Source organism: Phaseolus vulgaris, chromosome 3 (assembly GCF_051622355.1).
Source record: "Phaseolus vulgaris cultivar YP4 chromosome 3, ASM5162235v1, whole genome shotgun sequence".
NCBI lineage: Eukaryota > Viridiplantae > Streptophyta > Magnoliopsida > Fabales > Fabaceae > Phaseolus > Phaseolus vulgaris.
This window is the reverse complement of record NC_143500.1, coordinates 34,495,471-34,567,559: the sequence shown is the minus strand read 5'-3', so window position 1 is coordinate 34,567,559 and position 72,089 is coordinate 34,495,471. Positions and strand designations below refer to the sequence as shown.

General features: G+C 29.9%; 5 protein-coding genes and 2 long non-coding RNA genes across 15 annotated transcripts; 3 read left to right on the top strand and 4 right to left on the bottom strand.

Annotated features, from left to right (window-relative positions):
* Positions 1 to 6,528: 6,528 nt before the first annotated feature.
* Positions 6,529 to 14,121, bottom strand: LOC137807164 (uncharacterized). Of its 3 annotated transcripts, none has more exons than XR_011080481.2 (3): positions 13,943 to 14,107; positions 13,717 to 13,791; positions 6,529 to 6,745 (listed from the first exon to the last, which is right to left on the bottom strand). It is a non-coding gene; the product is annotated as an uncharacterized LOC137807164 (long non-coding RNA). The 3 variants fall into 3 exon arrangements; XR_016519705.1 differs by lacking the exons at positions 13,717 to 13,791; positions 13,943 to 14,107 and adding exons at positions 7,519 to 7,593; positions 7,745 to 7,922; XR_016519706.1 differs by lacking the exon at positions 6,529 to 6,745 and adding an exon at positions 12,820 to 13,003 and having other exon boundaries at positions 13,943 to 14,121.
* LOC150028811 (uncharacterized) lies at positions 11,486 to 12,534 on the bottom strand. Its single transcript, XM_090300705.1, has one exon. It carries the CDS (start codon positions 12,289 to 12,291, stop codon positions 11,491 to 11,493), a length of 801 nt encoding a protein of 266 aa, XP_090156831.1. The 5' UTR covers positions 12,292 to 12,534; the 3' UTR covers positions 11,486 to 11,490.
* A 13,567-nt stretch (positions 14,122 to 27,688) lies between the features above and the next one.
* LOC137805873 (protein LURP-one-related 6) lies at positions 27,689 to 30,208 on the top strand. The gene is made up of 3 exons (XM_068605768.2): positions 27,689 to 28,145; positions 28,387 to 28,617; positions 28,719 to 30,208. Exons 1-3 carry the CDS (start codon positions 27,909 to 27,911, stop codon positions 28,860 to 28,862), a joined length of 612 nt encoding a protein of 203 aa, XP_068461869.1. The 5' UTR covers positions 27,689 to 27,908; the 3' UTR covers positions 28,863 to 30,208.
* A 6,907-nt stretch (positions 30,209 to 37,115) lies between these two features.
* LOC137805560 (DUF1677 family protein (DUF1677)) lies at positions 37,116 to 38,054 on the bottom strand. The gene has a single exon (XM_068605505.2). The coding sequence runs from the start codon at positions 37,812 to 37,814 to the stop codon at positions 37,377 to 37,379; it is 438 nt and encodes a 145-aa protein (XP_068461606.1). The 5' UTR covers positions 37,815 to 38,054; the 3' UTR covers positions 37,116 to 37,376.
* An 892-nt stretch (positions 38,055 to 38,946) lies between these two features.
* LOC137807163 (uncharacterized) lies at positions 38,947 to 42,062 on the bottom strand. 3 transcript variants are annotated; one of them, XR_011080480.2, is made up of 4 exons: positions 41,988 to 42,062; positions 41,795 to 41,848; positions 40,780 to 40,905; positions 38,947 to 39,656 (listed from the first exon to the last, which is right to left on the bottom strand). It is a non-coding gene; the product is annotated as an uncharacterized LOC137807163 (long non-coding RNA). The 3 variants fall into 3 exon arrangements; XR_016519700.1 differs by having other exon boundaries at positions 40,780 to 40,908; positions 41,988 to 42,051; XR_016519701.1 differs by lacking the exon at positions 38,947 to 39,656 and adding an exon at positions 39,713 to 40,707.
* Positions 42,063 to 49,314: 7,252 nt separating this feature from the next.
* Positions 49,315 to 55,619, top strand: LOC137807162 (protein trichome birefringence-like 14). 2 transcript variants are annotated; one of them, XM_068607641.2, is made up of 6 exons: positions 49,315 to 49,590; positions 50,930 to 51,084; positions 51,345 to 52,010; positions 52,348 to 52,599; positions 53,377 to 53,572; positions 54,067 to 55,619. In XM_068607641.2, exons 1-6 carry the CDS (start codon positions 49,385 to 49,387, stop codon positions 54,893 to 54,895), a joined length of 2,304 nt encoding a protein of 767 aa, XP_068463742.2. In that variant the 5' UTR covers positions 49,315 to 49,384; the 3' UTR covers positions 54,896 to 55,619. The 2 variants fall into 2 exon arrangements, with proteins under 2 accessions (XP_068463742.2, XP_090156829.1); XM_090300703.1 differs by lacking the exon at positions 50,930 to 51,084 and having other exon boundaries at positions 49,384 to 49,590.
* Positions 55,620 to 63,121: 7,502 nt separating this feature from the next.
* LOC137807161 (uncharacterized) lies at positions 63,122 to 71,410 on the top strand. Of its 4 annotated transcripts, none has more exons than XM_068607640.1 (13): positions 63,122 to 63,675; positions 63,788 to 63,940; positions 64,045 to 64,257; positions 64,350 to 64,439; positions 64,526 to 64,642; positions 64,776 to 65,045; positions 65,332 to 65,488; positions 65,673 to 65,750; positions 69,264 to 69,364; positions 69,885 to 70,055; positions 70,446 to 70,520; positions 70,604 to 70,708; positions 70,863 to 71,410. In XM_068607640.1, the coding sequence occupies exons 1-13, from the start codon at positions 63,286 to 63,288 to the stop codon at positions 71,202 to 71,204; spliced, it is 2,262 nt and encodes a 753-aa protein (XP_068463741.1). In that variant the 5' UTR covers positions 63,122 to 63,285; the 3' UTR covers positions 71,205 to 71,410. The 4 variants fall into 4 exon arrangements, with proteins under 4 accessions (XP_068463741.1, XP_090156826.1, XP_090156828.1 ...); XM_090300700.1 differs by having other exon boundaries at positions 63,177 to 63,675; positions 63,801 to 63,940; XM_090300701.1 differs by having other exon boundaries at positions 63,191 to 63,675; positions 63,757 to 63,940.
* The last annotated feature ends 679 nt before the right edge of the window (positions 71,411 to 72,089 follow it).

The following is a 72,089-nucleotide window of genomic DNA, read 5'->3' as shown; positions in this document are numbered from 1 at the left end:
AAAACTCGATTGTGTTTATACTTAAAAAATAGTAATTTTTATATAAGCTCATTGATATGTGTTTGTTTACAATCAAAAACACATTTTTTAGTTTCTCCCTCTTCTATGGCATATGCTTTTTTATCATAAGCAAATTCAAATTGCTTCTATAAAACAAAACAAAAATTGTATTTTTTTTCTATTTTGTTTTTTAAAATAAGTTTACTCAAACACATAAATATCAAAATGAGTGATTATTTTATTAAAAAACACTCATTACAAGAAAATCATTAAATATAAATTAATTTCAAAATAACAATTAATTAATTATTATATTAACTAAATTAGATTTTATTTTATAAATTAAAAAATTATTGATATTTAAAGTAGTTTATATTATTAATAAAAATTTATGAAGTAATTTCTAAATTAGTATCTAACATTAGTAATCTAGATTTTAGTTATTAACTATTTTAAATTCTTAATAAGTTTTTAATTAAATAAGTGATTAATTTAGAATGTAAAGTAGTTAGTACCTAAAAACCTTATTAAGTAATGTTAGATACAAATTTATAAACTATTTTATAATTTTTTATTAATAATAAAAATTATTTTACATACAAATAAATTTTAGTTTATATAAAATAATATCTAACTTAATTAATATAATAAACAATTTTTTTCTCTAAATTAATTGACATTTAATAATTTTTTTGTAGTGATTCTTTCTAAAAATATACTTAAACCAAAAAAATCATTATTTATTTATTAATAATTTTACATATTACGACTGGGTAAATTCCCTCTCTAGCACCATTTAGACTTTTATTTCCCTAAATAGCATCCTTTTGTTTTTATTTCCCTATCTAGCACCCTTTTGTTTTTATTTTCCTATCTAGCACCCTTTTATTTTTTATTTCCCTATCTAGCATCATTTCAAAAATAAATAAATAAATAATAATTTATTTATTTTTTGATAATTTTAATTTTAAATGCATTAAAAAATAAATATTTTTAATGTTTAAAATAGTTAGAAATATAATTAATGAATAAAGAAATAAGTTTTTATAAAATAAAATGTTTAGTTTAAAATTATTTTTTTTTAAAATGAAGAAAATAAAAAATTAAACCGTTCAACAACATAAAAGTTGAATCTATAAACATAAATTACTATTTATTTTTATTATTATTGATGATGTAATCATGTTAATTTCAAGTAAAAAATACATGACATAATTACAAAAAAAATCAAAGTCAATTAGTATTAATTAATAGTGAATACACAAGTAATATTGAAGTGTCTATCCTAAATGCAAAATCCTAAAAAAAAAAACTAATGTAAATGTTACACTTAATGCTTAAAAATGAGAAGCAAAAAATGAAAAAAAAAATTCTAGAAAATAAAAACAGCAACAATAAAAAAAAGAATGGTAGAAAAATAATAATAACTAAAAACATAAAAGATATAAAATAAAGGTAAAACAAATTAAGATAAAGATAAAAGATATAAAAATAAATCCAAATAAGATAAATATAAGAGATATAAGGCGATACTAAATAAGTATATGTTGATCATAAAAATGAAAATAAATGAAAGATGATAATTCATTTAATATTTTCTTCAATGGTACATTAAATAGTTTGTGCGAAATGAAACATAATTAATGACGAGAAGTGCACAATCCATAATGTTGGGACATATTCTTTATGTTTGTCTTGGTGTTTGACAATATGAACATTTTTTTCGATCATGTTGTTCTTTTATGTCCATATCAGTCCTTACTTAACTTTGTTTTTTTATAATTATGTCCTATATTTTTTACTTGAAATTAACATAATTACATCATCAATAATAATAAAAATAAATACTAATTTATGTTTATATATTCAACTTTTATATTGTTGTAGAGTTTAATTTTTATTTTATTCATTCTTAAAAAAATAATTTTTAAACTAAACATTTTAAATTTATTACTTTTTTATTTTTATTTTGTAAAAATACATTTCTTTATTCATTAATTATATTTCTAACTATTTTAAACATTAAAAATATTTATTTTTTAATGCATTCAAAATTAAAATTATAAAAAAAATTATTATTTTTTAATTTATTTTTGAAATGGTGTTAGATAGGGAAATAAAAAATAAAAGGGTGCTAGATAGGGAAATAAAAACAAAAGAGTGCTAGATAGGGAAATAAAAACAAAAGAGTGCTAGATAGGGAAATAAAAACAAAAGGGTGCTAGTTAGGGAAATAAAAACAAAAGGGTGCTAGTTAGGGAAATAAAAGTGTAAATGGTGCTAGATAGGGAATTTATCCCATAATTACATCATCAATAATAATAAAAATAAATACTAATTTATGTTTATATATTCAACTTTTATGATGTTGTAGAGTTTAATTTTTTATTTTATTCATTCTTAAAAAAATAATTTTTAAACTAAACATTTTAAATTTATTACTTTTTTATTTTTATTTTGTAAAAACACATTTCTTTATTCATTAATTATATTTCTAACTATTTTAAACATTAAAAATATTTATTTTTTAATGCATTCAAATTTAAAATTATCAAAAAAATAATAATTTATTATTTTTTAATTTATTTTTGAAATGGTGCTAGATAGGGAAATAAAAACAAAAGAGTGCTAGATAGGGAAATAAAAAAAAAAAGGGTGCTAGTTAGGGAAATAAAAGTGTAAATGGTGCTAGATAGGAAATTTACCCGTTATGATTAATATTATTATTTTTAATTATTTACCAAAATAACACAATTATTTATAAAGTGTTAAAACAACTATCACCTACTGTTTTCATAATATAATTTATTGTGTACACCATAATTAGTTATATTATGATGAACCATGGTGTTGTGAGAAACAAAGCCATTAATGAAATGACCTTAATTTTAGAACCTTTAATATTTAGGTTTAATACAAGAAGTCTAATCATTAATTGGATATGTATTTAACACATAATTATTCATTTCAATATATCATTTGTTTTTGAATTAATTATTTTATACTTTATTTTGTAATGTTAATTTTAAGAAGTGTCTTAAATGGTAAAAAAAAAAGTATAACATTTGTGGTATAATTAAAATGACACCTCAATATTTTGTTATTAAAGTGAAAAATGTATATCAATAGAAAAATTAGTTATTCAGGTTTGGTTTATTTTAATATAACAATCATCTCTCTAAAAACTATTATCTTTTCCTCCTTTATCTTCTCTCTTAGATTATGACCACCTCCTTCATCAGAATGACGACCGAAGATCACCACTAGCTAGGTTCCTGACAGTCAATAGTGTAATATTGTCTAATAAGAAATTTAGTTAGGGTAAATTCATCTTTGCTCATTTTTCTCTTTGAGTCAATTTTGAGTTTTAATGGTTTCATATGATTTTTAAAGCTTCAACATTTGTCTTTGTTAGTTTAGAGTCCTGGTCATATGTTTGGATAATTGATCAGGACTATGTATTGCAGGTCATGTTATCCCTATGTTCTTTAGAAGTTGGAGCTCTTTGTGGGCACACCTACTTCTACTCAAGTAAGAGAAGCTAGATTTATTTTTCATAAAACTCTATGTTGGAAGATCTTAATGTTAAGGTGACGTGGTCACCACCTTCAATTTTTCTTGTAGAGTTGGTTATTGAGCAAATTAAAGAATTTTGAAGGAGATTGAATGTGAAATTATAGAGTTGATAATTTTTTTCCATTTGGTAAATTACTTGTTGATGGTGATATGAAGAGATGATTGAAAGTGTTTGAATGGTAGTATGACTTATTTGAATTATAAATATTGATGATGATTGATTGTTGAATTTGAATTTGAATGAATAAGATCTAGAAATCATTAATATATAGATATACATCTTAACACAGTAGTTTTATGAGAGTAATTATCCTACTCTCAGTAAGGTAATATTTATTTTGCTTTGATATATTTCGTAAAATTACAAAATTGGTATAATTTTTTTAAAGAAAGCTTGAAAGATATTAGATTTGTAAGTTTGATTTTTGTTAATTTTGCTCAAAAGTGATGGATTTTCACTCAAGTGAAGGATCCTCACTCAAGCAAGATTATGATAGAAAAATTCACCTAACTCTCGAGTTCATTTTTGCTCAAGCGAAAAAATTGTCAGTCAATAAAAAATGGAGTGAGAAATTTACTTGTTCTCGAGTTTATTTTCGCTCAAGAAAAAATAGTACTAAACTAGACATGTTCTCTACGTCATTTTTCTCAAGCGACGATTTTTTCGCTTAAGCGAGGCCATTTAGGCTCAAGTTAGATTATTTTCGCTGAAGCTAAAAAAAAAACTCATACTTTGAATTTTTCTTTTGGAATATTGTTTTATAATTTTTTATTATTTTAATTAAATTTTATGCAGATTTTATTTATTTAAGTAATTAAAAACAATTAGTTATGTATTTATGGGATTCCTTTGATATTTTTGGATTGTTTAAAAATGTAAATTTTGGATGATTGAATGATGTATTTATGTGTGATATGAAATATGAAAATGTGATTGAGATATAATATTGTCAGGAAATGAAATACTCTATTGAGATTGTTAGGATATGCATTGACTTGTGATTCATTTAGAATGAGATACCTGACTCTATTGATACAATAGAATCATATAGATGAATTTATTCAAGTGGTAAGAGTCGAAGAAGGTCAATATGACTTTGTTTGTGGTTTGAAAAATAATATGGCCTGATAGATCATATGAATTAACCTTGTTATGTAAGGTGATTTGAATATTAAAATTATTATGTGCATAGTCGTGTGGATTTCAAAGTGAGAGTGTATGACAAATGCATATCTCCAAGTCTAAGTCAATGCACGAGTCTTCCAGAAGTAGAGTTAATTGTTTGTGTATGCTAGTCAGTGAATTTTTAAAATGAGTAATATGGATTATAAATTATGATAGACAATTCGTATGAAAAATAATGAATTTTGTGTTTGTGATTTAAAGTTACATTTATATTAAAAGTTTTAAAAAGTATTAGTTTACCATGTGTTTGTTTATTTTTTTTATTTTTTTTATCTATAGTGATAGTGTATTATACAAAAACAAGTGATAAAGCTTCTGAGTGGTATAAAGTGTTTTTATTTTCACTGACATTTTGTTTGATATATATAAATATTAAATTTCGTAAGATGAGGGATGTAACTTTAAGATAGTATATGAATGATATGTATATGCTTATATATTTTAATTAGATTTGTATATGTATGATATAGTATTTAAATGATATAATTAGGGTTGTTACAACATTTATCTTATTTATATATCTTACAAATATACTATTTTTCATTTCTAAATTTGTTGCTTGTTGCATTCTTTTCTCCCTTTCTCCTCATTTTTATATTCATAAAAGACTTAAAGTCAATAACTGATATTAAATTATTGCTGTGAATAGTATCATCGCATAATTCTTATCATTTTTAGGTTCTATTAATTCATCACTTTCTCTTATTTATTTTGTAATATTTTTTATTTTACCTGTTTATTTCATTGTATACTATTTAATTGAGTTGCAGTATAAAATGTTTAGTAGATAGTATAAATTTGGTTTTGGAAAGTTGAAGAAAAAGAGAAAAGTATAAGAGTTAATTCAATCTCACCACATTGTTCTAGATAAATTTGTCCCTACTAGTAAGAGAGAGATAACAAAAAGTTTAAATTCAGAAAGAAAGAAAAAAAGTATGAGGAAACCACTTTTAAATGATATTGAAAATGTTGATAGTATTGTTTACAGTAAAATGCAAGTACATAAATGGAAATAATTTATTATAAGTAAAAACGTTGTGCATAGCACACGTGAAGTCTATTTCTTGAAAAAAAAAATTATATAAGACAAGGAAAATTTACTGATTTAGTGATAGAAAATGGTTCAATAAGAATTCAGACAAGATAATTTTCAAATTTCAAAAATAAAATTAGTAGATATCTGCATTATATTTTTATTAAAAGTTATTTCCAAATGGAAAAAAAAAAATGATAGGAAATGGGTAATTTCTACAGATTTGGATAAAGTGTATTGCTTTTGCTGTAAGTTATTTATTTTAACTTGTCTTAGTCAATTACGAAATGAAAAGGAACTAAAGATTAGAAAAATATTGACTTCAAACTCAAAAGCCATAAAAATATCACTAATATGACCAAAATGAAATGAATTAAAAAAAGATTGAACCAAAAATAGATAATAATTATAAAAGGATAAGTTAATAAAGAAAATGAATATCGAAAAATCTTTTACTTTGAATTATTGTCTTTGTCAACCATGTTTTTAAAAATGATCTTGCTTCTCATGGAACAACTGAGAAGATATATGAAAAAGTTATGGTAAATTTTTTGGTTTGATTGAAATGTTTACAGAATTTGATCTTATTACATAATAACATACCTCTTAGGAACATTGTGAAATTGGGGCTCACTGATTTTTCCATTATAGTTTTGATGCAAGTCATAACTCTTATTATATAATGAATGATTTTCATATTTTTTAAAATTTCATAATACATAAGGATAATGTCTCTTTTTTAATGAAATTGTTAATGTTTTGTATCTAACACCCCGGAAAATACATCTAACTATTACAATACAGGTTCTACTTATTTCTATATAAGCATAAAGTTTTTCAAAACATTCCTAATACATGATTAGGACATATAGAAATACAAATATTTACAATATAAGTTTCATAATCAACGCCCTAAAACTCTTCTGATCCTCAGATACCTGTAAGATCATCTGCTCGTGTACGTAGTACAGTCATCGCAGTTCAAACACAACAAGAAAAGCAAGGGTAAGCTAGTGAAAATAGAATTTTATAATATACACAATTAAATCAAAAGAGAAAACCAAGTTACATGATCAATTTCTCAAATTATTCAATCTTCTTCAAATCTCAACAATAAAACAATCACATAGATCTCACATGGATCTACACATCCAGAATATTCAACAAACAACATCTTCCGGAAGACCCGTATTAAGTAAGTCCTACCAGAGACTAACACCTGATCCAAAGATTACCAGCGAATCCAACAGAAAGGATCAGGGTAAGTTCAATACAACCCAAGCCGTGCATCTCATATGTCACGGTGTGCATGAACTCCCCCATCAGCTTCTCACCACCTGATATCTTAGTCTATGTGACTTAGATCATCAGTGAAGCTCGGAGATCTCTGTTACCACATAGGCATCAATACTTAATACACAGCAAACATCAGTCCATACATTATCCCAAATGTATGAATTCAATTCCATACCATCCCGTCATACAATATCATTCCAAACACGATCCACAACATTCAAAAACGTAATTAAAAAAAAACAACACTTAAATATTAAACCATCAAAATATAATATTTTTATAAATTTAAATAATATATAAACAAATAACCCAATATATATAACACACAACATCCCTGCAAGAAAAATTGAATATTGGGACCACGTCCCTTCCGCATTTAGATCTTCTATCCTAGGGTGCTATAAAAAAAAAATTTAGCTTCCCTGACCTCAATTGCTTGCTTTCCAAGCAACTTTTAGAATTTTATTCCCCACTGTTTGGATAAGCTTCAAGATTTACGGGCCTAATGCAAATTATCCAAACAGAACAAAAATTCAGTATATAATAGAATAAGTTGAGAGGATTAAACTTCTCAACTGACCCCACCAAGATTGATGACTAAATCCTAAGGAAAAACAGAGAACAAAGGATATTTAGAGTAAAAATGAACTTACTCTGTTTGAAAATCTGATCGGGTAGAAATGTTCCTTAACTCCTCTGCTACAGCGTGGTATGATCAGATTCTAAAATAGATGAAGATTGGGAGAGAGGGAGAGAAGAGAATTGGAGAGAGAGAGAAATGGAGATAAGGAAGAAAAAGAAGAAGAAAGAAACTGTGCGTGGGGGAGGGGTGTCTCTGTTTCTGTTTCTTTTTAGAAAGAAAAGGGTGTTGTTACATTATCTCCAACTACAAAAATTTTCGTCCTCGAAAATGAACTTACAAATATAGAGATTAAGGTATGATGCTCGTATCTCCTCTTCAATTTCCCAAGTGGAGTCTCCAGATATGAGATCCCACAATACTTTCACCATGGGAATACTCCTTCCACGAAGTTGTTTCACTTCAAACGATAAATTTTCTTTCACCTGGATGGAATCAGACTCTAGAATGTGGTTGGGATCAGGTACATACTTTCTTAGTTGAGATACATGGAAAATATTGTGAATGTTAGCTAAAGGAGGAGGTAAAGCAATTTCATAAGCAATGGGGCCTATTCTCCTGAGAATTTGATAAGGTCCTATGAACTTAGGAGTCAATTTCTTGGATTTCAGTGCTCTTCTTACACCAGTGAATGGTGTAACTCTCAAAAAGACATGCTCACCCGCAGAGAATTCTAAAGGTCTTCTTCTTTGATCTGCATAAGATTTTTGCCTGCTGAGAGATGTTTTCAACCTTTCCTGAATCATTTTGACTTTCTCATTGGTTTGTTGTATTAATTATGGTCCAATTAACACACTCTCACCATCTTGAAACCAGCACAGAGGTGTCCTACACTTTCTTCCGTACAATGCCTCGAAAGGAGCCATTCCTATGCTAGCTTGGTAACTGTTATTGTAAGTGAACTCTACCAATGGTAGAATTTCATCCCAACTGCCCAAATGATCTAACACACAAGTCCTAAGCAAATCCTCTAAGGACTGGATAGTTCTCTCTGATTGTCCATCAGTCTGAGGATGATATGCTGAACTAAGTCTGAGTTTAGTCCCCAAAGCTTCTTGAAGTGTTTGCCAGAATCTGGAGGTGAATCTGGGATCTCTATCTGAAACTATGCTGGAGGGTACACCATGCAATCTGACTATTTCATCTATGTAAATCTGAGCCAACTTCCACATAGAGATTCTCAGGTCTATATGTAGGAAGTGTGTCGTCTTTGTCAACCTGTCCACTATGACCCAAACAGAGTCATGCTTCCTCAAAGTACGTGGTAAGTGGGTAACAAAATCCATTGAGATACTATCTCACTTCCACACTGGAATGTCTAACTGAGTTAACATGCCTCCAGGTCGTTGATGTTCAATCTTTGATTTCTGACAAGTCAAGCAAGCAGCTACAAACTTAGCTGCATCATTCTTCAGGCCATGCCACTAATAAGACTTCTTGAGATCTTGATACATCTTGGTCATTCCTGGATATAAACTGAGTTTGCTTTTATGACCTTCAGATAACACTGTTTGCTTTAGTTCATTATCCTTTGGTATGCATATTCTATTTTTGAATCTCAAATACCATCCACTCCTAAAGAGAAGTCTTTAGCTTTGTTAGTATTTAATAAGCCCATGAAGTTCTTCAATTTTGAATCTTCCAACTGCTTCTCCTTCACCTTCTCCAGAAATTCATTAGTTATAACAAGGGTATTACAACTAATGCAATTTGAAGACATGGAAACCTCCAAATTCATACCCCTGAAATCTTCAACCAATGCTAACTCTCTAATCATAAGCGAAGACATTTGTATCTTTTTACGACTCAATGCATCTGCAACAACATTTGCCTTCCCAGGATGGTATATCAGCTGGAAATCATAGTCTTTTAAAAATTCAATCCATCTCCTCTGCCTCATATTTAACTCCTTCTGATCAAACAAATACTTCAAGCTTTTATGATCACTCAACACATTAAAACTAACTCCGTAAAGAAAATGTCTCCATATTTTTAAAGCAAAGACAACTGCTGCCAATTCTAGATCATGAGTTGGATAATTTCTTTCATGCACCTTTAACTGACGAGAAGCGTAGGCAACAACTTTCTTATTCTGCATCAGAACACAATCAAATCCCTGATAGGAAGCATCACAGAAAACTTCAAAAGACTGATTGGTATCAGGGATTGTCAATACAGGAGCATTAGTCAACCTTCTTTTCAACTCTTCAAAACTTCTCTCACATTTTTCAATCCATGCAAAAGGATGATCCTTTCTAGTCAATTGGGTCAAGGGGGCCACTATTTTAGAAAAACCTTCTATAAATCTCCTGTAATATCCTGCTAACCTGACAAAGCTTCTAATTTCAGTAACTGCTTTAGGACGTTCCCACTGAAGTACAACCTCCACTTTAGAAGGATCTACTGATATTCCCTGTGTAGAGATGACATGTCCTAAAAATTGTATTTCTGACATCCAGAAGTCACATTTTGAAAGTTTAGCATATAATTATTTTTCTCTCAAAATGTTCAGGATGGTTCTAAGATGTTCTGCATGTTCTTCCCTTGTACGAGAATAGATCAAGATATCATTTATGAACACTACCACGAACTTATCAAGAAAAGGTCTGAATATCCGATTCATATAATCCATGAAAATAACTGGAGCATTAGTCACCCCAAATGGCATAACCAGAAATTCATAGTGACCATACCTTGATCTAAAAGTAGTCTTCTAAACATCTTCCGCTTTCACTGAAATTTGGTGATAACCTGAGCGCAGATCTATCTTAGAAAAGACAATTGCCCCATGCAACTGATCCATCAAGTCATCAATTCTAGGAAGAGGATATTTATTCTTTATTGTCAACTTGTTTAATTGTCTGTAATCTATGCATAGACGTGACGAACCATCTTTCTTCTTCACTAATAGCACTGGAGCTCCCCATAGAGAAACACTAGGTCGAATGAATTGCTTCTCCAATAAGTCTTCTAGTTGTTTCTTCAATTCAGCTAACTCTGCTAGTGCCATTCGGTATGGAGAAATTGACACGGGGCCTGCTCCGGGAATCAAGTCTATTGCAAACTCTATCTCTCTTTTAGGTGGAAGTCCAGGAATCTCATCAGGAAATACATCCATAAACTCCTGAACTACAAACATATCTTTTTGTACTTTATCAGTAACTATAGAACAAGCCAAGAGCATAAAACATTCTGCACCTTCTCGTATCTCTCTCTCAAACCGATGAGCTGAGATAACCTGCATTCCTTCTAATTTAGGGAAAATTAACTTCTTCCGACCACAATCTATAAGGATATGATTAGCAGACAACCAATCCATTCCCAAGATAACCTCCAAATCTTTTAGAGGTATACAAATCATGTTGATCTTGTATCTCTGCCCATCTATAATTACTGGACACTCATCACACATGGAAGAAGTTACTATAATACCTTCTGTTGGTGTAGATACCACCAACTCAAATTCTAATTCTCGGACTGATAACTTAAGTTTCTTAGCACAATCAAATGATATAAAAGAATGGGTTGCCCCAGAGTCAAACAATACAGATAACTGTGTTCCAAGGATAGAACAAATACCTTTAACAAGGCTATCAGACTGTGAAGCTTCAACTCCACTAATAGCAAAAACTCTGCCAGCAGCTTTGGGTTTTTGATTACTATTTTGTTGTACTTGCTGCACTCCACCAGAATTTGGAGCTCCCAATTGGACACAACAGTCTTTTGTTGCATGACCATACCTGTGACATCTATCACATGTCACATTTGACATTGGATGAGGACAAAATCTAACAACGTGTGGCCCACCGCATCGAAAACATCTGAAACTAGGTGGTGATTGAGAACGGGGTCTTCCACTGCTATAAGATTGAGGTCTGAATAAGGTTTCTTTCTATCTTCATATTTAGGCATGCTTTTAGAAGGTCCTCCCACTTGAGGCTTAACAAGTCTGCTACTATTTTTCAAACTCTCCACTACTTTTGCTTTCTCCATTAGAGCAGGGAAATCTCTAATAGACATAGGAATCATCACTTCTTTAAGTTCTTGCTTCAACCCAAACTCAAATTTTCTACATCTCCAAGCCTCAGTCATGGTCTGGGTGTAGAATCTAGTTAGGTGTTTGAACCTAGTAGCATACTCAGTGACTGAAAGATTTCCTTGTTCCAGCTGCATGAATTCGATTTCTTTTGCATACCTGACACTATCAGGAAAATACTCCTTCAGGAATCTTACTTTGAAGTTCTCCCAAGTGGCATTTTCTCCTTTGTCTTCCATCATTTGCTTCATGCCTATCCACCAGAATTCAGCTTCTTCAGTTAGTACATAAATGGCATAGGATAACTTTCTCTCTTCAGGACATTGAGTAGCTTCAAAGATTCTTTCTATGTCTCTCACCCACTGGTCTGCTCCATCTGGATTTACCTTGCCATTAAATTTGGGTGGATGGTGTCTCAGAAAATCCTCCAGACTAAAAGTATGGGGTTGTTGATGAAGCTGAGATTCTGCTTCTAATCTAGCTGTTTCTAATTGATGAATGGCGGCCTGATGCTGTTGTGCCATAGTAGCACTCTGTTGTTGCTAGGCTGTTGCCATCATCTCTATTGCCCGAGCTAAGTTGGGCATATCTACTGGTGGAGGAGGAGTAGGTGGTCTACGTGCCATATACTAAGCACATAAAGAATTGGGTTAGAAATTACTAAAATTTCCAACTACATCTTTAAGACAAATTAACTTCAAAGAAATAATCATACGAAACAGGTAAAAACCAATCAAAACTTATCTCTAAAATGTACTCTAGCTACTTAGAATTAAGATAGAAAACAATCTCGATCTAGTCATGAGTGTGCACCCTCACCACTCTATCAAGATTCTTTTCATTCTTAATACTTTCATCTTTATTCATAACAATTAACTTGACTCGAACACAAACAAGATTTCAAGAAAAACAATTTTGTCAAACATCTTATTAGAAACTTTTAACTAAGTCTTGAGGCTAGACTTAGACAAAAATCTACACGCAAAAGAAACAAAATAAACCCACTACCCTCAGGTTATCCTAAGGATGAACCGCTCTGATACCATTAAATGTAACACCCCGGAAAATACATCTAACTATTACAATACAGGTTCTACTTATTTCTATACAAGCATAAAGTTTTTCAAAACATTCCTAATACATGATTAGGACATATAGAAATACAAATATTTACAATATAAGTTTCATAATCAACGTCCTAAAACTCTTCTGATCCTCAGACACCTGTAAGATCATCTGCTCGTGTACGTAGTACAGTTATCGCAGTTCAAACACAACAAGAAAAGCAAGGGTAAGCTAGTGAAAATAGAATTTTATAATATACACAATTAAATCAAAAGAGAAAACCAAGTTACATGATCAATTTCTCAAATTATTCAATCTTCTTCAAATCTCAACAATAAAACAATCACATAGATCTCACATGGATCTACACATCCAGAATATTCAACAAACAACATCTTCCGGAAGACCCGTATTAAGTAAGTCCTACCAGAGACTAACACCTGATCCAAAGATTACCAGCGAATCCAACAGAAAGGATCAGGGTAAGTTCAATACAACCCAAGCCGTGCATCTCATATGTCACGGTATGCATGAACTCCTCGGAGATCTCTGTTACCACATAGGCATCAATACTTAATACACAACAAACATCAATCCATACATTATCCCAAATGTATGAATTCAATTCCATACCATCCCGTCATACAATATCATTCCAAACACGATCCACAACATTCAAAAACGTAATTAAAAAAAAAAAACACTTAAATATTAAACCATCAAAATATAATATTTTTACAAATTTAAATAATATATAAACAAACAACCCAATATATATAACACACAACATCCCTGCAAGAAAAATTGAATATTGGGACCACGTCCCTTCCGCATTTAGATCTTCTATCCTAGGGTGCTATAAAAAAAAAATTAGCTTCCCTGACCTCAATTGCTTGTTTTCCAAGCAACTTTTAGAATTTTATTCCCCACCGTTTGGATAAGCTTCAAGATTTACGGGCCTAATGCAAATTATCCAAACAGAACAAAAATTCAGTATATAATAGAATAAGTTGAGAGGATTAAACTTCTCAACTGACCCCACCAAGATTGATGACTAAATCCTAAGGAAAAACAGAGAACAAAGGATATTTAGAGTAAAAATGAACTTACTCTGTTTGAAAATCTGATCGGGTAGAAATGTCCCTTAACTCCTCTGCTACCGCGTGGTATGATCAGATTCTAAAATAGATGAAGATTGGAAGAGAAATTAAGAGAGAGGGAGAGAAGAGAATTGGAGAGAGAGAGAAATGGAGATAAGGAAGAAAAAGAAGAAAAAAAAAACTGTGCGTGGGAGGGGTGTCTCTGTTTCTATTTCTTTTTAGAAAGAAAAGGGTGCTGTTACATTGTATGTTTAATCATTTTTATTAATATTTTTCTATTATAGATATAAATATAAGGGGGCGAAAGAAAGTATTAGGTATATAAATCAAATAATATTTTACGCATCATGTGCATGTCATAATTTGAGTTTAACTTTGTGTGATACCAAATAATGATTTTTATTTAAAGATAATGTACGCAATTTTTCCATAAAATCTTTATAATGCCATAAAAATTATAATTGAAAGTGTTAAAACAATAAAGTTTTAAGCGCCAAAGATAAGAGGCCTTCAATTATCAAAATAGTGTGAAGATCCGAGAATATAAAAAAATAAAGTTATATTTAGAAACTTATGATGAAGAAAAAATGAATTTGTATTAAGAATGAATATTTATGTGACACTTTATTTGTTGTCAATTCTGTAATATAAAGATATGCATTCTGCTACAGATGATTTAAGGGATCTCATTTCTTATTTTGAAAAGCATATTGAAAATTGTTTTAGATCAGTTTTGGAATAAAAAAATAGCTAATGAAATAGATATAGAATCTAACGTAAAAAAAAGAGTAAAATCCATTAAAGATGACGTTTCAATGAAAATGTTAATAATGAAATTACATACTCAGCTGAAAATCCATTTTGTATTGAATATATTTTATATATAGTAAATCAATTTTTTTCTTTTATTGAAACTCGATTTGAACATTTGTTACAACGTAAATATATTTTTTGGTTTTTATCTGAATTAAAAAAAATATTGTATTAATCTTGAATTTTCTTAAGATTTACTGATTGTTTTCCAAATTGCTTACAGAATATTCTTAACGAAACCTGTAAAAGTGCTATTACTTAAATAATTTTTTTCAAAATTAAAATTACTTAAAAGATCAACAATGTTACAAGATATATTAAATGAATTAGTCATCTTATCTATTGAGTTTGAAATATTGTAATTACTTCATTATAAATTTATAAATGAGTTTGCTGCTAAAGAAGTTAGAAAAATATTAAAATTTAATAACTAATAAAGTTTGTCTAAATTTTTTATCTTAGGCCTCAAATTTCTACACACGATTGTGTTAGAAGCAATATCCCACCAAATTTTTTTCCCTAATATGCTTCTTTATCAATTTATTTTTTTTTTTACTTTTTTTTTCAACCAAACAACACTTATATACATTCAATGTTTATTTTTAAACATTTAATCAAAATCTTTAATTTTTGTCTATTTATTTCATCACATTTAGTAATGAAAAATAAAGTCAACTCATTGTGAAAACTAATCAAAATTGTGATAACTATATCTATATTGATTATTATATTGATCATGATAAGTATATTTATATTGATGAGATACTAATATAATTATTGAATAATATAGAATTTTTTAAATTAGGTACTAACATGGATATTTACATATTGTTTTGGTCCTGTTTTGATATTAATAAAACATTATTAATTTATTAAAAAATATAAATAAACATATTCTCATTAATCTCTAGTTGGTCCTTGATTTTGTTTTATTAAAAAAATTATTTTTCTATTATATATATTTTTACAGTCTCTCTCAACTTTGTGTCGTTTCATATTAACAAGTTCATTCTCTCAACTTTGTCTCGTTTCATATTAACAAGTTCATTCATATCTTTAAGATGTATATTCCTCTCATTAAAACCTTGATTACAAGTCGTTTTTTGATTACAAGTCGTTTTTTTATGTAGTTTTTCTCAAATGATAGATTGTATTTCAAGAAACATAAATTGTAATTTTATTAAATTAAATCATTTATAAAAAAACATATTTATTCATTTTTATACCTTTTAAATATTTTTATTTATTATTTATTTTTTGTGGTGTGCAATTTTGAGTGCTAAACCATATAAACTCTTAGTTTATTTTGTAACCTACCAAAAATATTGTCTTTATTGTATTTGGTTTCTAGTTTCATTCTCTCTCTCTTAATAGTTTAACTTGTTTTGCGGACCAAATTCATTAAGATCCACAAGTTAGTCCATAACATTACAAAAGTAATAGAATATAGTTTTTCCGAAATTTTAATTATGTGTAATTGTTTAGTCTTATACATAATTACTTAACATTTTTATAATTTTTATTTGATACTCTTATTCAAATTTATTTTTTAATATTTGACATTAAAAAAAATATATGTTTTTTATTATTGATAATATTTTATTAAAAAAAATATTATTTAATTAATATATAAAATAGGATAAAACTTAAAATTTATTTTTTAATATTTAACATTAAAAAAAATATATGTTTTTTATATTGAATCATTGATAATATTTTATTAAAGAAAAATATTATTTAATTAATATATAAAATAGGATAAAACTTAAGTACCAGTATATTAGCCAATGATGAGGATGAAATACAAATTTCATATAAAAAAAAATGAGACAAAAATAAATATAAATTTTTACTTTAAAAATCATGTATATAACAGACATAAAAAAAAAAGAGACCACAAACGAACTGGGAAAAGATAAACCAATAAAAAAAATAAGAAATCATCACACAAAAATAAATTATTAAAAATTATAATTTGAAGTTTCTCTTGCAATGAGCACTGACTTTTTTTATTGGTATACAAAAATTTTGGAATATCAAATATATAAAATATAAAAAATATTTTTATTTATATATTAATTTATACATATGTAAAAAAATAGAGGGGATGAAGGGGGAAAGTGGACAAAGCCCAGTCTCACATATAACAAAGCTCCACAAGTGGTTATAGTTTCCTATAAAAGTATATAATAATTACTAATTAACTTATTTAAAACACTCCTGAACATAGGAAGAAGATATGTAAAATAGTGTTTCTCTTTTTTTAGTTGAAATTATTTACACAGCTACTCCAAATAACATTAATCTTAACAAAAACTAAGAGACTAGATTGTTTAAACCTTGAAAAGATTTTAGTAACATATATAAATATGAAGAAGAAGTTGGTTCTTAGAACCTGATATTACTGTTTTGCTTAAATTGTGTATATGTAGAATGAGATTTGGAATGGAGTAAGATGAATAATTGATTATTGGGCCATGCAGTTTAGATGCACCATTAATGCAACATAACTTGTCTTCCACATTGTTCTTGTTCTATCCCATCACCACTGGATGATTCCATATCAGGCACTGTACATTCACTTGCTTTTCATACAATTTCGTATGTGACATGTCTATTACATATTTTCAGTTCTGGTTGGTCGTATCAATCTACACAACCACTTTCTCATTCACAAATTACAGGACATATCTTTTATTTTAATATTTTAACTATCATTATTATCTCTTCTACAATCTTATTTCTATTCTCCAAATTGTTCATATGGTCATAAATCACTTATAATTTATAATGTAATTACTATTATATCTACTTTTTTTTTTAACTTTTTTTGAAAATATATAAAATTGTGAAGTATTTTTTTTTCCTCGTTAGTATAGATGATATTAAACATTACAGATATCAGAGTTACAGAAGGCTCTTTATAAAGGACAATAACTTTTATTTTATCTTTCTTTCTTTGTGTGTTATGATTCAATGTGTTATGATTCTAGTATTTAATTATTGATTTTTTTTTCTTTAGTTAAACTTTAGAATGAGTGTACTATTTGTATATATTCAGATCATTTATTTTGTTTTGAATAACAAGAAAATGAGATATTCATCCTCATATCCTTTGTCTTCAGATTACTCTTTTGTTCATCTTTATTCCATTTTGTTCATATCTGTTCTATTTTGTAATAGATGATAAAAAAATTATAATTATGAATAACATTTTCTTTTCTGATAACAATACAAGCATTGTCGTACTATTAATTATTATTACTTTTTAATTAAAATTACAATTTTATTGTTGATTTTTAGAATATAAAAGATCGAAATTTTTTGAAAATGTAGGTGGAAAGAAGTAAAGTTATGATTTTGCTGTAGAATCTTGTAGGAAATAATATAAGCGTAGAGTACAGTGGTTGTAGATCCAGCATTGTTCGATAAAATGGAAAAAACAAATGAATGCGTATACTTGTGATCAATCAGCTGTCATTCAACCAAATTCCCCAAATGTTGCATACTATTAGTGTACACCTTTTTTTTTATATTATTAATTACTAAGCCGTAATATGTTTTTTTATAACTTTTTAATTCAAATAAAATAGAAAATGTATAAATGTCCAGATACGAATTATTTATTTAATGCTAGATGCGAAACCGTAGGAATCACGAGGAATTATTACCTCTGTATATCAATATTTTTAAAATTAAAAACTATAATATGATATGTTTTTTCTTAAATTAGTGTTTTTCTTTATTTTAATAAATAAAAATAGAAAGTAAAACTATAAGATTTAGATTCAGATAAACCAATATAGACAAAAAAAATGCTTCCACTGAAAGTAAAATTGAATAATTATTTTTTGTGGCTTGTAGTGAAAAAAATGAGATTTATTTTAGTGTAGTTATTATAACTATTTAGTGGAATTATTTATTTAAATAATCATTTAAAAATTAATGAGTATATTTAATATATTTAATTAAATTTTAAGTTTCTAAAAAATTTAAGTACCTTCAATTCATTATTTTTTTAAAATTTTATTTATGTTGAGTGTTATAAATTTTAAATTTGATTTTGTATATATAAGATATTATTATTTAAATTGAAAGATTTAGGGAGTAGCGCGTAGCGGGTGGGGCCAGGATGAAACAGACATGTCATGGAAGCACTTGCCGCTCTTTCCCAAAGTTCTAACTTATGCGGCAAAATGGGTTAAAAGTAAAAAGCCATTGATGACGTGTCTTACCGAGTTTCCCGGCGCATGGTAGAATCCCTCAACAAACTTCAATCTAACGTACGCCTGGTGTGGTTTCCTCAGAGTGAAAGCGGTGAATTTTGGGATTCCGGCAATCAATCATTGTCCAGTTTTTATCTTTCTTCCCTCACCCGGGGTTCACCTCACACCTTCTGAAAGCTGCCTACAGCACGCCACGTGCACCAACCTCACTAAAACTGTTATTTTAATTTTATTATATGCTTTTATTTAATAATTGATCTGAAAAACGTTTAAAATGGAATATGATATTAGAAATAAAAGATGAAACAGAAATACGGAAGAGAAAGGGGGTGAAGAGTTTGTCCCTGTGTTTGTGTCCAAGTCTGCAATGCCATAAGTATGGCCATGAAATTCATACGAGAGGATCCCAAAATATCAACTTAGTACTCAAAACATAGCCACGCAAATAGTACAAAACATGATACAAAAAGATGGAGCAAGATCAGACAAAAAGCACATACAAAAACAAAATTCCTCTAAATTATTTTCTTAGGTGTAAACCTTTTGCTTAACTCACACACACTTCTTTTGTTTAAACTTTTAACATTTTGTTTCATACGAATGAACACAGGGAAGAAACTAATGGAAGGGCCAAAAAATTGAGTTTTTTTTTTTTTTCAAATTTGTGTAAGTTAGCAAACATACGTCGACGTTTGATTACGTAAAAAGGAGTAAAGATGTATTTTATTTCTGCCTCAAATATGTTTGTATAATTTTTTGTGTTTTTTTTTATTTTCTTAAATTTTATTTCTGGCTTTTATCCCACTTTGTAACCACGTTACACTGCGTTATAATGATATTTACAGAATAAAAATAAAGTTAATATTGAAGTAGAAAATGTTTAAAATTAATATATTCTTCATTCTCTTTTTTACAATTTTTTTTATTGTACTCTCTTTTATTTTCTTTTCCTGAAAGATTCATCTTTTTAATTAATTCTAAGTGTGTTAGGAAATAATTAAAATTCTAATTGTTCAATAAGTTTCATGAACGATGATGAAATATCTACAGATAATAATGTTGAAGTCTGACAGTGAATAAGTCATTGCAAATTAATTAAAGTTGAAGATGAGAATAATGAATATGTTAATAATACTCTAAATTCATATGTTGAAGGGCAGTAACCAATAACTAATTAGAAAGAAGAGCGATTAATGCAGACTAAAGTCTAACATGAATTTAAGATTCGCCATACTTAACGAGTAGTTTTTTAAAATTAAAACAATTTCATATATAGTGTTCTAATACTAATATATTCATATAGATTTATGAATAAGAAAATAAAAATGTTAATATCCAAGCATTATTAGTAGATTTCATGATAATAAAGTTTAGAATTTAGACCATCTCTTATCACATTTTAAATTAATAAAAATGAGATGAAGTTTTGAGAAAAATAACGAAAATAAATAATGAATATAAATGAGATAATATATATATTATTTCATTTTGTACTAATATTTATTTTAATTCTTAAATATTTTTGTATTCATTGTAAATGAGTCGCTTTTGATACATAAATATACATTGGGAAAAATATTTTGACACCATCTTTATTAAAATAAGGCATTTAATTAAAATATAAATTATATCAAGTAATAAAATCAGCTGTGAAGTGGATGTAAACAATTTGATGATATATATATATATATATATATATATATATATATATATATATATATATATATATAACAACTATATTGCAATAAAAGAAGAAAAAAAGTAAACAGGTAACACAATTAATCAATTAATATTTCCTGTTTTTGTGAAAGAAACTTTACACAACTATTGCAGTACATATATACAATATAGTTGTTGATTCATGCCATCCTAAGAGAAAAGTTAGACAACTTAATAACCAAAAGAATAAGGAAACACAACACATGTACAATGCAGAAACAATTAATTCAGAATAGTGTAAAATAATTTTTGTACGGTAGTGGAAACAGTATAGTATTTTTCCAAAAGTAGATAACATAATTAAGAAGAATGAAATAATAGAAATAACTAATTAAAGGAAAATATATGTATTGATATTGTTTTATTAATAAATTTATTGGATTCATGAGATATTAGAGAAATAGAAAATAAAGGTTTCAGAAAGAGAAAGAATAATATTTATGGAGAAATTATTTGTCACAATATACATCTCTTTTCATTTTAAACTTTTTCATTAATTTTATTTTATAAGGGGCTATTTGTGCTATTGTTATGTGTTTTACTAAGTAACTTTTTGTAATAGGTTTAGAGTGTCACTTAAATATTTTTATTTATTTATTTTATTATTGTCAATAAAAAAATAAACTTTTCTTTTCATGTATTTCTATTATATCTTTAACACCATGGTTTATGAAAGAATATTTTTCTCATCTACGGTGAGTCTCACCTCCATCAAAGGATGTGTGTCATTTCTTTAACTAATTCCAAAGTTTTACCTTTTTTAACTATCTTATTACTTCTAAGTTTTTTCTTTTCAATTGAACCTCTTACAATTCCTCCTCGATTAAAAATAACCTTGTCTTCAAGGTTGAAGTTGGAAAAATATTTTTAAATCAATATTGTTGTATCCTCTCATGTTGCTTATGCTTTAGGAAAACCTACCCGATGTACCAAAACATAAGAAATATACATGTTTATTGTTCCTAATGATTACATGTCTTTTCATTACTATAGTTGGACTGCAATAAAAGACCTCTTTCAATAGTAAGCAATGACAATGGTCTATAAGGTTGAGAAGTATCTCCTTTGAATGGTTTGAGCAATGTGAAACATAGAATGAATCATAGAAGATGTAGGCAACTTAAGTTTATAAGCAACAAACCTACTTGTACATTCATATGCATCTGATCTCTTTCCAAGTTTTGCTTCAATTGATCCAACAATATATCCCTTTGTTGTAACAACTCCTTAAAGTGAAGGAGGATTATTGGCTTCTAAACTCTACCTGATTAGTATGAAGATATTTATCATACACTGCTTTTAAGGGTGTCATCAATAGATTGTTATGAAAAGCAATGTTATACCAATATTCAACCCAAACAACACCTTAAGCCAACTCACTGGATTTTGAAATATAACCATAAGACTAAGGATGGTAAGCTACAAACAATATCAAAGAGGTCTCTTGAAGCTTGAACAATTTCTACTATAATTGAGTACTAAAGTACTTTATTTCTATATGAAATAATAGATTTAGGTATACAATATAATTTCTCAGTATTATGATTGAGTATTGAATCCTTATATATGCATGAAAACTTATAGGCAAGTTGGTTTGATTTTCACATTATCTTTTTTTGTTAAATATTTTGCATCTTGACCATTTGTCTTTTTAAATGTCGAGTCTTGTCTCTGCTTTGTAATGGAGCCACAAGACTCGTGTTATGTTTTATTTTCTATGTTGATGGTTGGAAAATACATACTTAGTAGTTGTGCAGGAGTACTAGAATCAATATAGAAAATCAAAACAAATATATTATCTTGGTATATACTCTTGATATCCAAAGTTTCAATCTTAAAAGATCCCTAGGTTTAGTTATTGAAACTTTTGTGTCCAAGGATGTGGTGTTTCTCTATGTATAAGTTTGTTGTCATAAAAGTTATGTGGATAAGTTTAGATATAACTATTGTTATATTGAGGATGGATGGTTGATAAAGATGTTGTTATGTTAAATCTCATTCTGGTTTTTGTTCTTCAGTGCTTGACAATTGTGACCAACTCTATTATTCTTTTGGTCATTTTTCTTATGAGGGGAGGATCTCGATGAGATGAGAGGTTTTTCCGGTTTGCCAATTTTTTATGGCTTTTGATGTTTTTTTTATTATAAAAATACATAATCTATTACCTTTTTGTAATAAAGTTAAAACATCTCCAAAATATCTTATATTTAATTTATTCATTCTTTTGCTTGAAGAAAAAAATCTCAACTATACTTCTACCATTATAATTTGTTTTAAGGACAATAAAATGATCATATTTAAAAAAAAGTCTTTTCAGCACTACCTTTAACTTGCTTTAAATATAAATACCATTAACTTACTCAAAATATAAATCTTTAATAAGGAGCTCCAACCCAACAAATTGCTTCGAGTAATCCTCTTCATATCTCTTGTTAACGTTATCTATCTTTACAATATTTTGTTCAAATATTTGATCTCAAACTCTAAACATATCCCAATTTTTTAATTGATATATATTAAAATTGTGTGAAGTTAACTAACATATTTCAAAACCATACGAACAAGAAAAGATACAATAATTCCTATTTTATTTGTTATTTTTTTCTAAAAAAATTAAAAAATATATAATAATATAAAAGAATATATTAATTTAGCCTCCCTAAATATTGTCTTTTTTTTTAGATGTGGTAAAATATTTGTACTCAGTACCAGATTTTGACCAATAACTACCAAGATAATATACTCAGATAATATATCATGCAAAGCTACTAGAATCCAAATGGTTAGTGAGTATTTTTTCTTTCTCCTATAGACATAGTGTACTACTCTTACCTTGTACATGAATAAATAAATTATATAAAAAATATATACCATCTTTAATTACTAAGAGTACTGACTCTTGAAAAAATTTAAAGCTTAAAAAATAATAAATCTGACTACAAGGTTGTGAGGCCAATTATAAGCTCTGCCATTTAATGTAACCAACTAATATACATACAAAAAAAAGTATGTAATTACACCAAAATAGTGGGACAATGAGATTTTTTTTTTGGAAATTTTCAACTCAAAACACCATCATAAGTTACAACATAAATTTAAGAACATTATAAATTTGACCTAAAGTGTGAATCAATACTAATAATATCATCTACAAATAATTTTGTTGATGTAAATTATTGATATTAAGAAAAAGACACACACATATTAATATTTATTTACAATTTTACTACTTTTATAATTCTATTATTTTTATGAGTAACTAATTGAAAAATATAAAAACTGTTCTGATTTAAGTCTGAGAGAGAGCATCACTAAGGTTAATCGTCGCATATTGTCCAAAATTAATGCTCGATTTTATTCTTAAAATACGTCTCAGTGGGTTGAGGGAGGAAGAAAAAGTATATAAACTGTCATTGACCTCAACTCCTGAACGATATGAGACTATATTGGTAATACAAGAACAAAAATAATATAATTTGAAAAATATATATAATTTGGTAAGAATAATATTAAAAAAATCATGTGATAGTTATTTTTAAAAATAAAAATTATTTATTTATTTTAAAATGAAAAATTATTTATCTTAATATAGACCTACATTGTTTATTCTAATCTATTTTTTCATTAAATAAACTGTTACCATTTACATAAAAGACTGCTACAATTTTAAAACTGACATCTTTTTTTCTATTAACAAATTATAGATTGTAAATGAAGAATAATTGTTTATATGGTATTATAATGAATCCTGAAAATAATCAACAAAAGTGAAATTTAAGGGATGTTTGTTTTAGTCCCAGGTTGTAGTTTCCCTTTGGTGATAGGTTTGGACAGTTTCCACTGTTACTGTAATTATTTGTAATACAAGTAAAGATATAGTAATGGTAAACTATATATGGCTGATGGTTAGTTAAGGGGTGTTTGTTACAGTTTTTGGGTTTGGCTTGCCCAGTAACTGTTACCTTTGCCTAGTTTTGTGTATGGGTTCTAAGGCTGCTAGAGTTGTAGTTTTTATAAGTGGCTTTCTCAAAGTATCAGATTGTTATCTCTAGTTTTGCTGTCAAGATAAGTTATGCTTGGATCCTCTTCATATATGTTTTATTTCTGTGAGTGGTCCTACAAAAAGTCAAGCTATTTTTTATCCCGGTTATGGTGTTGGTGGGGTGAAGAACTTGAGATTTTAACGGAGGACATGTTACCATGGTTATATTACAAGGTGATGATGGTCCTCAGGGTACACCATGTTTGAAACTAGAAATAAGAAATTTCATACTATATAATGTAACCTCAATTTATATATAATGTAACCTCAATTTATAGTACATGGTTGAGTTAAACTTAAAATTCGCTTTTTAATATAATATCAGAGTTTATTTTAATAAGTTTTAAGGAGTTGTAAAATGTAGGTAGTGAATATCGGAACTCGAAACACATATTTGGAAGGGCTTAAAATTTCACTTTTAGGAAAAGGGTTGCCATCTTTACCAATTATAATATATATCCCAATAAGAAGAAAAGTCCTATGAGAGCATTCTCACAATGAAAAAGAGATTGAGATTTATAATATGATAGTGAGTTAGTTTAGGGTTTATGATTTAGGGTTTAAATAATTCCTTAGAAAATTAAAATCTTCTCTTTTATGGTGGGTTCTATTTTGGATGAGAGCACATGTTGCTGAGTGTCATTTAACCTCAAATGTTGGGGAGAAGCAACGAACCAACATATCTTTGTGAAGATGTCATGCCTTACATCCTTGACATAGATTATGTTGTTGATTTATTTTTTGTATTATAGTAAGTTGTATATGTACAAATTTTGATTAAAAACTAAACTTATTGTACGAGGATTGGAGTACCCCAAGTATCCTCATTTATATTATTCTTTATTGCTGATTAAAAAAAATTAAAATCTTCCCTTACATCAAAACATCATAAAAACAAATGGACTCAACACCATAGGGTTCATGGCGTTTATTAACAACATGTTGGGTAACTTTTTTACGCATTATTTTCTCATTTAGATGGAATGCAGCAATGATTGTTTTTGCTTCTTGTATTTTTTAGGTTACAACGTTCCTCCAAATGTCATCTCCAAATGTTGACACAGTTAAGAATCAATCTAAAAACAACATTCCCCACATCTTTAAGTAATTTTTAATTTCAAGCTTTTGATAAAATATAAGTATTAAAAATTAAGAAGTGAGTTGAAGTTTAATTTATTTAGATAAAATTGATTTATAAAGAGAGGATTGTTCTAATTGTATATTATAAATTGATTTGATTTTTAATTGGTTGTAAGATTTTCAATACATTGGGATAAGTTCATAAGAATCTAAATAACATGATAAATTTATTAAATTTTGTTAGGATAGATTCTAATATTATATTAAAAATAAGTTAAAATTTATCTTTATAATAAAAGTAGCTGCAAAACTTATAAAATATAATTGGTCTTATCTCTTATTAAATCTCTAGCATTTAAGTCATCAACCTAAACAATGCAGGTGATAAACTAATGCAAACAAGTAGTCTCTAAAAAGAAAATTTGGTTAAGGAGTAGTGAATGTGGTTCGTGTCATTTGTAGTAAAAGTTGTAAAATAGAATTAGGAATAATTAATGATGAGATAAGTAAAAGGAGGAATATTTAATTAGAGAAGGCAATGTCTTGTGGTGCTATAGGATCACCTAATCAATATGTTATGATTAAGACACATGACCTTATCCAACAAAAAAAAGAAGCTATAGTCGTTTTAGTTGTTTATGTATTTTTGTGTTTGTGGTCCAAGGTTTTCATAACTGAAAAAGCAGCCAACCGAAGGCAGCCACGTAGGCAAGAATCCCGTCACTCACCAACGCATTGGACAAGCGTGTGCAAAAATCATAGGTCTTTCTACACATGCTTCAACTTTACTAAAAAAAGAATGAGGATCAAACTTTACTAGGTTTTCACATTTTGTTTTCACATAAATTTTACTTTCTCCTTTTCTTCCTACAATAATATACAAAATTAAATAATAACAAAATCATATTGTACCTACTCGCCGAGATAGAGATATTTTGAAGTGACAGTATATATCTCATAACTAAACTCTTATTTTACTTAAAAAAATCTTTATTATTAAACGATTATATATGAATTATAAATAATCATTATACGATTAACTCATTTCGAAAAGAAATATAAATATCAACTCTTCATAAAGTATAATTTATCTTATTCTATATTCTTAATTCGGATAACTTTCCACACTTATTATTACTATGTTCTTACTTAGTTAAACATCAATATTTTTTAAATTAATCTCTCTTTTTATCTCGAGCAACTGAGATCATTTATACTAAAAAAATATTTGGATTCTTACTGGACAATTTTCGAGCACATTCCCAATAAGAACACGTACCATTTCAAAAGGGTAACATTACACTTTATTTGGAAGGGTGAAGGAAAACGAAGAAGAGAAGAAAGAAATAAAAGAAGAGAATGAAATGAAGTGGCACACGGCATCATACACAGATTGTGATATTGAGCTGGGCTCACTGAAAGTGAAGGGGAGTGCCCCCACTATATAAGGCAATCACGTTTTTTTTTTCAATTTGAGACGTGCAAAATAACATGAAAACACTCATATTCCCTTGCACATTCCTCTCTTGCTTATGATAAACTCTAAGGTGTTTATACATCATCATTAAGATGTTTCTTATTTTTAATGTTAAACTAATTATAATGAACTACCGAAAACATTGATTATTTTAATTAATACATTTATCACTTTTGATAACAACATATGTTAAAAATGTGAATAGTTAAACTAAAAGCATAGAATTACTTTTACTATGTGTAAAAACGTATTTAAATTAATTTAATATTGTGAATATAGATTTACATAATTTCGTTAAGTTTACATTTATTAACTATATAATCATCATAAAGAATTCAATAATATATATAGTGGTGAAAAAAATGAGGTATATATCAGTTTGGCATAAAATAAAGCCACACACTTCCATCTACTCCACAAGCTATCTCAATCCGTGACTCGTAGAGATTCTTCCACCAAAAAGCTTAGACAAAGAAGGAAAAGAAGGGAGAGAACTTGATCGTTTTTGTTTTGTTGAAACGAACTAACTATATTCGAGGAGAGCTGATAAAAAAAACTATATTCGAGGAGAGAAAAGAAGGAGAATATTTGTAGTTGTTCAAGTGCAGAGAAGCATTCAATGACTGCGAACACAGACACGATGTCGATCATTGGCAAAATGTACTGTTCATCGTCTCAGACTGTGCATGTGGTGAGAAAGAGGCCACGCGTGGTGAATGGTGGGGGTTTTGTAGTCATGGATTCTAGTGCCCAGAGGGCTGTGTTCAGTGTCGAGGGTTGTGGTGTTCGTGGCAAAAAGGGAGAGCTGATCCTAAGAGAAGGAGATGGAGGCGCTTTGCTTCTCATGCTTCGGAAGGTATATTTACTTTACTTTCTTTTTTATGTCAAAGTTTATACTCTGAAGTCAAACAACAAAAACAAGAAATAACCAGTTTGGATTAGATTGAAGATAAAATTTCTGGTAAAAAAGTGTAAAATCACGTGGAATTTACTTTCAGTTGCTTATATGGTATGAGTTTGTATCGTTAAACATGTCTTTAAGGATGTGGTTATTCAATCTCAAGACTTGAAGAGGTTAGTTTTCATGAAATGTGCAGGGAGGCATGGTTGAGGCCTTGAGCATTTACAAGAAGTGGAAAGGTTACAGTTTAGACTACGAAGGATCAAGGAAGCTGGTTTTCAGCTTGAGAGAACCCAATTCTTGTTTGGTTAAGAACAAGGCAATCAGAATCTCCACCAGGAACAGAGGCTGTGATTTTAAGATCAGTGGCTATTTCTCGGACAAGTGTTGTAGCATTGTTGACTCCAAAGGCAACGACGTAGCACAGGTACGCCAACCAATTCATTTGTTTGTTGAGTTGATCAGAATGTGCATAACAGTATCACATGAAAGTAGCATTAATGTGCTGATTGATGATCTATTTATTAGGTGAGGGTGATGAAGGAAGTGGAGGAAGTGATGGAAAACAATGATTTTTATCATGTGGTGGTGAAACCTGGGATGGATCAAGCTTTTGTTTTTGGAGTCATAGCTATCCTTGATTACATTCATGGGGAATCTACCACCTGCTAAATTCAAAAAACTTATCAAATATGATTGAACGTGTCTACAACCAAGTTGGTATGTATTCGATATAATGTTTCTTTAAGAATTGATTCTTATTTTGTTGTATAAAAAAATTATTATTTATCTTTTTTCACTTTGGATCATTGCTTAAATCATCTGATTTAATTTAATTGTTTTTTATCGATTTTTTTTATGTTGAATCCTGTGAACTAATGGTGATTAAACATTTTCTAAGACAAGAATCATAAAAAATAGTCTAGAATTAGTTTGTCTTGCACATTAGGAAGAAATGTAGCCATTAAGGTAGTTTTCCTTGTATTAAAGGAGTTTGTCTTACATTGGATTTGTCTTGTTTGTTTAATAATGATGAATGTGATTTGTTCCCTGCAAGATGGTTAAAGTTCTTTCACTCAAATGTTTAATCTTTTGGCATATGTTGAATTTTGAAGGCTTTATACCTCATGCGTGTACGTAATTTGATGCTATAGTAGTGAATAACATCACAAATTTCATGTTGAATGAAATATTCTCTTCAAAAAGTGGCTGATTGCAGAGTTTTCTGATTTGAAATTCTCTGAATGATGTTATGATCTTTATAACTACGCTTTTTGCAAGTAAAGATGCTTTGAACATAAAGGTAATGAAACTCATTGTTTGGCTTTATCCATTATTCATATATTTATGATATACATTCATTAGTTGTTGGAAGATATTTACCAAAGTTGAGATTGGACACCACTAACTTTTTTCATATTCAACATAAATAAGTTGAACTATAGTTTATTTCGTTTATATGTAAATCAGGTCCAACGGAGACATAATCTCTTTTAATAACTCTATTAAAAAATAACTATTTTTTATTGAGAAACTTAATTTTTATATTAAAAAGTATCCAATTTTAATAATTTTTTATAGGATTTATAAAATGAGTAAGTTTTTATTTTAATTCTTAAGATTTTTTGTTTTTATTTTAATTCTTAACATTTTTTTTTCATTTTTATAAGGTTAAACCTCTTCTTTACGTCAACTATTGATGTGTCAAATAAAAAACAATACTATTTTAGATGACTCATGATTGTATATTATATCATATCAACATGATATTTTTTTTTAAACTCTACATTACTAAAATAAGTATTATTTATCTACTTTAAAATGATCTTAAAACTTCAAAATAACAATGTCATATTTTCGAAGAATAAAATAATATACTTTATGATGATAAAAGTTAAAGCATAGTTATTTGAAAACAAACAATGTAAAAAATACAGTCAAAATCAAAAGATAGTTATTTAAATAAGATTAACAAATTATTTAAGTCTATTTTATACACCATTGACAAATAAATAAATAAAAAATTATTGAAGTTTAATAATTAAACATACTCAATTTTATATTAATTTTAAACAATCCCTCGATTATTATTTAATAGTTAATAAAAAGTAGAATAATGTTTCTTTCATCCTTACTTTTTTACATTGATCTAACATCCTTCTTTAGTTAGTTCTTTTTCTGTTCTCGGTCCTTAGGGAACAGTGTATTAAAAAGGTAATAATATCCTTCGGCAATTTTATCTTAATATTTTCTTTTTTTTACTTTATAATGGAAATATCAATTAGAAAATAAATTATTTACTATTTTAAAATATAAAAATATTTTATTAAATGATTAAATGAAATATGAAATACTATTATAAGAAATTTAATAAATATATGACACACCCAAATTATTTGTCTGTTTTTTTAGGACTGAATTTTGTTGATTACTTACTGTTTTGAATTTTGAGGTTGCTTCCCAAAATCGATGAATTGGATTGCGTGCAGGGTAATGGGCTCCAAGCAACGTGGACTGGACTGTTTCTTCCTGCACCTCCAAATCTTCTTCTGCCACTTCCATACACAACATGAAAATACATTTTTGTCTTTTTTGTGTCACCCTGTAGAGTAGTTTCCGGATTATGTAATTTGGAAACTCATTTGAAAAAAGACTTCCAGATTACATAATCCGGAAGTTAAATAAGACTTCTAGATTATGTAATCCGGAGAATAATCATGCATCTGAAAAATGGTTTCCGAATTATGTAATCCGGTAGCTAATTACAAATTTGAAAAATGACTTCCAGATTATGTAATCCGGAATATTATAAAGGAGCATTTTTGGAAATTTGAAAACTTATGGAGGTGAGAGAAGAAGGTATGGAGGTGCAGGAAGAAACAGTCCGTGGAGTGTTGCTTTAATGGCCCATGTATAGGGCTTTGCTTGAAATTATAATTATTCACAAATTTACTTTTTAGATTCGAATGTTATTCAATTGTGTATTTTACTGTTCAACAAATATTATTTTATGAATTCTATCACTAATTTTTTATTTTCGATCATTGTATCAACAATTATTTCAAATTTTACACATTTTTCTAATATGTTAAATTTCTCAAATGATGACGAATAAAAAAATTTAAAAAATCGCAACAATGTAGCTTATTAGAAATTGAACAGAATGATGACGTATGAAAAAATTAAAAAGAAAATGAAATTGGCATTGTTTATTACCAATGATTTAAAGGATTTATTTTATCTTTTATAATTATATTTTAGAGAAATGATTTAAATAATTCTTACTTAGAGATCAAATAATTACATGAAGACCTCTATATTCAAATTGATTGGGAGATTTCTTATAGATTTTTCCCCTTTCTTTTTCACGGTTTATGTTAGGCAGTTAAATACCAACCAAAATCAATACTAAAAATAAATTTAATATATAAATGAGTGAAACATATTTTAGCAAAATTGGTTGGAGTGAATTAAATTTAAATTCTATTTTTTTTAAGATTGATATCATCATATAAAAAAATATATTTTAATAAAATTTGTCAAAATTATTATGTTACCCGCTATTAAACTTTAAAAGTGAAAATTCAATTCAAAGTAATTAAATTGTACAACACTATAATGAACTCTACAAGGTCCGTTTCTTTATTAATAATGTTCCTTCTTACAATATTATTTCAACAAAGAATTTAAGACACATTCTTTCTATTTCATCGTATTCTGAACCTCAAACATGAGTAAGCATCACAATGTATTGAATGTCGTATACCTTTGAAAAATGAAATCAAAGCACTTTAAGATAACAAAACTTGGTATATGATATTTTATATTAGCACTTGGTACATGATTGATCTACCACCAGGTAAGTACACATTGACTACAAATGGACTTACAAAATCAAATATAAAATAAATAGTGATATTGTTATAAAAAATCTCCAGTTACCAAGCTTACTAGTGTATGTCTCTTACTTACTACTATAGTTATAAAAAATTGCCACCTTGAATAGGTAGATGTAAGCAATGCTCTATTTTTTTTTACGTGAGAATTAAAGGAAGAGGTGTACATGACTGTGCCACACTGAATTGATATAATCCTTATATGATCTTAAACAAGCTAATAATCATTATTCTTGAAAACCAACAAGTTCAATCAATCTTTCTTTTATCACTCTAAGTATTAAGAAAACTTTTCATTCGTTCATTGTGTTGCTCGTATGCGTAGATGAAATCATTCTTACAGAAAATAGTTTAGAAGAAATAAATAACATCAAAAGATATTTAAACATGCTTTTGAGATAAAATATTTAGGACAATTGAAATTTTTTCTAGGATTTGAAATAACTTGATCAAGAGAAGGGACACATCTATCTTAAAGAAAATATATGCTATTGTAGACAATTGAATGCTTGCGGCAAAGCTATCATCATACACTCCCATTTTGAAATCAACAAAGCATCTTTTTGAACAAGACACATGTATCCACTAACCATAAACATATCGAAGACTTATTGGACGTCTTCTCTACTTGACTAACACTAAACCTCACATTTGTTTTGTTGTTCATCTCTTGAGCCAATTCACACAATCACCCTTTGTTCATCGCCACCAAGCTGCACATCATATTTTGAGGTAGATAAAAGTTGATCCATCACAAGGAATATTCTTTTCTTCCAATTATACACCTACAAGGTTTCAATGATTCTGATTGAGCTGCATATTTAAACACGTGACGTTTGATCACCAATTTAATTTATATATTTATATCGTGAACTTTTTAATATCATGGAGGGCAAGAAACAAAGCATTGTGTCACACTCCTCTTCCGATCCTCTTCCGAAGCTAAACATTATGCCCTTATTGCCACCGCAAGATACAATGGTTATCTTGTCTTTTCACATTATTTTCAAATTACTATTGCAACTGTAAATCTTTATTATGATAATCAAACCACGAGACACATTGTATCAAATTCAAACTTTCACTAAGCACATCGATATTAATTATCATGTTATTAAATGCATAACAACATGTTTCATCTACTTCCTATAAGATCCAACGAGCAACCAACAAATGCTTTTAGTGATGTTCTTATCAAAACACGTTCAACATGCATAACTGCAAGTTTGAGATGACCAATATGTCATATCAAGCTTGAAGAAGGGTAATGTAGTTTTAGAGCGAGGTTCGTTTTCAGTGTCATAGACTTAGGTCCATATTCATTTTTATGGTTTAACGTCACTTTTATCTTATTTTATTTATTTAATTTTATTACACTTATATTCTAATTTCAAATTGATATATAAAGATGAGATGTTAGGAAAATAATATAATTTCTAATAGATATAAAAAATGACATGTGGTTGGAGATCCCACATGAAGTAGAGATTAAGACATTTCATTTTACATGATATCAAAGTCATTTCGAGTCTATCCTAGCGAGCGTTTGTGTTGGGCCTATCGTGTCATCCGTTATCGGGCCGGACCACCCATAATATATAGTCTCACCACGAGTTAGCACTCTCGGTGTGAGGGATGTGTTGGAGATCCCACATCGACTAGAGATTAGAATCTTTCATAATATATAAGTGATATTTGTTGGGCTTATCAGGTCACCTGCTATCGGGCCATTATCGGATCACCTATAATATGTTATCCCACGGACGAGGTGCAAACCTCATTTCATAAACCTGTTTTATGGAGTTGAGTTAGGCTTAAAGTGCACTTCTTAATATAGGAAAAAAAAGCTAGGAGAATTCTTTTCCGTACAAATACAGCTTGGGTTTTCTATGTTACATTCAAATGTTTCGAATCAGTTGGACCTGATATTCTGTTCCAAGGCAAAATATGGTGGCCTCCACTGCCGAGATTCCATCTTTTTCTTTTTTACTTTGGGTTTAGCTTCTTCAAAAGCTTCTTTTGCCTGAATGCCAGAAAGGGTTCTTGAAACAAGAAAAAAGGTACCTTGACGAGATGATCCAGCCCTGTTCGTGCGCTGAAAATTGGCCTTTGATGTTGATTTTACAGTGAAAATGAACGTAATGAAAAGTCAAACTCTTCATCATGCTCTTTACATCCCAAGTGATAATCATCCAAGAATCAATTGACATTAAATTCAGTTTCCCAACATATATACCACTAAATTCAAACAAATCTATCATAATATACCATTATCAATATAAATTACAGGCTTTTCTCATATCAAATTTCATCTTAAAATCAATTATCAAGTAAATTGTCTAACAAAAATTCAAGTGGCATACCAAGAATTGAGGTATCTGGGTTGGGATTTTACCGTAAATGGTCAGTACTGAAGTAGCAGAATCTTACTCCTCACTTGTGTCGCAGATCATGCAACCTGATCATACAGAGGATTGAGCAGGCTTTCTAAGATTCTAATAATAACTTTTTATAATATATAAATAGATATAAATATCGAATTTTATAAAATTGAATTAAACTTACAAATATTTAATTTCTAATGCAATATTAAAATTATGTCACTAATTTACTATATAATCAATTTATCTGTTCATAAAAATATCACAAAATAAGATGAATATACCTTTATAAGAAAGTATGTTAAACTTTTCAAAACAATTTGGCAAGATTCAATTTCTTTTCTGCATCAATGAGACTCAGAAAAGAGAATGTTAAAAAGTCACTATTTCAATGTTATTTTCTATATTATTTTAGACTTCCCCTTTTTTCCCCTTCTGAATGTTAAATAAAAAACTGAAGATGATACCACTGACACTGTCCTTGTACTGTTCATGCATATGCAAGTGTGGGCTCAAGTTATAGAGGTGTGAATTGAAGTGTCTAAATAAATTGACAAAAAGAAGTGTCTCTTTGTTCGAAGCTCTTTAATGTTTACTGATCCTTGTGGTCAATGTAGGGTCACAGAAATCACGTAAAGGAAAACCAATGATGATTTGCACGTTTAGTTCCTGTTTAGTAGCTAAGGTACAAGTAGAAAAATGGGGACAGAAGTTGGATGCTCTTATAAAGCTCTTCCTTATTGGATTAACTAGGCCATTTTTTCATTGAGGGTGGACGTGCACGAGGAATAGAACGCAGATTGATTTCATGAGCACTATGAGAGGGGGTTAGGTAAACTACCTTTTAAACAAAGTGCATAATTGGATATCATTTCGGTGACCCATCAAATGATGGATTCCATTGTGTTTATTGAGAAATGGTGCTAATTTATGAGGCAATACAATAGCAGTGAGGAGAAGTTCAATGTACCAAATTTGGTTCTTACAAAATACTCTTCTTCACATGGAAAACCAGTGTCTTTATGTGGGTATATGTTTTCAATCTTGTTTTACTTTAAGGTTACTACTTCTTCAAACTCTCTGTAGTCTGTTCCCAAGTAAAGAATAATACTTTGCATTTATTGCCTTTGATTCTTGTTTTTAACCATTTTGAAACTCATCTCAATGCTTATTTGCTTCTAACATTCGTTTCTCTTCTACTTTCTAGCATTTTAAATTAAGATAATCCCCATGCTGTATACTTATATCTCAAGATCTGCCACTGAGAAATTATACTTCGACACCAAATACATGACCTTATAAGTCGTTGACTCTCTTAGTTTTTTAATCTATATGTAGTAAAATAGTAGATGGTTTTGGTTGTTTGCTCTAACAAAAACACGTAAACACCAACTTTGAAAATCTGTTAGTAGCAAAGTTAACTTATTGGAAGAGACGTAGAGTGATCGAGCTCTTATTTATTTATTTTCATCTTTTTATCTTTGAGTGAATGAGCTCCAAGTCTTCAATAAAAACACGCAAATGGCAATAAAACGACATATAATATAATTAATAATGTTTTGATCTGTTGGATGTTTATACTGACCCCACTTATTTTCTTTGTCGGTTTCGATGTATATCATGTTACAATTTGCAGAAAACTCCTGGAGTAGATGCACACCACAACCATGTTTGTTCTTTGTCACACTACTAACCTTCTTGGTGACACAAACGTGAATTGGGTGTTCTGATAAAGAGCACCGATGCCAAAGGTTCCCAGTGTATGATCACACTGTAAAAGTTACAAAACATTGTAACTTAACGCATGGATGCAGTGCAATGAAATTCAGGTATGAAAAAAGCAAGGCATCACAAGGCATTCAGTTAGAAGCACAAGAAAAGGAACATAAAATGAAAGATGTGCAACTTTTTGCAGCTTCACTTCAGTCCAGTGCATTTTTATTGTGACCCAAACTCTAATGTGAAGTTTGGTTTGCATACACATACTAAGTGTAGCTTGGAAATGCTAAACTTTTCCAACAAAAGCGATGGCCCTTTCACTTGAGGGAAATTTCCCTGCACCTTCGTCTTGTATAAATATCTCTAATGCAAAATGCCCCCATTAAACAACTTTCCTTAATTTCTTTTTTTATTATCAAAATAAAGTCATCACTGTTAAATGGCCATGCTGCAAATTGACACAAACAGCCAAGCACATCTGGAATTATTAGCTTGGAAAAGCTTCAAGATTCTCATATTCTTTTATGCATACAGCTATAGCCAATGAACGCAGAAAATTGTTTCTTTTCAGGACTGCTTGAGCCTTGAGCCAGCCATCATAATCTTAACTTTGCGCTGTCTTTTTGTTCTGTTTCAAATTCAATAGTTGCAAGACTTTTCAGCTTTATTTCCTTAAAGCAGATTTCCTTAACAACCCCAATGCTAAAATTAAACACCACAAATTAACAACATAAGGAAATACATCAAGTTTTATGCTCTTAAGGATGGTTTCTTACTTGATTTCAGTATTATATTTCAATAAAAATTCAATTTTACTTTAATAATCTGCCGCATAGTAAAGATTAGTATCAGAAAACAGTATTAAAAACACAAAAGAAAACTGTATCTAAATTTTGCCTTTTCCAGAAAACACCAAGAAGGCAAACAGATTAGAAGAACTGAATTTAAGAATGTGCTAATCAGTCTGTATATACATTAAAGATCATAGAAAAAAGGAGCTGGTACTAAAGTCATCATAGGATAAATCCCTGAACCAATCTAAACATAAAGGGCCAGTGTAGAGCCTTTGTTATAGATTTCTAAAACCTGTCACGGTCACAGAAAAACACTTGCGCACAGAGTTTCCAATTCTATGCTTCATGCTTAACCTGCAACCGCAAGAGCCAAAAACAAAACAAAAAACAGACCTTTTAACCGGAGATAGAAGAGAAGCAACTTTCCGATCGAATCAATTGTGGAGCTCGAACCCCGAGAGCTCCACTGGAGTTCGATCGGAGAGGCTTGGGAGAATCGAGGCTCCGGCGGAGGAGGCGTCCCATGGCGAAGATGGGGTGCTCTGTTTTATTGAGAACGGTGGATGATCGGAACTCTCTGCAGAAGGTGATGTGGCGGTCCAGGGCTTCTTCGGTGGTGATGACTCTATCTGATCTCACCACCTCGTGTTTCACAGCCTCCACACACAGCCCACAGAGCCACCGGCCCTGGTACCTCTGACGCACCCTGGAGATGTACGCAGGGGTGCATTCCTCTGTGAAGCCGCACGAGTCGCATTTCACACACTCCACTTCCACCTGAGACGCAATTTTCAGTGAGGATGAATTCTGAGTCTCTGACCCTGAAATTGCCATGCCTTGATGGTATTGCCGGAACAGACCTTGCAAGATCACACACACCCTCTCTCTCTCTCTCTGTTTCTCTTTTTTGTTTCTCTCTTAATAGAGATATCGTGAGGGGGGGAGGAACTGAGAGGCAGGGAGTCAACTCAGATTTGTGTTGTCCTATGCTAACAAACTAATGTTAGAAAACTGTGTCACACAATAACATTTCTTAGTATAAATAAATACGCCTGATATAATATCAGGGTCCTTCAAATGGATTAGAAATGAGTCACTCACCACCTTTTAACTTGTCATTTTGGTGTTTTCTGTTGCCACGTGTCTCTCCAACCATATCGCACCATGGACAACCACCGTGATTGGCTGCTAGTAGATCGCTGTCATTTTGTTTCATTTGGCCACATTTTTCTGATGTTTAACCGTTCAAGTTTATCTCGTTAATCCCATAAACAGAAACTTACAAAAACATAATAAGATTTGCTCCTCGGAAACTATAGTGTTATTAGGTACATTTCATTTTTTCTGAACAAGAAATGAGTTTAATGTCCACTCTAGGAAGCCTTTGACTCAATTTTGATCCAAATTCGTTTCACTTGGTCGTCATTCTTAAGTTACTTGTACGCATATGCCAAGGAAATTTCTTTTCTTTGGATCCGTGGTCGTATTTTCATTGTTATTTGCTAACTTGTAGGCATTGATTGTCAATTATTTTCACATGTGAAAAACAGATTGTTGTCTTAATTTGTTTTATGTCTCTTCCTGACTGATGCAGGTGCGCAATCAAACATTTCATACATATAATATAATATATGTGTGCGTGTTTATGTATGGATGGATTGTGTCTTCACTATTGAAGCAGTGTGACTATAAGTTGGTCCTTAAGGTAGGCGTGACGTGTCATACAAAGTTAGTGCTATTAAATGTTCAAACTGCACTTGATATGGTTATTTTCCTACTGCACCCGCCATTCTATTCTGGTATATCCACCTGCTTTTTAAAGGGTCTCGTTGTTCAATTAATAAATATAGATACGAGTCAGCCATCAAATTATTAGAAAAAAACAGCTCAAACCAAAATCAAGTAGTTTTCATGTCTTTCACTGTTGATTAGTAGATTCCAAGGTAAGAAAAACATGAACTGGTTAATGAATCATGAGTTGACTTTCCTCGAGACAGAACTTCATTATATGGCAAAGGACCCACCATCCAAATTAAATGAGAAGGCATTTCAACCTATATAAATGATTGCTAAACTAAAAAAAATGTGTGATACCATTCTCAAGCTTGGTTCTGCTAGTTTTATTTGCGGTCATGTCACATTTCAAATATTCACCTTCTAACATATTAAACCATGTTTATTCGAGATGCACAATCACTTTTATATTTTGCTCACCGAATGCAACGACTACCAATTGCATATTATATTGTCTCCATCTTCACCATGAAGCACTACAAGAATATAAGGCGTTCTCATGTCTTGAAAAGTTGACATGAAACTCTCACTGACAAGAAGACATGGCATTCTCATTATGAGCTGGGAGCTTTCATGTGTTGACAGTTTTGTCAACTTCTTTTCTTTCAAGTTGATACTAGAGGGGTGTTTTACTTACTGTAGTTCATCTTTAAATGCGACAATACGTTAAACATGCCTTAAGCAAGTGGCAGAAGTGGCCTTTGAAGTGCGGGAATCAGAAGGCTCCTAAGTGACTATATATCTCATTCATTGTATGAAAATGACATCGATCGCAATTGCTTCAAATTAGCCATGTGCAATTCTAGAGGGATGTAGACACATTGAGAAGTTGCCATCGTGATATTTAGGTGATACTACTCCTTCTCTGCAGAAAACCTGGACCTGCAAAAAAGGTTAGTCCCCATAACGTGACAAACGAGAGTACAAGTCTTCCATTGGAAGAAGTGTTTATATTTCTTATTCAATTATTCCCCAAACAGAATTGTGTCTGAAAGAAAATATGTGAGAAAAAAAAGACCTGGGACTCGCATTCACCAACAAGAGTAAGACTGTAATCGATAAGAAGGGAAGGAATCTTTTCCTATTGGGACCAGTGCTACAAATGATACATCAAAGAGTGGTGCCTTTTGACATGCATGCATTAATATTACTTTCAAGACTTTTTGTACATGGTTGGAGACAAAATATTGAAGTAGTGTCTGTTGGTGATTTGTGAGCAACCTGCACTGGTCCCTTTCAACATGGCATTTTAGGTTGAGTCCAAATCTGGAGTAAGTGATTTGCTTGCCAGTAGGCATAAAATTGAAGGCCAAGAGACCCCTGGTCCATGTGGTTGGCCCCATGACTGCAACACTCATCATATCCAAAACCAACGGGTTCTGCTGGCAATCGGTTTAACGGACAAGTAACCTGCTATGGTGCACATATTTTTAAGGTGTCACTTGAATCTTCCTATTTCAATGCAGCTACTATCTGTAAATCTCTCAAATGGTTTGAACCAGGTTTATAGGTGATGTGATAGAATCATTCAGTGGTTGATTCTTGAGACTGTTTTTAGCATCAAACTTGGTGTCTCCACTGCTTTAATTTTGATGTGCTAGATTCTAACCTATGGGTCCGTACGATTTATGGAATAATAGATGCAGTTCCAAGCATGTTAATTTGGTTTCTCATTTTAGATGTAACTTTTAACTGAAAAGCTAATATAGTATCTACACTTAGTGTAAAGGTAATTTCATACTACTTTTCAACGATTGTCCAAACAGACACTGTGGACTACGTAGTTTGGAAGTTCGCAGGCTTATTTCTTGATAATATTTTCCTGTCCTCTCTCGCTATCTGACGCCTCAAAAGCAGTGCTATTTTGTATGTCATTCTATATTGGTAAGCGACCCATCAAGCTTTTTTCGCTCTGATGCTTCTGATGAGATTTCTGGTCATTTTACATTAGGTAATATGAGTATGGACTATAAGCATGTTTACAGAGTAAAGGGTTTATACTCACCAAACAAGAAGATTCAAGCCAGTATAAGCATCATCGTGTTGAATTACTCTTCTTCAATACCAATTCCATGCTTCTGATTCTGAAAGAATAGGATTTGTGCACAGATCCATGGTATCCAAAAACCTACTGCTTCATTTACAAGGATAATTAATAAATGTGGACAAAGTGGTCAATAATAAGGAAATTGTTATGCTGGTTCATGGTTCATAAATAGAAAATTGATTCTCTTGAGATTTCATAATAAATTATGAGATTTTATGTAATTAATTTCTTTCATATCTATGACAGATTGGCTAAACAGTGTGGTCTTTTTGAGTTCTAACCAGTGTGATTGGAATTGTTTTTGAGTTTGTATTGTTTTGAACAATCTCTTGATTATTTAATTCAAGAGGTAAAAAACTAAACACACAGAATAAGGTTTGGAGATTGAATTCAATTGAGGAAAGAAATCATACTCAACCTCTTTTTCTATCTTCTTAGTCTTCTCTTTTAAATTTCTTCTGCTTAACAAATACAAACTCTTATTAACTATTTTAAGTAACTAACAACTGCTGGAGACAATATTTAGAATTTATCTTGCGTGGCAACGTATCGCAATGATTATGAGAAAGTTTGGTGATCATATGAGAAGGTAATGTTTTCTACGAATTCAGTTTTTCAACTTCACTAAAAAGAAAATTGCAGTGTGCATAGAATTGGTAACTGACAGCTTCAGCTTTTCATTAACAAGGGTGTGTTCACTTTGTATCAGGCATCTTATGATATGTAAAAAGATGCATGTACTACATGAAAAAAAAAAGAGAGCATACGGTACTGTCCATGATATTTAAATTATTTTTGTGCCTTTTCTACCTTGTCAGATCTGGAACTAGATTTCTGTAATGAAAGAGTTTGTAGATTTCCAAGAAAGACAACCTTAATCAATTGGCACATCACTAGATACTACTGCTACTACTTCTCATTGTAACAATTAAAATTAGATAGTGTAAATTAAGCAGTGATATTCATAGCATACCTGCCAACTCCGTTTCTACTCTCCAAATGTGAAATGAAACTCTGTAATAACCATCTGAAAATGCATACCATCCAAAAAAAGTAGGAGAAATTCGTTATCAGAATCCTTGAAGGATAAATAGTCACACATTATCCTAAGGTTTGTGAAGTTTCGCATGTAACATTAAGGAGATCCAACAGTAAAATTAACGCACTAGTGCAGTTGGCAGAAAAATCTCAGCAGATGCAGATCGGGCCAACAGAAAGGGAGACAAGAAGAAATAATGGCACATGACTCTTTTATAAAAGGATACTGAAATATATATATATTTTTTTCTAAATTATACTGTGTTGTGACACATAATAATTGTAAACTGTTTTTTATGGTTTAGGGTTTATAATTTGTATAATCTTTATAAACTGTTGTTTTATGCAGTTGTTAAATCAATATTTTTCTTTACAAAAATTAATGTTAGGGTGTTAATATATCCACAATGCACCAGACTACAAATTATAAAGATTATATATAAAGAGATGAAATAATTTTTAAATTAAATACATTCTCTTACAACATCACAACAATAAAATCTTTCACTTTCCAATTACCAAAGTAACATTTTTTTAATGTTATATAACTAAATTAAAATTTATGTGGAAAGATTAGATATAGTAACTATCTTTTTTTAAGAATTACAAACCTACACACTTTTAACTTTTTATTTTTGAATTAAAGTAATTGAGATATATTGTTCATAATTTTGAATATTGTTTCAGTCTATATTGTTAAATTTATTTGACTAAATTATTTATAAATAATTATATTTTAAATACTTTTCTTAAATATTTAATCTCCTTTATATTAAATTGGTGTTTTTACAAATTTAGAAGAATTTAAAACTACTACTGATGTATGAAGTATTTGTCACTTAACATTTTCGAACTGCATGTCTCATATTTATCTATATAATTGTGCTAATAATGTATCTTAATATATTTACATATAATTAATATATATATATATATATAATCGTTTATATATTCTTATCATACACCAATACAAGTATTGTCTCCGTAAATATTTAAGAAAAACAATATGAACACACCTACATATTTCAATTTAGTTTTAGAATTGAGATACAATAGTTGAAATTGAGGTTTGATGGACATATAGTAGAAATTTAAGTCAACGTTAAACTATTTTGGGGTTTGGAGTAGTTAATTTAAATAGGATTTTTTTTTACAAAATGCATAATTGGATTAGCTATATCTTGATGTTTTAATTTTGTTTTAACATGTAATAGTTGAGAAAAATGTTTTAGAGATTGTTTTGTTTGAAATTGAATGGTTATGATGTTAAGATTTTATGTTAAGATACAATGTAATTTTTTTTAGGAGTATTTCGATTAAAATGTCATAAATTGATTTGATAATGAAATGGTGATTTTGAATATAAAGATAGATTATAATGAAGTTATATTTGTTAAAATAGATAAATTTGAACAATTAGATTATTGAATGTATGATATAGATTTTGCATAATTATCTATGATGTTTTCATTTAAGTTGGATATTTTTGTTAAATAAAAATTAAAGTGATACATGTCTTACTTGTCAGGGTGAATTTCATTTAAAGTATAGTTTGATCGTTCAAGCAAAAGTCTCATTGAAACATATCTTGAAAGTCAAGCGTAAGTCTTATTGCTTTAACAAAATCTTGTTTCTCTCAAAGCAAAATTGAAAAAAAAAAGACACTTAATATAATGTAAATTTTATTGAACAATTGAAGTGTTTTGGAGAAGTGTTAGTATATATGTATTGATTAGATAAAGATTTTTAATGATGTTATATACTAACCCAACTCCACAGTCATATTTGGATCTATTGGTTGTCTTATACACATCTTCACTCTTTACTTAAAGTTTGAATGCGTGAATCTCATGTCTACTTGGAAAGTATTGATGTTTCATGCAACTTGATCCATCATACAATTATCCCTCAACAATCTCGTTTATCTTTCAAAAATCCACACCTAATCTAGATTCCCCATCTTTCTTCTTTACCAACAATATTGATATTCATCATGGTAGCATACTTGACCCAACAATCTATAATCTCCAATTTAATTTTTCAACTTTACTACTCAGATGAAGTCATTTTATAATGTGTCATTAATGTCAACCCTGCTCAAGCACCAGACAAAAGAAAATTTCACTTTTAACTTTGAAACAACCTTGATAGTTACTCTAGAAAACTGTGTATAACACTTCACTATGTCGAAGTACTACTTACAAACATGTATTATTTATCTTTATTTGAAGTCGAATTATGAAACAAGTTACCCTAATTCATGATCCGTTCCATACTTGTTGTGCAACTACTACTTCCATATTTTTTTAATTTGGAGATGTCACATTTCTATTCATCACGATTAAGAGAAAGTGATCGACATAAAGTTAATTCATCCCGAAAGATTATATATAGGTCCTCCAAAGACAGAAGTCTCAAACTCACTTAGAATTTGAGTCCACCGATAATAACAACCACCTACCGTGTATATATATAAAAAACATATTACACTAAAACAAATGTTGGTGTAAAACTATTAGCCGAAAAAACCATTTTAAAACTTACAACCAAACACCTACCATGATTAAACTTATTTCGTTAAAATAAACTTGTGTTCAATATCAACTTCACATAATATAGAAATAACCAACCCAAAACATATACAAAAAAGTATACTCTACTTATCGAATTTAGATAAAAAATCATCTTGATTTTGTCATGAGTGTGCACCCTCACCACTTTATCAAGATTCTTTTCATTCTTAATACTTTCATCTCTATTCATAACAATCACTTTGACTTAACCGCAAACAAGATTTAAAAAAACAACCTTATTAAACATCTTATTAGAAACTTTTAACTAAGTCTTGAAGCTAGACTTAAACAAAATCTACACGTAAGAGAAGCACAATAAACTCACTACTCTCAGGTCATCCTAAGATGAATTACTTTGATACCATTAAATGTAACAACCCAAAAAATACATCTAACTATTACAATACAAGTTCTACATATTTTTATACAAGCTTAAAGTTTTTCAAAACATTCTTAATACATGATTAAAGCTTTTAAAAATACAAAAACATTTATAATATAAGGTTCAAAAGTACATCCTAAAGCCCTCGAGACCCATCGACACCCGTATGATCATTTGCTCGTGTACGTAGTATAGTCATCGCAGATCAAACACAACAAGAAAAGTAAAGGTAAGCTAACAAAAAGAAATTTCATAACATATCTAATTCATGCAAAAAGAACCAATCAAACTAATAATTTATAAACATTTTTTTAAATGCTGTCATATAAAATTTCAATACCAATTTCATCATTCATATAGATCATTGGATTTCATTTCAATCTCACTAACTACACATGAATCCATCGTCTTCCGGAAGACTCGTTAAGTATGCCCCTACCAGAGACTAACACCTGATCCAAAGATTACCAGAGAATCCAAGAGAAAGGATAAGGGTAAGTTCAAACACCCATACTGAGTTTCTGCAGCGGGACTCGGTGTGTATGAACTCCCTCTCGGCTTCTCACCACGTGATATCTTAGTATATATGACTTAGATCATCAGTGAAGCTAGAGGATCTCTATTAAACATAGGTTTTTCACATTTAATGCCATCAAACAACAACTCATACATTATCCCAAATGTATGACATCAATTTCATACAATTTTCATTATTCATATATAATACATATCATTCAATCACATCATTTAAAAATTCATACTATTCAATAACATTTCCAACATAAAAAACAATATTTAACTTTCAAACTATCAAAATATAATATTTATACATGTTCACACAACATAAAACCAAACAATTTTATCAACTAACATCCCTGCAAGAGAAATAGAAACTTGGGCCCATGTTCCTTCCACATTCAGATCTTCTAGCCTATGGTACTATTGAAAGTTAAAGTTAGTTTCTCTTACATGAAATTCTACTAATGAAAATTCTACCTCAAAGAGGGGAACCACTCCAAAATTTAGGAGCCTATAGCAAGTTATCCAAATATTGTCAAATTTTAGTATATGGTAAAGAAGTTGAGAGGATCACCTTTCTCAAATGTCTCCATCAAGATCGGTGACTAAATCACAGAGAAAAACAGAGAATAAGAGATCTTTAAATATAAATGAACTTACTCTGTTTGAAAATCTGATCGGGTAGAAATGTACCTTCAATTCTAAGCTATATAGTGGTGTGATCATATTTTGAAACATATAAGGTATGAAAGAGAAATTAAAGAGAGGAATGAGTGGGAGAGAGGAAGGATAAAGCGAGGTTACGATTCTATTTCTTTTCTTCTTGTTTTTTTTTTCTTTCTATGTTGTTACATTATTTATTAAAATTTAAATTATATATGTATTAAAGATAACTTCTTCTTATTATTATTATTATATACTATAAAAAAATTATCACTGTTTAATATTAAAAACAGAATAAATAATATTATTATTCACACATTTATATTGTCAGTATAAATTTATTATTTATTTTAATAAATATAAATACACATAAGAAACATAAATTTATTTAATGCACATAATAATATATTTAATATATTATAATTAAAATATAGTGAACATAATAGTTATATATTATAAATTTATAAAATATTTGATTTATTTTTTAAAATATTTTTGAAAGATAACTTCAAAATTTTCATAAAAATATCAATATCTTGTGGTAAATGTGTAACCAATTTTTGGAAGTAAATAAAAATTTACTAAAAATCATATTATTTTTATTAAATCATTTAATAGGTAAAAAAATAAATATTTTGATATAAAAATAGTAACATGTTGTCTTTTAATTTATAAAATATCTAAAATAAAATAATAAAACTAATATTGATAAAATATAAAATAGGAAATAAAATGTGGAGGTATGGATAAATATAACTATATAGGTATAAATGTAATGTTATGTGTAGAGTATAAATAATATTATTTTTATATTTTTTAATTAATTACTAAAAGGATAAATTACTATTTATTTAGTCGTTATATATAATTAGTAACGGGTAAATTCCCTGTCTAGCACTATTTACACTTTTATTTCCCTAACTAGCACCCTTTTGATTTTATTTCCCTATCTAGCACCCTTTTTTTTTATTTTCTTATCTAGCACCCTTTTATTTTTTATTTCCAAAAATAAATAAATAAATAAATAATTATTATTTTTGTGATAATTTTAATTTTAAATGCATTAAACAATAAGTATTTTTAATGTTTAAAATAGTTAGAAATATAATTAATAAATAAAGAAATGATTTTTTACAAAATAAAAAAAAGTAATAAATTAAAAATATTTAGTTTAAAATTATTTTTTTAAGAATGAAGAAAATAAGAAATTAAACCCTACAACAACATAAAAGTTGAATCTATAAACATAAATTAGTATTTATTTTTATTATTATTGATGAAGTAATCATGTTAATTTAAAGTAAAAAAATACAGGACATAATTATAAAAAAAAACAAAGTCAATTAGTATTAATTAATAGTGGACACACAAATAATATTGAAGTGTCTACCCTAAATGCAAAATCCTAAAAAAAAACTAATGCAAATGATACACTTAATGCTTAAAAATGAGAAGAAAAAATGCAAAAATAAATAAGTATAGAAAATAAAAACAACAATAATAAAATAAAAACAAAAAACAAAAATAAATAAACAATGGCAGAAAAAAATAATAACTAAAAACATATAAGATATAAAATAAAGGCAAAACAAAATAAGATAAATATACAAGATATAAAAAAAAAATCCAAACAAAATAAAGATAAGAGATATAAGACGATACTAAATAAGTAGATGTTGATCATAAAAAGAAAAATAAATGAAAGATGATCTTTCATTTAATATTTTCTTCAATGGTAATAATTAATGACGAGAAGTGCACAATTCAATAATATTGAGACATGTTCTTTTTGTGTGTCGTGATGTTTGACAATATGAACATTTTGCATATAAGTTTTTATGTCCATATCAGTTTTTATTTGACTTGACTTAGGTCTCCCCTTTGAGGTTATTTTCATGTCAGGACTTAGACATAATATTTGACCAGTGTATGCAGACCAATACTCTTCATTTCTGAGTTCCATCAAATAGTGTTTCATAACATGAAAGATTTGTTGCAATGTTGCTGATTTTATTTTCTATATATATTTATTTTTACATTTTACATTTTTCTTTTTCTCATTTTTAAGCATTAAGTGTAGCAATTGCATTAGTTTTTTTTAGGATTTTGCATTTAGGGTAGATAGACACTTCAATATTATTTCTGCATTCAATATTAATTAATATTAATTGACTTTGATTTTTTTTATAATTCTGTCCTGCATTTTTTATTTGAAATTAACATGATTACATTATCAATAATAACAAAAATAAATACTAATTTATGTTTATAAATTCAACTTTTATGATGTTGTAGAGTTTAATTTTTTATTTTCTTCATTCTTACAAAAAAAAATTAAACTAAACATTTTTAATTTATTACTTTTTTATTTTTATTTTGTAAAAACTCATTTATTTATTCATTAATTATATTTCTAACATTTTAAACATTAAAAATACTTTTTTTAATATATTCAAAATTAAAATTATAAAAAAAAATTAATTTTTTATTTTTTATTTATTTTTGAAATGGTGCTAGATAGGGAAATAAAAAATAAAAGAGTGTTAGATAGGAAAATAAAAACAAAAGGGTGCTAGATAGGGAAATAAAAGCAAAAAAGTGCTAGATAGGGAAATAAAAGTGTAAATGGTGCTAGATAGGGAATTGAGCCAATTAGTAACTTATTTATTTATTAAAGAATAAATTATTATATACATGTAGTCTTTAGTTTTTTTAAAGTTATTTAATTATTTTAAAATAAAGAGAATTTATTTAATTAATTATTTTGTTAAATAAATAAATAAATAATTTTGTTTATTAAAGGATAAGAAATTTAAATACTGTTTACTTTAAAAAAATATAATAATTATTGAAATAAAAACATATTCTTAAATTATAATTTTTCACTAAAAATAATTAAAATAAATAATTTTTTTATCTTATTATGGATAAATTTTTTATTATGTAGGTGGTTTTTTTATTGTGTGTAGTTAATTTAATTTTAAAAAATAATTATTTAAAGGATAAAATTATAAGAAATATATACATAAATGTATTTTCTTTATTTAATTATTGGAATAAAATATATTCTTAAATTATTAAAATATTTTTATTAAGGATAATTAGAAAAAAAGGTTTTTTTTTCATTGTATTATAAATAATATTTATTCTATAAATTATTTTTTTATTGTGAATAATTATTTAAATTAAAAAAATATTAAAAAATAAGATTGTGAAAAATATGCAACGTTGATTCTATGCACGAGCAAGGCCCTCATAACTGAATTAACGTTGATTGTCAAATGACTAAAAGATGATTAATGAGTCCACATAATGAATGAGTGAGATAATAACGTACTAAATCTAACTTAATTAATGCTAATAAAAAAATAATGCGAGTTTAAACTTAATGCCTGACCGCGATCTCCGCTGTTCCCTTTGTAGGATTGATTTATTAGTTATCCACAGATTCACATTTTCTTCTGTTTTCCCAAAATTCTCATTCTCTTCATTCTTTTCATTTTCCTCTTTCCAATATTCTCCTATTTTGGCATATAATTTCTTGGAGGTTCAGCAACGTTGCACATTCACACTTTCCATGTTCATCCCAAACAGGTGAAATTCTTATCTGCATCTCTTACGAACCCGCCTCATCCATTGTTATTTTATCTGCGTTTCTTATAGATTGCTAGCTAGAGCTCTTCAACTTTTGTTTTTTTTTGGTTTCTTTTGATTTTAGGGTTCTTCTGTGCGTTTGTAGTTCCATGTACTTGTCCTGATTTGGATGCCGCAAATTGTCTAACACAACATTAAACTTTGTTTTTCTTTTTCTATTCTAGTGGCTTCGTAATTTTGTGTTTCTTATATGTGTAAAGTAAGTGCTTGATATGGATCGCAGTGACGTATCTGAATTTCACAATTGAGATGGTGAGTAGCCATAATAGATGGGGGAGAGAACCAGTTTTGCGGTGGGAAGTGTTAATATGGACCGGTTCTATATGTTGGACTAGAAGCAAATTAAATTGCATAGGGAGGAGGGAGTGAAAAGTGAAAACCAATTATTAGGCAATGGGGATGATCAAACTATTGATAATACAAGATTAAGGTTAACCTGTCAAATAAATAGTTACTGCTTTCGATTGTGTATCGTTAGTGTGCCGTCCTGGCCCTGATCGTGTCTAGGGGGAGGCACGTGAAGTGGTATGGCTCTCGAGAGGCGACCATAGGTATCCTTGATCGGATATCCTCAAGTCAGTCCCGGCGAGATCTCCCCCGGCCCGAATTTAGGTGACCCATTGTAACTGACCTATATTATTGGCAAAATTTCTGGAAACTGACTAATCTTATCCGAAATTTGTGGCAATCGTTTTTTACCATTCCGTTTTACCTGGGAAATCTGGATCAATAAATGGAAAAAAGATTGAATGAAAGGGGATGTAAAATTTTTGTACTTATTTGTGCCTGGTTCACTCAAATGTATAGAAAGAGATTCATTGTACTCCATGCGAGTACCCAGAAATGTACTTAAACCAGAATAAATTGGCACCCACCATAGACTAGGCTCCAGCTGAAGACAGGAATGACACACCTTCCCTGCAGCAAATCATGGAAACCATGCGGGAACTCCAGCGTGAAAACATGGAGACCAGGAGGCAAGCAGAAGAACTTCGCATGAAACTTGCGTGAAGAGTCACAAGCAGAACAATTAGTTAGCAATTGTCAGTTTGTGAGGATTTGCTAACTTTAATCGTGGACATGCTTTTAGTGTTTAGTCTATGTGATGAGTTGACTGAAAGTAGTTGTGTTGTTCTTTCTTGTTAGAACATTATTTTTTCTTATTTCATTTCCATAGATTCTAGGCCACTGAGAGCTTGATTTTCTACACATTTTCAAAACTGAGAGTTTGTCTTCTCTTTTTCACTTCTTTTTTATTTGTAATTTAATGCTTATGCAGGATGAAGGTAGGCTTTAATGGATTAAGGGGTAGAGAAATTTCACTTATTTCTATTGTTCTCATGTCTGCAACTATCATTTTTTGGTCATGGGAGAAAATGCCTGGTCTTAATACCTTTCTTCCTCCTCAAACACCACCACTGCAGTTCTCTTCAGGTTTACTTTATATAATTGTTTTCTTGAGAAATACTTTTACTAATATTATACCCTGTCAATGTGAAAAAAATATAAATATTTCTTTTATGAAGGTAAAGGTATTTGTCTTGTTAATGTTTCTTAAACATTAATATTTAAAGACCAAACAACTATCAGGCTTTAATTTTGTACCCAGGATTTGAAAGTTCGTACTAAATAGAGCCCCTTGCATTGTTTGATTTCAGTACTGATTTTCAGGAGGCTTGTTTTACTGTGTGCAGATCATTTAGTTACTACTCGTTCAGTCGAAGTGCTTTCACCAGATCTTCGTTTGAGTGAAGATGGCTCATTGTCAGCAAAGACTAAGGCCACCAATGAGTTAAAAAAAGAACTACAGCTGGAGGGAGCATCACAGACGATTCCTATACAAATCTCCTCTGGAAAAAACAATGGTGAAGATGGCTCACCATTATTACCAAAGGAAAAGACCGCTAATGAACCAAAAAATCTACATCTCGAAGGAGCATCACAAACGATTCCTGCACAAACCTCTTATGGTAAAAACATGGGTGAGGATGACCCATCATTGTCAAAAGGAAAGACCTCTAATGAGCCAGGAAAACTGCATCTTGAGGGAGCATCACAGATGGTTCCTGCACAAACCTCTTCTGGGAAAAACACGGGTGAAGATGGCCCATCATTTGCAAAGGAAAAGACCACTAATGATCCAGAAAAACTGCATCTTAAGGGAGCATCACAGATGGTACCCGCACAAAACTCTTCTGGGAAGAACATTGGTGAAGATGACTCATCATTGGCAAAGAAAAAGATCACCAATGAGTCAAAAGAACTACATTTTGAGCGAGCATCACAGATGATTCCTACACAAAACTCTTCTGAAAAGAATGTGGATGAAAGTATTACCAGAAAAACTTCATATACTAAACGTAAGATATTACTTTCTTTAACCCTCTATGGTTTTGTAGGGTTTACAATTTCTCATGATGTGGTACCATACCCTGTATCAAAGGAGCATATAAGCATTTGTGACCTTTATATATTGTGCCTGATTCATTTACTTCTTATCCTGTTATTTGTTGTAGTGTTACATTGTGCTATAGGTTAAGAGTTAAAAGTAGTGTTTGATACAAGCAGCATCTTCCTATTAGATATCAACATCCTTTTAGCAACCAAACCATTATTATGTATTGTTTTTGTTTACTCACCCTCTTTGTTAATCTTGTGTTACTTGGGGCTTAAATCTTAAATTTTGTTGTGGTGTAGAAATTCCTTCAAGTGTGTCATATGAAGAAGTAAACGATAAAAGAATCTCAGAAGGTGGGGAAAACCATGATGTACAAACTATTTCCAGCCCAATAATATCCGGGGTTACAAAGAATGAAGCTAAGGAGGAGAAAACTTTGAAACAAAAAGAAGAACATGAGCATATAAATGGTTCTGTGACAAATTCTCCACAAACAAGCTCTTCAATCTTTGGGAAAGATGACAACTGGAATAATTCTACAAAAAGTAAAGGTACAGGTCTTTTGGCCAATCATCTACCCAAACTCTATTCCCTGAGTTTCTCTCCTTGGGATGAGTTGCAAGAAAGTCCATCCATGCTTTTCAACTTGTTTTATAAAATGATATTCGTTTTAAAGAATATCTCTGGATTTTTTCAATTACTTAGTTTATTTAATTGTTTCTAAAGAAAAATTGAAACATCAGATCCATTTGTTTCAAGGTTGAATAAAAGTAATTTTGATGGAACTAATTTTGAACTGTTAAACACAATAGAATGTGTGTTCAAATTATTTTCATCTTCTGATTTATGTTAGAATGTGTAATGATAAGAGGAATTGGTTCTGGAGATGGGCCAAATAGGCAGATTGGCAGAGGAAAATTGATTCTTGTTCTTCTAATAATGAGCTTCCTAACGAAGTGTATCTCCCAACTCGTATAAGAAACATTTTTTTTTACCTAAGAGTTGTTAAAAAAAATTATAATTTTCTTGTAGTTAGGCTATTTACTGGTTTGTTAGCTCATTTGGAAGAGAATCACCTATTATTCTGGTAACTCCCAGTCACAACTTTGAGTAGGTTTGTATAGTTATTTATTATTCCGGTGAAAACGAATTTCACATGTTAGACAACCGGGCTTAAACTTTCTAAATTACTACTCCTGTTTGCTTCATCATCCATAAAACAATATTCTTCTGCAGGAGGGACATACCATGTACATTTGATAGACTAATGAACAATATTTGCAAGTATTGATGACTAATTTATGTTTCCTTGTTGACCCTTTATGCAGTCTGTAATTATGCAAAAGGAAAATGGGTCCCAGACAACAATCGACCTTTATATTCAGGTTTTGGTTGCAAACAGTGGCTATCTACAATGTGGGCTTGCCGCATGATGCAGCGTACTGATTTTGAATACGAGAGGCTTCGGTGGCAACCCAAGGATTGTCAAATGGATGAATTTGAAGGTTCTAAATTCTTGAGAAGGTATTTCATTCATCCATATATAGAATTATAAATTGAGCTTTTGTGTAATTGTGTATGATTTCCTCCTGAACATTGTGTTTTCTCAATTCTTTTTACCCTTAGATTCATTCAAAGTTATTCAGGCATAGGGTGTTCCTCAATTTTCTTGAAGGAGGATTGGATTGGTCAACTTTGGTTGAGTGCATGCGTAATTTTGTATGATTTGATTTTGAGCATTGTGTTTCTTCAATTCCTTTTACCCATATATTCATTCAGAGCTATTGAGGCATAACGTGCTACTCATTTGATGCTGAACATCGTGTTTACTCACAATCGCAAGACTGATGCTTTTTGAGATGCCTTTTTTTACCTTTGTAGATTTCCTCTGATTTAGAAAACAAATACCCCCAAACTTTCTCATCTACATTCAGTTTTTTTACTGGCTTGTTTTTGGGTTCAACATAAAAAAAGTCAATAAACATATGATCAATTGATTATAATTTTTGTGCTTTCAGGATGCAAAACAAAACTCTAGCTTTTGTTGGAGACTCACTGGGGCGACAACAGTTCCAGTCTTTAATGTGCATGGTCTCTGGTGGTGAGGATAAGCTTCGTGTTGAGGATGTGGGGAGGGAGTATGGATTGGTTATAGCTGATGGTTCTGGCCGTCCTAATGGGTGGGCATTTCGCTTCTCAAGCACTAATACTACCATCCTGTACTACTGGTCTGCAAGCCTTTGTGACGTTGAACCTATTGATATCAACAACCCAAACACAGATTATGCAATGCATCTTGATCGACCACCAGCATTCTTGCGCCAATATCTCCACAAGTTCGATGTATTGGTTCTCAACACAGGTCACCACTGGAATCGGGGAAAACTAAATGCTAATAGATGGGTAATGCATGTTGGTGGTGTGCCAAATACTGATAGGAAGATAGCTGTGATTTGGGGTGCCAAGAATCTTACAATTCACAGCATTGTTGGCTGGGTGGATTCACAGCTTCCAAAATATCCAGGTCTTAAAGCATTCCTTCGGTCCATCTCTCCTCGGCATTTTTTTGGTGGGGACTGGAACACCGGAGGCAGTTGTGACAACACCAAACCAATGTCTGTTGGAAAGGAAATATTGGAAGAAGAGTCTAGTGATCAAGGTGCTGCACATGCGGTAAAAGGAACAGGTGTTAAGCTCTTGGACATAACAGCTCTTTCTCAGCTCAGGGATGAGGCTCATATATCACGGTTCAGTATTACAGCAAAGCCTGGTGTGCAGGATTGCTTACACTGGTGTTTGCCTGGTGTTCCTGATACATGGAATGAGATACTCTTTGCTCAAATCTAGTTTGCACACTATGGTGCTCGAAGAGTATTTGGTTGGCGTTGAAACCATTCCTTGGCTTGGAAAGGGTCATACACTTTCAAAACCATAGATTTTCAGAGGACGCAATCATGGAGGTTTACAATATGTGCTAACTGAGTTCGTTCTTCAGAGAGGATCTGATGAAGTATCTGAAGTCGCACGTTGCAAAGATTTGTTATACGGCATTGCCTTAAAACTACCTCTGAATACTCAAATTTTGTGGTCTTTTGTAGTGTGACTTATTTGACATGTAAATTAGTTACCTCTTTATATGGCCCACACATAAAGAGTGTTCAGTAGAAGAGAGGGTCGATAAACAGCTGCAGAATAGGATAAGATCATTCGACTGTTACTGAAAGTGAGTTCTTCATAATCTATTGTAGCATAGATTGAAATCAATTGGAACAGGAAAAACCCGATTTCTCTTTAAAAACGAAACAAACAGGGTGGAACAGAATTAGTGTCTTATTATGTTAGTCTTGGATTTTTATAATTGAGTTTCAAAGGTTATATGGCATATACTGATACATTTCATGCTGAATGTAATATGCCTCAATTCTGAGGTTTATCCGGGACAATATTTCTAGTGGGGTCATTGAGCGTTATAGTTATGTTGACTACGCATTCATGTGCTCATGGATCTATTTGTACGCCCGACAATATCTCGCAACCATATTTAATAGCATGATTTTTATTTGACTACTAATAGTGTGTGTGTGCTGCATCTTCTCCATACCGCTATTAAGATGATATATGTGTTCCTCTAATCCTTAAAAATGATTGCTCATAATGTTGCAATATGTCTCCTCATTCTTTGGATTTAGTTTCGCTTGTTAATCCCTTCCGATCAAAAACATGAATATAAATTAGTTTCATTTTTTATGTCATTTTGGTATCATGGATTTGAATTGTATAAAGCAAGTTTTCAGATATTATTATTTTGCAATTTCAGTTCTTCGTCGTTTTTTTGTCAAATATTTAATAAATTTTGCTACCAACACACTAAAATGGTTGAATTATATTTTAGTCTTTCATGATTGTGAAATGAAAAGAACTAAAAGCATAGTTAAGTTATATCGATGTATTTGTCAAAGAAAAAAAATAATTTTTTCCTTCTTAATTTATCATAATACAACTAAATTAATAATTCGATAAAATTGAAAAAAGGTGTTACATCTTCTTATGTATTGTTATCATGGAAGCCCAATACCAAAGTAATATTTTTGTAATGAATTTTTTTTAATTCTTTTAAAGTTTCCTTTATACTTTAAGTAGAGATATATTTAACTCGAATTTGCACACAAAACCGTGTGTTTTTTTTATAATATTTTTCCTCTTTCCAATTTTATGACATTATTAATTTAGTAATATTTTAGCAAGTTAAATATGAAAAAAATATTAAAAAAATCTAATATATATATATAAAGAAATGAGAAGTTTTATTTAGTCACAATCTTTCTTTACTTACACTATTATAACATTTATAAGACTGGTAAAAATATATTTATTAAAAAATTAATGTGAGTAGTGGGAGGAAGAAAAAAAAATAACAATTATCCTACCTTCTAGACATTTATATATGAGAAGAAAATCAATGTTTATATACCTATTTTTCTCTATATGTTGCTGTTATATCCTTGTTACAACTCCTTCTAGGAAAGATTGTTGTGATGACTACTGTGAATCTATTGGAATAATTTGATGCATTAATCTCTTTAAATTGATATCTCATTTTTATTTCATACAAGAGATAAACAAAAATAAAAAATTGAGAACAAATATCATGTCAATATATTAAATAATAATAAAAAATTAATATATTTTAAAAAAATTGAATTTGTGTCGTGACTACTCTGACTACCATAATTAATAAAATTATGAAAAATTATTTTATCTTGCTTAAATTTAGTGTAAATAAATCTTCATGGCTAAACCTCAAACTACGAATTTCTTCCAAACTCTATTTTATTGTCGTTGTCTAAATTAAACTAAGAAATACATATAGTAAATAAAAACTATTATTAATTAAATAACATGAAATAATTATACAACATGAGGTTAAAGATATTTCACCAAACAAAAATAACATCTATAAATAAATAATAAATAATTAAATAATATGATGTTAATGATATTGAACAAATATAGTCATAAATGACATTAATAAATCATCAAATCAAATATATTCATAAATGGCATGAAATCATCAAATCATTAGATAAGATGAGATAATAAACACTTTGAATAAAGATACTTATAAATAATATAAAATAAAATAGATAAGAAGAAAGTAAGAATACACTACCAAATAAAATTAATTATAAAATAGATAAATAAATATAAATATATAGAGATCTTCTTTTAATTTTAAATGATAATAAAAAGGAATTCGATACTTTTGAAATAATATCAAATAATTGAAAAAATTTCTACTATCTCATTTTTCTTATTTTCTTTCTCCAAAATTTCTGTGTGTCAGTTGTGTTTAATTGAATAGAGGCGTGGACTTTTATAAGCCAATAGTTACGATTGCTTTTGGTTGAAATTAAACTGATTTATAACTTATTTTTTTTCTTCATACTTTATTTTGAATGTTTCATTGGGCATTGATGCTTTTGGTTGAAATTCAATTGATTTATAACTTAATTTTTTCTTCATACTTTATTTTGAATGTGTCATTAGAAATTGATAAGAGTGGGGAGTTTGATAAGATTTGATAAAATAAGTTTTGCAGAGTATGTGTGATGACTTATACCTTCTCTTAAATTTTGTTTTTTTTAATAATGTTTTATTTTTTTCTTATATTAATTAAATTACTATTTAATGTTATTTTATCCATGTGATATATATATATATATATATATATATATATATATATATATTTTAAATAATACAATATTGGTAAATTCTTTTAAGATTAAAGTTGTAAGGAAAATAATCTTAGAGAAGAAGTGATATAATTTAAATAACACCTGAATATATTATTATTAAAATAAAAAAAAGTTATAAATAGAAAATTCAGTTTTTCAGGATTTCTTTTAAAAGAATTATCATCTCTCTAAAAATTTATCTTTTCATTTTCTTTCTGTTTTCTCTAAGATTATGATGACCTCCTCGTTCATCAGTTTGACGATTGAAGTAGGGATGACAATGCGGGACGGACCATGTGGGTCGGTCCGTGGCCCGCTACTAAAAAGTGTGGGGCGGGCTCACTAATCTAGCACACTAACTCCCTTAGGCCCACCTCGCATAACCCGTAGCCGCACGAACCAACAACGGGGCGGGGCAGGTTGGCCCACTAACCCGTATAAATAAAAAAAATTATTTTATTTTTTATACAAAAAAATCTTATCTCATTCACACATTATTATTGCAGTGTGATCTTTATTTTATTTAAAAATAAATAAATTTAATGTACCAAAAAAAGTATGTTTTATTTTAATTATCTAAAAAAATTAATATTAAAAATAAGAGTGAATTTAGTTTTAAGTAAAGTTTTTTTTTTTAAAAAAAAACTTTCATGATAAGCATCATTATGCTACTTGACACCTCAAATAACAACAATCATTTGCCATCACATGAAAAAAGTATTATTAAAAAAAAATAAAAAGAAAGAAAATACAAAAATATGGGGGGACTAGACCAAAACACATATGTTAACAAAAACGATACATGGGTAGACTGTACCTATTAATAAAGAATTCTAAGAACAGACTAGATGGAAGCATATTATACCAATAAAAGGATTCTCTATGAATAAATCCTAAATTAGCCAACTTATCAGCACACGCATTCCCTTCACGAAAAATACGAGTAACTCTAAACCTGATTTTTCCACAGTAATTAAGACATGTATTCCATCGATTCGAAACATCCAAGGAACATTTGTCCTAGCAGTAAACACAACTTAAAGTTTTAAGTAAAATTTTACATTTAAATTTTTTTAATAAAACATAATATAAAGAAGAAATTTTATTAAAATATTTTGTAGCAAAACTTTGATAAAATACATATAAAAGGAAAATATATGCAAAACAAAACTTTAATTATTTTTAATAAAGTCTTTTAACAACGTTCATACTTGAATGCCTTTACATTGTTTTATCTTAATTGAATGAATTAAAACAATGATGAAATTTTAATTTTTCATTAGAATAAATATATTTTTTATAATTAAATTTTAATTTTAAAAAAAAATTCTTATGCGGGCTAGCCCGTAGACTTGCGGGTTACCTCTTATGCGGGGCGGGCCAGTGAAATGAACCAGCACTCCTTATGTTGGGCAGGGCAATCCAACCTGCATTTTGCAGGCTAAATGTGGGGCAAGCCAGCTCGTATTGCCACCCCTATATTAGAGTCTGTCATTAGACTCCTGACAGTGAATACTACAAGACTATCCGATACGAATCTTTGATAGAGTAAGTTCATTTTTTTGCTCTTCTCTTTGAGTCAAATTATGAACTTATTATGTTTGTCTTTGTCTAGGCTTTGCATGTGACTCGTTTACCTTGAGGGTTAATCTATGTTAGCTCAGGGTCCTAGTGATATAGTTAGATTTTTATCAGGACTTTCTGGTGTAGGTCAAGTTATCTTTATGCTTTTGATAGATTGGGAACTCTTAGTGAGCATCTGCTCAAGATCAGGTAAGGGAAACTAATTTTAAATTTTCAATAGAACCCTAGACTAGAAGATCTGGATGTGGGGGTTACGTGGTCACTAGTCTCAAAATTTCTTGCAGAATTGTTTGTTTTAAGTATATTAGAATTTTATTAAAATTAGAATGTGAAATTTTAGATATGATAGATTTTATAAAATTATATATTTTTTTATTTGAATAAGTAAATGAATGTAATTAAATAGTTTGATGAATCACTTAAAGATAATGTTGCTGACTATTGGTTGTTTTGATGTTGATTTAGAGTAATTATCTAAGTCTAGCAGAGAATTTGTTACTTTGGTTGAGTATATCTGATAAAATAACAATTTGAATGAAAATATGAGGTACTCTCGGGTCCATTTTCGCTTAAATGAGATGAGATTTCATTCAAGTGAAAATGGGGAAATTATGGGTGCACGCTAGTTCATTTTCGCTCAAACGAAACATTTTTCACTCAAGCCAAAAGTTTTGGGTGCACACTGTTTCTTTTTTGCTCAAGCCAAAAATTCTGGGTGCATGCTGGTTCATTTTCGCTCAAAACAAAACTTTTTTTGCTCAAGCCATTTTTTTTAAAAACAAGAAAAAAATTAATTAATTTTTTTAAAAGCCTAGTTTATTATTGCTTATTGTTGTTAGGTAAATTTTTAGATATATTTGGAGTGTTTAGAAAGTTTAAAATATAATGTGATTGAAGGTGTATTGATGTGTTAAATGAAGTATGCACTGAGGTAAAAGTGTGATCGAGACATAGTATTTTCAGGAAAGGAAATACTGTGTTAAGATTTTATTAGGGTGTATTGATTTGTGAGTATCCTGTGAATGAGATGATCATGATTCTACTGATATAACAAAATCATATAGACGAAGTTAATAAGTTAGTGAGAGTCGAAGGAGGTTCATTTGACTAAGTCTATGGTTTAAAAGAATTGATCAACAAATCATATGGATCTACCTTGTCCTATGAGATGATGAAATGATGAGATATTGAGATGATTATGCGCATGATTGTGTTGATTCACAGTTAATAGTGTGACATGTGCATGTCTCTAAATGCTAATTTCAGTACACGAGTCTTTCGAAAGTAAAATCAAGTGTTTGAGTATGTGGGTCAATAGAAATCTGACCAGAGTAATGTGAATGATGAATGTGATAGACATGTGATGATTTTGTGCAAATTATGAAAATGATTATGTTTGTTATTAAAACTCAAATTTATATTAGAATTCTGAAAAATAGTTAGCTTACCCTATGCTTTGTTTTCAATTTGTTTTTTTTAATATGTGATGATTATGTTAATTTACCAGCAGCAAATGGGTTGTAGGTGATATAACTATTCAGTATGAAGCCAGAAAAACAATTGTTTTTATTTGAATGTTTTGTTTTTATTTTTTTCACATATATATATTAAAATCTTTATGAAAAAGTATATATTTTAAAATATAATATAAAATAATAGAATATGTTTATATGTTAATTAAATATTACATGTTAATACATATTATGTTATTAAATATGAGTAAAATAGGATGTTACAAATATAAGTTTTAAAATATTGTATATGATCCTTTTGAAACTATTATTATTTTTTATTTTGTGGGACAATTTTGAACTATCTTTTACTGATTCAAAATTTGAATTTTTTTCTATTATATTCGGTTACATGAAAATTGCTGATCTCCATAATATAGGTTTAGGGTTTAAAATTACAAATGAGTTTAAAATTGGGTCCCAAAGTAAATAAAAAACCATTGTTTCAAAGAGAAATATTCCAAACTGGAGAGACCAAAAACCAAAATGAATCTTTCCAAAATATAAAAAAAAAACTGAAATAGATTTTAGTAAAGAGAAAATGTATTGAACATTATATTTTAGTCTAATTTTATATATTTAAAAAATTATTACACGACTTATAATTATTATGAAAATTCTAATTGAATATTTTTTGTAATTTTTTTAATAAATATATGTCAATTTTATTAAGTAGTTATGTGATTTATTTTTACTAGTATGAGTTTAAAGTGTTATATTATTTTTAGTATCAAATACTCCAACATGTGGTAAGTGAAAACAAATCCACAGTAAAGATCAAGTTATTCCAACGTAATATGATTTTGTATGCGTCAAATATGATTATTATTTATTGCAATACGTTTTTGGAAAAAAAATTATCTATTTAAGGATTTCCAGATTGGATTGAATCAAATTAATTAAAAAAAATCCATTCAAAGCAAACTAAACTATAAACTCATTTAATATTTGGATTAAATAACATTTTAGTGCAAAATTGATGTAATTTGATTTAGAACATATCTTCAAAGCTCATGACTATTATGATTCCAAATAATCTTTATATGACAAGTAACCAAATGTTATTCATTTTGTAATAAAATGAAAATGTTAACTAAATTTCAATGATTTTGTTGACAGAACTTAAACCACGGATACTCTATCTTAAAATAAATAGCAACAAAAAAGTTAATAATGTGTCAAATTGAAACCCATATAATCTAATTCCAAAAAAAGAACAATTATATGACATACAAGTTTGTGAGGATCACAAATTAATTTTAAACTATATAATATTTCTTCTTTATTTACATATTTTATATTAATGCATCCATTTATTTTAAACATATTTTTATATCAGAATTTAATTTATCGATTATATATTTAAAAACTATGTAAATTAATTATTATAAATTTAAAATTATTTACTATGAATTATAAACATATAGAACTAAATATTTATCTCCTAAAGTGTAGAAATTGTATATATTAGTATGACTTTTTAGGTGCACACCATACATTTTGTACATGTAGTCTGAAAGTTAGATGGAAAATAAAATAAAGGACAAGTTCAAAAAATATACATATAATTATTGTTATTTTCATCGTTAACGGTACAACATAAAGAATGTATATATTCATTTTCATTGGTCCATCCTTTACGGGGGAATATAATTTTAAAATAATTCCGGAGATTGGAAGTTGACAACGCCCAGAGTCACCGCCCAAGACATAATAATTTCAGATATATTTCATTTCACGCATATATAAATTTGCCCATAAAGTATTTGAATTATTATTTTTAATCTCTACTATTAAGTTTTTGAATTACGTGTTTTAATTTAATGTTTTACTTAATATAAAAGTATTTAATTAGTAATTAAAATAGTAATTTATTAATTTGATGAGGGTGGCCATAGCAACGGTAAAGTTGCAGGGGGTGGGGATAAAGACAGAGCGGGGAGGTTCATTAGTTGCGTATAATAAATGCAACAGTGCATGACACTAATTTAGAATGGACCATTATTGTCATTATAATTTTTGGCATCTAATTAAATAAATTAAATAGAATAAGACCCAATCATGGATAAAAGAAAAGAAGTAAATCAATGATCAACGATAATAATAAAAGTTTAAACAAAACCAGAAAGAAATCGGAATCAGCGTTCCACTTGCCGACACGGAATAAAGCCACGTGGCAACAGGTAAATGCTCACACGCAGTTTGTAACGGAAAACCGGGCTCGGCACTTGAGAGGGCCCCCACCCCAACAGTGTCTTCATGCTACTTTTCCTTTGCCATTATATATAGAATATGAATGTATAAATCCAAATGCGAAATTGTAAAATAACCGTTCTGCTTCTTCTGCACTCTTCTCTTCATATTCCAAAGCTCATTTTCTCTCTTCTTCTCTTTTCTTCTCTCCGTCATGGCGGAGGATTTCTCCAAGGCGGTCGACGACGGACTGAAGCTCTCCAAGCGTATATACTTCGGGAAGGACAGGGCGGTGGCGCCGCCGAAACCTCCGCCGCCGATGGCACGTTCGGCAAAGGCTTTCCTGCCTTCCGCTTCGATGATTTACGCGGTGATCTGCGATCCAGGAATCGTGGACAACCCCGACATCCCTAGCTACCAGCCGCACGTGCACGGAAGGTGTGATCCTCCGGCGCTGATTCCGCTTCAGATGACCGCAATTCAGATGGAAGTTGACTGTCACCACGAAACCGCGTTTGTCACGGTTTCCGGGACTTGGAGACTCCACTGCATCAAGGCAAGCCGCTCCTGCGATTGCCGTGTCGCTATTCCCATGGGCCGTCAGGTACTGTCATATACAATCATGGAGGTTTATTTTGTTTAATTTTAAATTAATTTGAGTAATAAGGTTTTTAATGTGTTGCAGATTTTGTGTTCTGATATAATTTGGCTAACAGGGTTCAATTCTAGGTGTTGAGGTTGGCGTGCCTAGAAAATCATATTCTACTGAACTGGTTGTTATGGAAGATGACAAAGGGAACCAAAACTTCGCGCCACCTCAAAACGGAGGGTTTCTCACCCCTAATATATTTACCTTAACTATACCACAGGTAATTAGGCTTCATACGTTGCTTTGATTATTTGATTTGTATGGTTTAGTTCTTTTCCCTTGATATGGTGCTGATTGTGATTGGATTCTCACTGTTTGTGATAGATTGATGGGGGTTCCAATTTGTCGATTAAAATTCGTTGGTATCAGAAAATAGTGTACTCCAATGGCCTGTTCTCTTTGAATGTGCCTTTTAACTTTCCTGATTTTGTCAACCCCGCGGGGAAGAAGATACCTAAGAGAGAAAAGATACGAATTAATTTGGATGCTGTTACTGGAGGTGAGCTTCTGTGCAAGACAATAAGCCACCCAATGAAGGTTTGTGTTTGGTTTTTGTTTTGTAGCAACGCTGTTGAATTTTACTTGTGACGTACGTACTAACGATTGACTGTTTTGTGGGGACGGTCCAGCAAGTGAGTCGTCATGCGGGTAGTACGGCCTTCTTGTATGAGTCTGATGTTCTATCGTGGTCTAAAGTTGATTTTAGCTTTTCATACGCTGTAAGAACTCATGAGTCATGATGACCAATTTTTTTTTAGTCTGTGAAGTTGAAAGGCAATTTAATTGGCTCACTGTCTGCATTTAGGTTTCTTCGAGTCATATGACTGGTGGTGTTGTTTTGGAATCTGCATCCGGGCATGATCTTGATCAAAGAGAAATGTTCTACATGTACCTTTCTCCAGGAGATATTCAATGTGAGAAGGTTTGTACTATAACTTCAAACTTTGTAGGTGTACTTCCGGTGTTTAATATATATGTGTGTGTGTGTGTGTAGGGGGGGTATGTATGTATATTAGTGTCCTTTTGTCCTTACTTCTTGTATTTGTAATTTGCAGGTATTCAAAAAGGAAATAATATTCATTATTGACATTAGTGGTAGCATGTTGGGAAAGCTAATTGAAGACACAAAATATGCAGTTTTGGCCGCTCTCTCCAAGCTTAATCGTGACGATTCATTTAATATTATAGCCTTTAATGGAGAGACTTATCTATTTTCCAAATCGATGGAATTGGCTTCCGAGGATGCTGTTAAAAGAGCTACTGAGTGGATTAACTTGAACTTTGTTGCTGGAGGTGGTACAAATATTTCACGTCCCTTGAACACGGTACCTATGAAATACCGTTTCTCACTAATCTAACTATCATTGAGCTGTGGTTAAACTGAACCATGATTTATGAAGTGTAATATAGCAGATTAATCAGTTTTCTTTTGGAGCAAAAATAATCTTTGCGCAGCTTGATGCAGGGAAAACCAATTCCTTAAATTCTGTTTCATCTTTCTGTGTTTTGAGACTTGTTTGACGTATTATTATCAGTGTAATTGTTTTCTTCCCTATATCATTGATTAGAATGCAGTTTATTTGTTTATTTATATATGCCTTTTCTTTTCAGGCAATAGAGATGCTATCCAATGCTGAAAATTCAGTTCCAATAATTTTCCTAGTTACAGATGGAACTGTTGAAGATGAGAGACAAATTTGTGCTATGGTAAAGAATCGTATGATCAATGGAGAGTCAATATGCCCTCGAATTTACACTTTTGGCATTGGTACGATTCCTAGTATTCTTAGCCTTGGTCAAAACTTGCTACTTGTCATAAATTTTATCATTGTGACATTCTTTTAATTTTCATAAACCCTGTTCAAGATATTGCTCGTAGTTATTCTAATTCATTGTAAATATTGACAAAAATTCTTCATTTTATCACTCATCTTAAACTCGTTTAACCACAGGTTTATTCTGCAATCATTATTTCTTGCGGACCCTTGCAATGTTCGGTAGGGGCCAATACGATTCTGCAATGGATGTTGGTATGTTCTGAATTTAACTTTAAAAAGTAACTAATTATCTTTTGGTTTTGTTACCAGTTAGAGGATGTTATGGTGTTCTAGACAAATTTTGGTCATCAAACCATGTCACTAAATATGTGGCTTACCAAGCAATTCGATTATGAGGTTTGTTGCATAGTCTTGGCATTTATTTAGGGCTCCTAGTTATTGACTCTGGCATGAACTTTTGGATTATCTGCAATTCAGGGAAGAGAGAGTATTAATTTTATATTCAATGTTTATTCTAAAGCAGGAGAGGGGTTGTCTTAGGTCATTGACAGCAAACATTACACATCGGTAAACTGGAGTAACTGTGTTTCTTGTAAGTACCAAGTCGTATGTTAGAGGAAACAATGACATGGGTGCTATTATGGACTGAAATTGCAAAGGTTTGGGGACAATATTTAATCTCAAATTAATGGTTTCATCAAAGACCGCTGATATCATCAATTTGTATGCACATCATCAATACGTGCACCACAATTAAGATTCGAAGAACATTTACTAGAAAGCTTTGGTTAAATATAGAGGGGTTGGTTGAAGGCTATTTCCAAGAGGAAAAGATTATTATAGTAGGCAAGCATCTAAATGGACATGTTTGGTTTCCGAGAAATAATGAGGAAAGACAGATTATTCTGGATTTCTGTACCTTTTATGATTTCAATATTATGAATACTTAGCGAGCAGATTTTGTTATTATGCATACTTAGCGAGCAGATTATTCACAAATTGATTTCCTTTAGGTTAGACGCATTAATAAAAGAGTTTGCAAGGGTTACAAGATGCTTTCAAAAAGAGAGTAATGCAATGCAATTATGCAACACAGATTAATGATCATTGATGTTTGTTTTAAGGGACAATTTAGAATCAAATTCTGGCAGATTAAGGGATTTAAATTTGACCGTTAAGGATAAATTATTAGAGAAAGGTTTTTAGGATTTACAAGGTAGTGTTAACCTCATTTGTGATGGCATGTCTAAGAGGATTAGAAGGGTTTTAGATAAATTACGAGGTCTTGAGAGATGATAAATCTCAGTGATGGAATTTAAGTGATTAAGCATAGATTAAGACAGAGGCTAGAGTTTTTAAATTTAAAATCACTATACTGTTATTTGTCCAAGGCAGAATTTGTTTGTCTGTTATGAGAGTTGATACAAAGGTACTACGGAAAGAATGAGAGTTGTACATAGTTTTTGTTGACTTGGGGATGTTATATGATCAAGTATCAAGAAGTATTGCTGAAGAATCTAGAAAAGAAATGTGTTACTTATATTAGAACTGTATAAGATATGTTATGATCAGTGAACTACTAGCCTGAAAATATCTAGGAAAGAAAGGTGTTACTTATATTAGAACTGTATAAGATATGTATGAGGAGTGAACTACTAGCCTGAAAATTTCAGGAAAAGAAAGGATTCACTTATATTTGAACTGTGTAAGATATGTATGATGAGTGAACTACTAGCCTGAAAATTCCAGGAAATGTGAGAGTAATGACTTTCCCAAAAGAATAGAATTACATCAAAACGGCCTTGCATGTATTTTGAGAAGTCAAAGAAGCAAGTAATTATTGTTTCTAATTGGTTTGGGGCTCTTTTACCTTAGTAAATCATACAATTACCTCATGGGCAGTTAGTTGCTCCCACAAATGATTTAAATACTATCATTGCATTAGCTTTACTTATATCAGTTGCATGTTTCTATGTAGGTGTGTAAAAAAAGGGTTACCTTATTTCAGTAAATAAATCCAACCAACTCCAATACTTTTACCTGTTAACACTTAGTTTTTGACTTTTTGGAAATATACTAGCTCATGAACTAGTAGTTGTCGTTATTGTTTCTTTTGTACCTTTAGTAGTTCCTATGTGTCATGTTCCTTGGATTATTCACAAGCGCTATTCAATCTCTAATTTTTGCTACATTAGCTGCAGATTGCTACCAAAACTGTGTCATTCACCAAAAACATGCAAATAGGGATAATCTTTTTATAAGTCCCTCAGCACTTTCATCCTTATGTCCTTGTTTAATTTAGTGTCCGATGTGCTCACTAGGAACATGTAAAAAAGTCCTTAGTCTCACTCCTGAAATTTTCAGGCTTGTAGTTCACTCATCATACATGTATAGTTCTAATATAAGTCACACGAAAATAAATCTTTGTTGTGATTGCAAAATATATAATAAGTTTTCAAAAGAATGTTTTATTAATTATGTTTGTAATGGTACATGTCTCTACTACTCTTTGGTAGTGAATTTTAGACTCTAAAAGGATAAGAGAAAGCTCGGAGTGACAAAATATAATCTTAAGATGTACAAAACAAGAGAAGCCAAGGGTTAAAAAGCGATTTGTATACAAAATATATTGGTATGATATTGATGGAGAAAGATCACCTAAAGTCGGTTATAAGGTGGTTTGGAGGACGTATATGCATTAACTAGAAGCATAAGCATTTAATACAATAGATTGTATGGTCCTTTTTATCATTGAGAAGGGGACCATGAAAGACATTGGAGGAAATTGTGAGAGGGATCTTATGAATGATATTCTTCAAAATTATTCACAAGTCCACTAATATTGATTATAGGTCCTTGAAGTTTTAGATAATTTCCATAAACTATTTAATAATATCGTTACTGGTTTTTGAAGGATTTAAAAATTATGTTTTTCCCTTTAATGACATTGGATGAAACTGTTAAGAATATATTGAGAATTTGGTCTTTTCCCTTTAATGGTTGTGTGATCTATATTTAGGGAGATAACACTTTTATTGATGTAATACTTATTTAAATTTATTAAGAAGTGGATTTAAGCCTAACTCAACCTTACCAAATCTAGGTGAGGTTTGCAATCACTTATATATACTATAAAATGTTCTAGTCGATGTGGAATCTCTGACATCCTCTCACACCGAGTGTGTGGGACTATATAATTAGTTCAACAAATTCTCACTAGGATAGACTTTATATAGTTTTGATATTATATTAGAAGTGAACTTTTAAGCCTAACTCAACCTTACAAAACTGATTCATAATGTGAGTTTGCACCTACTTATATATGTTAGTCAATGTGAGATTTTCAACAAAGTTAATAATTTCTCTTTAAGTCAACAAAGTTTTTTATTATTTCCAAACATAGTCCTGAACTGTTTAATAGTCTTATGGCGTTGAATCATATTCCTAAGAATTTGGTTATTCAAATTTCATTAATGTGAGATAGCATTTTTGTAGTAATATTTATTCAAAAGTTATCTAATAATTGCTCATAGATCCTCAGTTTTTTTATTATTTCCAAATACGGTACATAAACTATTTAATAATATCATGGCTTAGCCCTGAAGGATTTCATAATATCATGACTAAAGTACCCTTGCCTGGTATATGACGGAATTGTTGAAATTTAACCAAAGTAGGTTCAATTGGTTACTATGAGAGAAGGATGCAAATGCTTTATGCATTAAAACCTAATTTGATAATGGGCTCTCTTTCTTGAATTGCCAGATTCGATTGAGCCTCGAATGCTGTCACTGTTTGACAAAGCTTCATCTCTCATTCTTGCAAATATCAAAGTGGATTCATTGGATAATCTTGGTGAACTCGAGGTAAAATTTTACATAATACCTTGTTAGATTGAATTTGAAAATAACATTTTGCTACCTGTTTTTAACTCTTTCTGGTCGTCATTACCAAAAAATTGATATGTACAAAACTACTGTCTTTCATTTGAAGTGTTTTATTTCTTCCTTGAGTTCATGTGCCATGGCCACCCCTTCTGCTTTTGAATCTGCATTACTGTCTTAATTTATGACCAGTGCTGAATTGATTACTGTGCATGATAAAATGTGCCGTTGTGCTCCATTTCATTGTTATTCTTGTCGTTGTACTGTAGTTCCCTAATACTTACGGTGGTTATGGCTAATTGTGCTTTTACCTATGATTTTTGTCATGTCTTTTCCTATTTATATTGTCTTCAGTGCGACATTTGAAAACCAAGATTGCCATGGTGAATCTACATGTCCTGGCCTTTATGACAATTTATTTTCTTTGCAAATTTGCTGAATGTCCGACTTTCCCTGAGCTTGTTACTCTCTCTTACGGGATTATCTGCAATGTATGTTATAGGTATACCCTACTCGTATTCCAGATCTTTCATCAGAGGGTCCACTGATTTTATCTGGAAGATACAGGGGAAATTTTCCTAAAACTCTGAAAGTCGAAGGTATTTTGGCTGATTTCAGTAATTTTGTAGTAGATATGAAGATACAAAATGCCAAGGACATGCCTGTACAAAGGGTAAAGAAGTCTTCTACCTAGCATACTTGCAATTCAAGTTTTATTGCATATAAATTATGTTTGTCAGTGATGCTGAGCTATTTAGTGCTTACATGAACCTCTTTGAAAATGCTGTTTTTTCAAATAGCAGATTAGTTGGGTCAAATTTATCATAATTGTAAGATCTATGGAAATGGTTATATAAAGAATCATTGGTCTTCTTTGTTTAGTATGCCAGTCAAACACAAGTATATGTCAGCTTCATCTTATTCTTGCAGTCATGGTCCCACATGTTTTGATCAGACGCTGGTTTATAAGTTAATAACTTAATGTCCGCAATTTTACATTTCTGTTTCATTTTATTTATTATTATTATTATTCATTATATTGCTATATTTTCTCTCTTAACAGGTTTCTGCAAGAGATCAAATACATCATCTTACCGCTCAAGCATGGTTTTTGGAAAATAAACAGCTAGAGCAGAAGGTTTGTTACCATGCCATCAGTCCAATCATTTTGAGTTTCTTTTACTGTTGAATAAATTTTTGTTTGCTCCATTAAATTTGCAGGTTGCAAAACTGAGCCTGCAGACGGGTTTTATCTCTGAGTATACACGAATGGTTTTACTGGAGACCGATCATATAAAGAAAGTCAAGGAATCGGCCGGAACGAAAGTATGTCACTCCACTCATCTTTTTGAATAAATCAGATACTAAATAACGCTTTCATTTAAACGCCTATTTTTAACACTAAATAGTTAATAACTATGCTTGTTTATTATGGTTTGGTTATATTATTTTGCTATCTAATTACATTAATCGGAAACAGGCGTCAGAAAAGAGCAATGGTCAGTTTGAGGCACCCGTCCAAGGGCAGAGAATGATTTTACTACCACATTTGGGTATCGGCTTTGGCAATTTAACTGCAACTGCTGAAAATACTCCTCCCGGATATGAATCGAAATTGCCTGAAGTTCCTGAAATCTTTAAGGCGGCCACAAATTGTTGTGAAACGCTGTGCAGTTACTGCTGCTGCATGTGCTGCATCCAGTGCTGTGCCCGGTTAAACAACCAATGTGCAACTGCATTGACACAACTCTGCATTGGTCTAGGATGCTTTGGCTGTATCAGTTGTTGTTCAGAAGTATGCTGTTCTGGAAACGAGGGCTGAAGTCTCAATTTTGTTGTATGAATTTTGTTTATATAGTTGTAACTTGGGGAATGTATATGAGCAGGTCATCGTTGTTATATTGTATAGTTTTCTCTGATGATAGTCCTGCAAGTTTAAACTTGCAATAGATATCAAATCAAATTATACCATTGTATCCACAAAGAAGAAAGTAAACAATACCAAGTTTTATCTGCCCCTCTAACAAACATTTTTCTCCATTACTTTCTTTTCGATGTCCCATCTCTTCTTTTAACTTTTTAATCGGATCCCTTGTTAATGAATTCCACTCTTCCAATAATTTAGATTTTTTAAATTCATTATTTAAATTATAATTATAATTTGTTTTTATTTAAATAAATGTTTTGAAAAGTAAACTTATTTATATAAATTAAGAACAACGAATCATATAATAATTACAGGAAAGTTTTACAAAGCTATTGATAAATAATAAGCTACAAACGTACAGATACATAAAATTATTTATTTTCTAAAAAAACCTAAATACACACTTTAAACTTCTCAAACAATTTTAAAAGAAAACAATTAAAATTTATAATTAAGCTTCATTAAACATGCTTATTTTTTTAAAAAAAGAAGTTTGTAATCTATAGTTTGCGTTATCTCAATTTTTTTAATTGATTAAAAAATATTAAGCTACTACTTCTATAAGAAAGATCGTTGAAAACATTAAAAGAATACGAGACTTTGTATATTTGCATAATATTTCTAGTTTTAATAAGTGAGTGGTTGTAAATGTCGAACATTTGTTTAATTAAAAAAATAGTATTAGTTTAATTTAATCTTTTATAAATATATGTATATCTTATTCAAAAAAAAATTTAAGAAAAAGTGGAATTAGTTTTTATTAATATATAATTATTAAAT

What these genes read in the sequence shown, in the direction of transcription:
- LOC150028811 (XM_090300705.1), bottom strand. Translation starts at nt 12,291, where the DNA reads ATGGCACAACAGCATCAGGCCGCCATTCATCAATTAGAAACAGCTAGA.
- LOC137807161 (XM_068607640.1), top strand. Translation starts at nt 63,286, where the DNA reads ATGGCGGAGGATTTCTCCAAGGCGGTCGACGACGGACTGAAGCTCTCC. An exon ending in AATTTACACTTTTGGCATTG is followed by an intron (nt 65,489 to 65,672) that starts GTACGATTCCTA and finishes GTTTAACCACAG; the next exon opens with GTTTATTCTGCAATCATTAT. An exon ending in ATAATCTTGGTGAACTCGAG is followed by an intron (nt 69,365 to 69,884) that starts GTAAAATTTTAC and finishes TGTATGTTATAG; the next exon opens with GTATACCCTACTCGTATTCC.
- LOC137805873 (XM_068605768.2), top strand. Translation starts at nt 27,909, where the DNA reads ATGACTGCGAACACAGACACGATGTCGATCATTGGCAAAATGTACTGT. An exon ending in TGCTTCTCATGCTTCGGAAG is followed by an intron (nt 28,146 to 28,386) that starts GTATATTTACTT and finishes TGAAATGTGCAG; the next exon opens with GGAGGCATGGTTGAGGCCTT. An exon ending in AAGGCAACGACGTAGCACAG is followed by an intron (nt 28,618 to 28,718) that starts GTACGCCAACCA and finishes TCTATTTATTAG; the next exon opens with GTGAGGGTGATGAAGGAAGT.
- LOC137805560 (XM_068605505.2), bottom strand. Translation starts at nt 37,814, where the DNA reads ATGGCAATTTCAGGGTCAGAGACTCAGAATTCATCCTCACTGAAAATT.
- LOC137807162 (XM_068607641.2), top strand. Translation starts at nt 49,385, where the DNA reads ATGCCTGACCGCGATCTCCGCTGTTCCCTTTGTAGGATTGATTTATTA. An exon ending in AAAAACTTCATATACTAAAC is followed by an intron (nt 52,011 to 52,347) that starts GTAAGATATTAC and finishes GTTGTGGTGTAG; the next exon opens with AAATTCCTTCAAGTGTGTCA. An exon ending in GGTTCTAAATTCTTGAGAAG is followed by an intron (nt 53,573 to 54,066) that starts GTATTTCATTCA and finishes TTGTGCTTTCAG; the next exon opens with GATGCAAAACAAAACTCTAG.